The sequence below is a fragment of the Choloepus didactylus genome, chromosome 12 (assembly GCF_015220235.1).
Source record: "Choloepus didactylus isolate mChoDid1 chromosome 12, mChoDid1.pri, whole genome shotgun sequence".
NCBI classification, from domain to species: domain Eukaryota; kingdom Metazoa; phylum Chordata; class Mammalia; order Pilosa; family Megalonychidae; genus Choloepus; species Choloepus didactylus.
Genome location: NC_051318.1, coordinates 42,167,927 through 42,240,015, shown reverse-complemented (window position 1 = coordinate 42,240,015; position 72,089 = coordinate 42,167,927). Strand labels below are relative to the sequence as shown.

General features: G+C 35.8%; 2 protein-coding genes across 9 annotated transcripts; one reads left to right on the top strand and one right to left on the bottom strand.

Annotated features, from left to right (window-relative positions):
* Nucleotides 1-4,211: 4,211 nt before the first annotated feature.
* Nucleotides 4,212-19,807, bottom strand: TGDS (TDP-glucose 4,6-dehydratase). 8 transcript variants are annotated; one of them, XM_037800434.1, is made up of 13 exons: nucleotides 19,656-19,757; nucleotides 17,375-17,441; nucleotides 16,291-16,359; nucleotides 15,023-15,113; nucleotides 12,407-12,549; nucleotides 11,200-11,298; nucleotides 10,128-10,187; nucleotides 8,933-8,976; nucleotides 8,153-8,318; nucleotides 7,467-7,525; nucleotides 6,699-6,796; nucleotides 5,566-5,636; nucleotides 4,212-5,482 (listed from the first exon to the last, which is right to left on the bottom strand). In XM_037800434.1, the coding sequence occupies exons 1-12, from the start codon at nucleotides 19,739-19,741 to the stop codon at nucleotides 5,611-5,613; spliced, it is 1,008 nt and encodes a 335-aa protein (XP_037656362.1). In that variant the 5' UTR covers nucleotides 19,742-19,757; the 3' UTR covers nucleotides 4,212-5,482; nucleotides 5,566-5,610. The 8 variants fall into 8 exon arrangements, with proteins under 8 accessions (XP_037656362.1, XP_037656363.1, XP_037656361.1 ...); XM_037800435.1 differs by having other exon boundaries at nucleotides 4,212-4,951; XM_037800433.1 differs by lacking the exons at nucleotides 5,566-5,636; nucleotides 19,656-19,757 and adding an exon at nucleotides 19,767-19,807.
* Nucleotides 19,808-23,485: 3,678 nt separating this feature from the next.
* Nucleotides 23,486-52,214, top strand: GPR180 (G protein-coupled receptor 180). The gene is made up of 9 exons (XM_037800466.1): nucleotides 23,486-23,718; nucleotides 26,169-26,327; nucleotides 32,200-32,400; nucleotides 37,614-37,794; nucleotides 37,937-37,986; nucleotides 40,595-40,752; nucleotides 43,084-43,275; nucleotides 45,152-45,229; nucleotides 46,216-52,214. Exons 1-9 carry the CDS (start codon nucleotides 23,511-23,513, stop codon nucleotides 46,372-46,374), a joined length of 1,386 nt encoding a protein of 461 aa, XP_037656394.1. The 5' UTR covers nucleotides 23,486-23,510; the 3' UTR covers nucleotides 46,375-52,214.
* The last annotated feature ends 19,875 nt before the right edge of the window (nucleotides 52,215-72,089 follow it).

The window sequence follows — 72,089 nt, the reverse complement described above, 5'->3', positions numbered from 1 at the left end:
ATCATTGCTCCAATGAAAGTCATTTATCGCTTGCCTGGTTCTCACATCTAAGCCAGTTTTCAGGTGTGGAGCCCATTAAATGAAGAGGTGGCCAGGTCCACAGGAAGAACCCTGTATCATCAGTAGGTGCTGTAATGATGCCCCAAGAATTTTCCCCACAGGAATGTGCATGGCCATTTACTCAGGTGACTATACATTGGGGGAAGGGAAACACTCTGATATTTCAAGACCACTGAACAGAGTCCAAGCTGGCATTGACTGATACCTTAAGACTCAAATGTTATCATGGCCTTCCTTGCTACCAAGTAGGCATACAGGGTCCACGTAATAAATGGAGTCCAGCCAAATTCTGGCTTACAGTGGGTTTAGTGGGTCTTTCAACTTACTCAGTAGTCACTCATTTCCCTGGCCCTAGATTGTATAAGTAGGATGGACATACTGGCAGTTGGAATTATCCCACACTGGGTCCTTGGCCTGTGGGGTCAGAACTATCATAGTGGGAAAGGTCAGCTGGAAGCCTCCAAAACCATTCCTCCCCCAGCCAAGGTAGTAGTAAATCAACATATCTCAGAGATGAAGACGAGTGCCACCCTCTAGGTTCTCAAGGATTCAGGGTTGTGGTCCCCATCATATCTCCATCTAATTCATGAGTCTGGACTGTGCTGACACTGGATGGATCCTGGAGAATGACTGCAGACTACTGCAAGTTCAACCAAGTAGCAGCTCTGATTGTAGCCACTGTGCCAATATGGTATCTTCCTTGCTAGAGCAGTCTACGAGGCCTCTGAAGTATGGTATGCAATGATTTGATGAACATGCTCCTTTCAATCTCAATAAAAAAGGATCAGTTTCATCTCAGGGATATGTTATTCATTCTGTTCCCTGTCATGATATAGTTGGAACAGACTTGGTTCATCCGAACATCCTGTTCCATTACATTGATAGTATCATGCTTATTGGATAGGATAGCAAAAGGTGCTAGCATGCTGGTGGATTTGATAATTCACTCACCCAAGAAGGTGAGAGAGAAACCCTATGAAAATTCAGGAACTAGTCATTTCAGGAAAGATTTTAGGATCCTGATGGTGTGTGTTGGGACATCCCCTCCAAAATAAAAATTGCTGCATCTTGTATCTCTCTCCACAAAGAAGCAAACACAATGCCTGGTAGGCCTCTTTGGGTTCTGGAGGTAATGCATTCCATACCTGAGGATACTGTTTCAGCCCAAATGCTGAATGACACAAAAGCTGCCAGCTTTGAGTGGGGTCTGGAGCAGGAAAGGGCTCTGCAGCAAGTCCAAGCTATGATTTACGCAACCCTGATGCTTTGGACATATGATCTGGTAGACTATGATGCTGAAGGTGTTGGTGGTGGAAAAAGATGCAATGTGGATTTCATATCATTTGTCAAAGTAGGATAATTTTCTTCTTTCTCCAAAAACTGTCCTGACTATACAAATGGTGGGCCCCCGTGTGAGAATCACAATGCAGGGCCCAAGAGAAACACCATTCCATCCGCAGTGGAGAATTCTATGCCTTCAGAAAACAGCTTCTGGCATGTTACTGGGCCCTGGTAGAAACAGAACTCTTGACCAAGGAACACCAAGAAAACTGCATCCAGAACTGCTCAACATGTGCTCGGTATCATCAAGTCTTAAAGTCAGGTGGACTTAGCATTAGTCACCTGCAAGATGGAAATAGCACATCTGGGATTGAGACTGGGCAGAATCAGAGAGCACAAATTAGCTGCACGAGCAAGTAGGCCATACCCTCATGTCATCACCTCAATTATACTAGTGCCCCTACCACCACCACCACCCAGTTCACACCTATGGCCATCTAGAGGGTTTCATACAACCAGCTGAATGGGGAGGAAATAACCCAAGTAAGCTTGGCTAATGAATGAGTTGGCTTGTTATGTGGGTATAAGCTGAAAATGGATGGCAGCTGCATTAAAGCCCCTCAGGGGTGGCCTTAAAAGAAAGTGGAAAGGGAAAATCTTTCAAAGAGAAGAGCTTCAAGTAGTGTTACTTGTCATGCATTTTGTATAGAGCAAACAGCCTAAGGAAGAATATATACTAACCCATGGTTGGTGAAGAATAGCCTGGTTAGCTACCAGGGGACTTGGAAGGAAAAAGTATAGAGGAGCAGTGACAAGTAAGTTAAGGTTGGAGACATATGGATGGGTATATGGTAGTGGGCACGGACTGTGAAGATCTTTGTATTACATGATCATGTACCACAGAGAGCACCCATCACGGAACAGGCACCGTATAATCAAGCAGATTACATGACTTGATCAGAACATTAGCTGGCCTTCATCAGCCACCCAAGAAGTGGCATGATGGACATATGGCTGTAAAGATGGAACCTTTCTTTTGGGCCCCACAGCATGGATTCTCACTTACCAAGGGCAATCTAGCTACTGCCACCTCTCAACATCCAACCTGCCTGTGACAGAGACCAATGTTGAGACCCTGATAAAGCAGTATGACTCGAGTTGCTTGGTGGCAAGTTGACTCCACTGGGTCCTTTCCATCCTGAAAGGGTTGGTGGTTCATTCTCACAACAGACACTTTTCCCATGTGGGTTTAACTTTTCTGTCTGTAGAGCCTTGGCCAGTACCACTGTTCTGCTTAATTTTGCTTCCTCCCCTTCTATCTTTCCTAGGCATTACTGTCTCAACTTTTGTCTCCTAGAGGTCCCAACAGACACACTTGCTCTCCCCTACTCCATTTCTCAAAAAAAGAGGTTTATTGTCTGGAGAAATTGAAGAGAAGAAGTATGAACTTGGGGACTGCCAGGCAGGGGGCCAAAAAAAGTGTATTAAGAATTTTTAACAGAGTTAAGTCTCCATACTAAAATATGCATTCTAAATAGAGGGTCACCTAGCTTCCTTTACTCATTCTATTCCCAGAAAAAAAACAAAAAACAAAAAACAAAAAAACTGAGACATATGTTGCCATAGGTAGAAAAGAAATGACCCCAAAGAAAAGACTTACACATACTGACAATTTGGGAGTTTCCTGCCACACCCGACAAATGTCCTACTTTCTACAATGGAACCTTCCATGTCCACTCGCAATGACCTTCCAGTAACTTCTTAGAGCCACACTCTGAACAGACAGCCAAGGTTAACCAGATAATTGAGGAAAGCTTCCAACATGACCTAAAATATGCAAAGCAGCATACCAATGAACCAACAAACATAAAAGGAAACATATTATGCAAGAAATGGGGGTGGGAAGGCAGATCTGGAGTTCTCACATAAACTATTTTTTTTAATCTTCATTTTATTGAGATATATTCACATACCACGCAGTCATACAAAACAAATTGTACATTCGATTGTTCACAGTACCATTACATAGTTGTACATTCATCACCTAAATCAATCCCTGACACCTTCATTAGCACACACACAAAAATAACAAGAATAATAATTAAAGTGGAAAAGAGCAATTGAAGTAAAAAAGAACACTGGGTGCCTTTGTCTGTTTGTTTGTTTGTTTGTTTCCTTCCCCTATTTTTCTACTCATCCATCCATAAACTAGACAAAGTGGAGTGTGGTCCTTATGGCTTTCCCAATCCCACTGTCACCCCTCATAAGCTACATTTTTATACAATTGTCTTCGAGATTCATGGGTTCTGGGTTGTAGTTTGATAGTTTCGGGTATCTACCACCAGCTACCCCAATTCTTTAGAACCTAAAAAGGGTTGTCTAAATTGTGCGTAAGAGTGCCCACCAGAGTGACCTCTCGGCTCCTTTTGGAATCTCTCTGTCACTGAAACTTATTTCATTTCCTTTCACATCCCCCTTTTGGTCAAGAAGATGTTCTCCATCCCACGATGCCGGGTCTACATTCCTCCCCGGGAGTCACAGTCCACACTGCCAGGGAGATTCACTCCCCTGGGTGTCTGATTCCACATAGGGGGGAGGGCACTGATTTCACCTTTCAAGTTGGCTTAGCTAGAGAGAGAGGGCCACATATGAGCAACAAAGAGGCATTCGGGAGGAGGCTCTTAGGCACAATTATAGGGAGGCCTAGCCTCTCCTTTGTAGCAACAGTCTTCCAAAGGGTAAATCCTGTGGTAGAGGGCTCAACCCATCAAACCGCCAGTCCCCTATGTCTGTGGTCATCACATAAACTATTAACATAAAAGAACAGAACATTATTAAAAAAAAAAAAAGAACAGAGAAGACAAAAGAACTCATGGAAATTAAATTTAATAGTTGGTATTTAAAATAAAGAAAATCCCAGAAAAAGTAGAACTGAAATAAAGAAATAGGATTAAAAAATAAAACTCTAAAACGTTCAATACGGGAGACCCAATATCCAACTAACAGGGATTCCAAAAAGAAAGAAAAGAAAAAACAAAAGGGGATACATTTCAAGGAAAAAATATAATTTCCCAGACAAATTGTCTCGAGTAAAGTGACCCATTAAATGCCCAGCAGCACAGTGAATGAGAAAAATCTATACAAAGGTGAAGCATCATTAAATTTAAGAATACTGGCATATGAAGAGGATACCCTAAAGGCTTTCAGAAGGAAGAAACAAGGTCACTGCCACATACAAAGGATCAGGGATTAGGACAACATCAGACTTCCTTAAAATCTTTAGGACAAAGAGGAATAAAAATATATATTATTTTTCTACAGCAAAATAAATGAAAATATACATTACTTAAAAAAAGCCACATTCTATATTAAATACATTAAAATAATGACAATTTTGGAAATAAATTCATTTTAAACAGTAAATTACATGATAAAATTTTTGATACAAGGTTACTTACATGTAGCTCAATAACTGATTTTGAAAATATAAAAACTTTACATTCTTCTTTTAAAAACATTTAACTTAATTTTGCAAAAATATCAAAAGTTAAAAAGTGCTAGATACACTTCCATTTTGCTCCATTTTAAAAGCAATTATAGCACATCAGACCTTTAAAAAAAAAAGATGAATTACAGCCCACGACACATCGTATCTTGCCTAAAAATTAAAACTTCAGAGAATTTCTAGACAGTGGGAAAGGTTTGGAAGCTCATCAAGTTTAACGCCAGCAAAGGCTGCCCTCTCCCCTGTGCCATTATTACCGATCTGCTCTCAGAACCAGGAGACTCTTCCCTTTTAGCCCACTCCTAGGGAGGAGTCTTTCTATGCCTACTGGATCCTAATTTACAGGATAAAGGGTTCCTGAAAGAATTTCAACATTTAAATCCTGTGCCCATACTGAAACTCTTCCGAAGACTGAAGTATTTTGCATTTGAATTTTGTACAAAACATGAACCTAATTCCAAATGAGAAGTGAACACTCCATTTGGTCATGTGATTTCATATCATTTCTCGAGGTAGGATAATTTTCTTCTTTCTCCAAAAACTGTCCTAACTATACAAATGGTGGTTGTACTGGAAAGGGTTCTAGTGCCTTTTCTGCATTCTTCCAATTGTGAAAATTTTCTCTGTACCATTCAACTGATAGGAAAAAACAAAGAAAAACAAAAATAAAAAATGAAAAAATGAACACTAGTTAACCAACTACCTGAGGTAATTCTTACCTGGTAAGGAAGGACAGGCAACTCCTTGCCTGATGGGCTTGCCCATCAGCTAATCAGCAGATAAGTGTTCCCTAATGATGAAAACAATTTGATTCTGAACCAAACGAAGAAGTTAATCAGAAGATATTTCATCACCTAAACAACTTAAAATTAAAAATCAACCATTTTTCCTTTCTAATATCAAAAGTCCTTCAATACTGAACTTGCTAGTATAAATATTTAAGATAATTCTGATTTTAAGGAATTTGTGAAGAGGGGAGAGAGTTGGAATAAGTCATTTGCTTTATAAATGTATTAAAACTGGTTTTAAAGTTATTTTATAGAAAAAAACATAATCCTTTTCATGTGAATATGGTAATACTATATCAGAGGCATAGCCAGACATACTATGCTTCCTTCTATTAATATGTCAAATCATTATTTTATGTTGTTATATGATCAGTAAAGGCTTTTTCAACTACAATATTAACAATTTTTAAAATTATCTTTGAACTGCTTTTTATAATTCAACGTAAGCATTTTGTATTTCAAGATCTGAATCAAGACTCTTTGTTCTACATTTGGGCAGATCTTTTCTCACGACTACATTTCTAAATAGAGCTTTAATGTAAATATACAGAGTTAATACTCACCATTTTAATAGATTTTTATGCACATACTAAATTTGTTTCCTATTTATTTATTTCAATATAAAAAGACCCAAGACACTTGAAGACTATAACTGTCCATATTTCATCAAATCTACGAAACCACTGATCATAAGATGGACCACTACTTTACATACCACCAAGATGGGGAAAAAGGGGCAATAATAATTATAAGACACTAGTGATTGTGAAACATATACCTTTCAGGGATGCGAACAAGTGAAATAATGTGCACCTCAGAATCAATGAAACCGGTATTTGAAAAGAGCTAATAAGATATATGAAGACTGATTAGATGTTAATCTATAAAATTAAAGATGCTTAGGAAATACTACTATTGCCAGAAATCCAGTGAACGTAACAATTTGAAAAGAGAACATGATTCATCACAATATTCTGCTATAATTGTATAGTGTTTTAAAGATAAATTACTTTGCCTTTAAATTTTTCTGAATCCCCCAAAAATACGATCAATTCATAACATACTTGTTTTTTTAATCCCTTCTTTCCAAGGCACTTTAGGTCTCCATCCTAAGCCATGTATTTTTTCTGATGTCATTGGATATCTCATATCATTGGTAGGTCTTGGGGAAAAAACAGATTTAAAATGTTATTATGAATACACATTTACAAATTTAAATACTAAGAGAAATAATGTGATCCATGCATCTTTACCATAATCCCAATTTTTTCTTGAAAAAAAATTCCCAGTGACATGATTATTGTAGAAAAGTTGTAAAATAAAGTATACACACACACACGTGTGTGTGTTTATGTATGTCACCCATAATCCTAGATGCCTAACCCTCTGTGTCTTATCCTTTTCTTATTCCAGCCAAATCTAGGTTTGAGTACAGTGCTTGGCATACAGAAGGAACTCATTAAATATTTCATGAATGAATAAATAAATACATGTAAATTTATTAGGACTCCTATGCGCCAGGACCTGGGTCAGGTACGTAATATACATTATCATTGTCTTAAACTATTTTGTAAGGAAGATATTATTATCCCTATTTCATACTTGAGGAAACCTAATACTTGAAAGGATCAATAACTTTCATTAAATCACACAGCTAGTAAGTACTAGTGCCACACTGAACTTTGTATTACATTTATAATGAGGGAAAAAAATTTTTAACAGAAAACTCAAAAGAGATAAACTAGTTTTACATTTCAGTTCATATATTTTGTAATTTTAAAAGTACCTAAGATTTCACAACCGTTCCCTGATGTTTTATCCCTGTTACTCACCTATCATTAACATAGTCTACCCAGTTTTCCATTTCAGACTCTGAATTGGTCTCTTTGATCTGTCAAAATGGAGAAGGCTTTTCAGTCAAATTATAAAGAGACAGAGAATAACAACAGTAGTTAATAGTTAAAAAGGAGAGTAAAACAACCTCTTCAAAGTGGATGAATAGCTAAAATGACAGCCTCTTATTAACACTTTCAACACTTTATAATCTAAATCCCAACTGAAGCTCAGACAGAATAGACATTTTATATAAACTATGGAAGAAAAAGACATCTTTGACTTCTGGTTATTACTCAGTCTCCCTTTCTACAGAATACTGAGATTTATAATTGACATTCACTAATACATATATATACTCCTCATTATAATTATTTTATATATCATTGTTCCTTAATTCCTACAACACAGAGTTTTTTATATTTCTGAAATTGAGGTATGTCTTAGAATGGGTATGTACATTTAATGTGTTAGGTTTTTTTTTCCTTTCTGAAAAACTGTTAATAAATGAGTGATACAACTTCAAATCATGATACATCTTAGTGCACAAGATACACACAATTTTGAATTTCATTTTCTATTCGTTCACTTTTAAATTGAATAAACTGTTAACTTTGACTAAATTAGTGATTACACTAATTTAGAACAATTACGAAAATACTACCCTTTTACAATATATACATACCAGTTGTATTAGTTCTTTGGCAAGCTGTACAACCGACATTTCAAAATTGGTTCCAATGTTATAAATTTCACCTGGTTTTCCCTTTTTGAGGACAGTGAGAAATGCTTCTACTACATCAGTAGCATAAAGAAAATTTCTTGTTTGAAGCCCTGATCCATGGATGCAGCTAAAAAGATTAAAGGAAATGGAATCATGAAGTATAAAATAATAAGCCCTCTCAAACCAGTAAAGCAACAACTGGGCACAACTCCAAAGATGGCAATTCCCACGGGGATCCTACAAATCTTTTACTGAAAAATACAAATTCTCATGACTTTACTAAATTTTATCCAAAGTTTTTGAATGATTCCCAAACCTCCTGAGGGTTCGCAGGAGAAAGTGGCAAACACATGTGAGCTCTGAAAAATATTTATTCATCAATTTTATGCCATAAATTCATTTTGAAAAAATAAGTACAGCTCTACATGAATTAAGTAAGTCCTTTGAAAATGTAAAGTATATAAAAACACATGTCAACTTTTGATTCTGCAACTCAAAGTTCTATGATAATCACTTAAAACTTGAAATTATCTTAGTAAGTAAATTATAAAGATGAATTAAAGTTATTGTTAAAAAGAACTATTAATTATTAATATTAATTATTATTAAAAAGAATGTGGGAGGGATTCTTATATTTGGTAGAACATCCTACTCTATGACTTTGTGATTTTTAAGAAAGGCTGTCACCAAATACTATCAATATACTTGAAAAACATATGGGTATAAAAGTAAGTAACATACCATTTCCTGTTGTGCTGTAGTAAAGATATAAATTTAGGAATAACCTAAAAGAATACATAAATATTTCAGATTTTGGAAATTCAAATATCAGTAAGAATCTGAACTTGGCATAAGGTTATTATTAGGAAATATACATATGGATAAAATTCTTTTTCAGACAAGAAAAACCTGCTATGATATTTGATAAATTAAAGTTATCTGCTAGATAAATATGAAGATAAAATGACATAAATAGTGAAAAAATTCAGAAAAAGTCTTTGTGAAGTTTACTGTCATCACAAAGCTCACCTGTTGATTTTCTAAGGGCAGGAATCATCTCTTATTTGTCACTTTATATTTAGCACCTACTTGTGGAATTAATAAAAAGTTAATTCCCAGGCAAACAAAATTATGTTAAACAGGGCAAGATATGAAATTACTAAATGTATAATGAAGCTAATTTATAAGACTCTAAAAATTAAGTAGATACTAATACAAGCAGATTGTGATACTGCCCTTTCCTTTAGGTAAACAGATGAATACAACCAGCTGGGAAACAAGAACACCCAGTCTCCAAATTAAGGCAGTGCAGGTGACAACTGCCTAAAACTGGGCTTAATGATAAAGAACCAATTGCATGGGCATTTTTGGTCTTTTAATAACGTATCTTTATTTGCCAGTAGTACAAATACTTTCTGGAAGACATTTATGTCCACAAAAATAAAGATGAATTAGGGCACAGTCAGCCATTTGACTGCAAGACAAATTTAGGTACAAACTTTCCGCATCACTATCTAACTAGCTTTTAGATTTTTATACATACTGTTATGTTGATGTGACTGTGAACCGGGAGTCTTAATTGTAGTATGATGATACCAGTAGTAGTAGTATTCTATAGTGCTTTAGGGTTTACATTTTCAAATATATCATCTCACTGGACCCTCAAAATGCATTTCTAAGTATTATCATTACCCCCCAATTTAAAGATGACAGTCCAAGGGCCTAAGGTCATGCCAGTTGGTAAGTGTCAAGTTAAGACTTAAACCCAAGTCTTCAAATTCCAAATCTACACATCAAAATCCAAGCCTACACATCATACATAATCATACAGATTACAACATAAATTATTTTAGACAAATAGCTAAAGAGAGATTATTTTAAATTATGAGAAGTTACAATCATTAAAAAAAACTATGAATTCAGAAGTACAATTTACCTTTTCTGGATATTGATGCGGTCCATAAACATTACTGCTTCTTGTGATGACAACGGGAAACTTAAAAAAGAGTATTCAACATTAAGGTCATGGAAAGTCCAATAACAACGATTATTTTAAATATAAGCATTTAAAAATATGGGTGACTTTGCCTTAATTAATTCCATACACCTTAAAGAGAGAAGTAAAGGATTTTTTTCTAATGTAAGACTCCTGAGAAGGCAAGAATAGAAGGACAGAATTCAGATAAGGGCAGAGATTCCAAAATTAAAAAGAACATTTTCTCTATAGAGACAAGGGAAGGATGAGTACAGATGGAGATCTGTAAATTTGGTAGCAGAAAACTGAGGATGTTTCCATCTCATTTTTTCAGAAACCACTGCTAGGATTCTAGGTTTGCACAGATGTTAAACTTCAAGTTGGTCCTCTCTGTTTGCCAACCCTTACAAACAAAACAAAAAGACTTGCCATGAGAAGGAAGGAGACCAATGCCACTGGAACCCAAAAGACAAAAGAATCTTAAGTAATTCCTTGGCTTGTCTTTCTGACCCAGTCCCTAATAACCGCAAAATAAGATCAATGGGAAGCCAGTTGTAGGGGACTAGAGTTCGTGATTCATATTGGGAAAGGCTCCCGCATAGATAGGGCCCTCATTCTCACCTGGGGCAAGTCTACGCGCATTTATGGGAACCAAGAGAACTGAATCATGTAGAAAGGAACTCACTACAAGTAAGTGAATCTGTCTTCCCTCTGTTTTCTTCCATGCATAGGATTCCTGGGAACGAGGAAATTCCAACAGGGCTTTTCACTAGAGCTGTAACACTCTACCCATTACTGAACTCATATAAAAATATGTAGTAATTATTTCTTTAAATTGAATTGAACCAGAAGAGGTAGGTTCTACCTATGTCCACATAACATAGGAAATCAGTTGTTTTTAAGTTCCTTCACATTTAACTTTCCTTCATGTATGTCTTTTATTCCAGAAATGAAATGTTGCTAATGCTGACTTGGAATTCAAACACCTAAGTCCAAAGAATATGATTCAAAAGTTTCTGAAATTAGCTCTTACCCTATATCGTTCCCAATAAGACTGTACAAAACATTCAGCAGCTGCTTTAGATGATGCATAAGGATTTGTAGGTTGTTTGGGTGAAGATTCATCAAATTCCTAATTTTAAAAAGATATATTTTAAAAATTAAGTATTATGCATAACTTCTAACTAGAAAAATCAGAAACCATATTAAAACATGAAATATTAATTACTACATTTTAAAACCCATTTATTGAACCAAATACATGCCTGGCATTTTTCTAAGCACTTTACTTGTAGTAACTTCTTTAATGCTCACAACCATTCAAGAAGAGAGAACAGGAGGTACAAAGGTCCTGAGGCAGAAGTTTCCAAAAGAACTGCAAGGAGGCTGGTGTAGTTGGAGCAGAGTGACCAGGAAGAGAAATGGGAAATGAGGTCAAAGAAACAGAGGGAGGCCAGAACATGTTGGACCTCGAGGCCACATTAAAAAATATTAATATTGTTACTGTGTTAGATTTGAGATAGGGCAGCAAAGAGTACAAGAAGAAAGAAGTTTGGTAAGAACTGCAAAGAGATTTGAAAATGATTGCTTCTCAGAAGGAGGACTGGGGATTGAGCAGTGGTTAGGGCCTGCTTTTTCTCGTTATAAGTCTTTCAGAACTATTTTTTTTCCTCAGTATGTATGCATTATTCGGTGAAAATTTTGAAAATTATTAAAAAATAATATAAAAAAACAAAATGAGGATTAACTGAAAATATTGGCAGACTATGAGAAATATAGACTTGAGAATGGAGCCAATTTTGTACATAAAAAATACAATATATAGGAATGATTCTAAGAAAAGAGCAGATTCCAGCTTCTACAACAATTTCACATTCACTCCTTGGCATTCCAACATGCTTTCCTGAGGGGAAGACAAAGGTGAGCAGCTGCAACCAGCACTGAAGCCAACATACCACAGCCTAAACTTACTTATGTTTTGACCCACAGGAAGATGTTCATGATCAAAGTGAGAGCTACTGCTGTCTTGTAAAATACTGTTTATAAAATTATGTATAAACCAGTACCAAGATTAGACTGCTGTTTCCCACTTGAGGTGGCATCATTTGATTTCAACAGAAAAGACAATGTAATAACATTTTTGAGAGTCTCAAAAATCTGTCTATAATTAGAGGATGAAAAAAGCCCAAAGGAGGTTTTAATAAGACAGACTTTTATCACAGACATGGTAAGTAGTTTACCTTATCAAGACTTCCTCCATACACTTCATCAGTGCTGACATAAATAAATTTCTCCACTCCGGCTTCATGAGCAGCACTTACCAAAACATGAGTGCCATAAACATTAACATATGTAAACTCAAAGGCTCGCACAAAGGAAAGATCTAGAACAAGAAAAAAAAGGCTACAACCAACCTACCCAAGGAACCAAACAAACACCAAAGGGTAGACTTAAGTTGAAGGAGAACACTTTTCATTTTTCTTCATTCATTCACCATAACTGCAATTGTTATAAAAACAAAATACAAAAGCATTGCAATTTATTATTTATTTAAACCTAAATTACATAGCACATGTAAATTCTTAGAACCCAGAAAACAATCAGTGCTAAATTTGCAGGAAACACTTTTTTTATTCTAAAAAGAAGAAAACAAGAAATGATACATCTAAATTTTAAATGCCCCTAAATATTAAAATATTTTGGAGCTTCCAGTTTCTGCTAATAGAGGGAAAGGTTTTACAGATCAACCTGTTATGGCTGAAAACAATACTAAATGCTGGAAAAATTATTTAAAAGTAAAGTTGCTTTAAAAGACCTGAAAAGTAAGGTAACTAAAAAAGTAAAGTCACTTTAAAAGACCTGAACCTCTATAACCTGGGAGTGGGAGAAATGTTCTTAACTATCGCTCACCAGAATCAATACAGGAAGAAACTGATAAATTTAACTACACAGAAATTCTTGCATGGTTAAACAAAAGAAAAAAAAACTATCAACAAAGTAAAAAGAGAAATGAAAAACTGCAAAAATATATTTGAACTTATCAGAAACAAATATTTAATATCTTCAATCTATAAGGAACTTGTAAAAAATAAATAGAAAAGAATGACTATAGTAAAATGGACAGGAGACAGAAACAAATAGTTTAGACAAAGAAATACAAATGGGCCTTAAACTTCAGATGCTCAACCTTGCTTATAATAAGAGAAATCCACATTAAAAATTCAGAGATACCACTTCTTATATCTCAGATAAACAAAAATTCAAAAATCTGACCACACATTCTGTTGGTGAGGTTATGAGGTTCCTGTGGAGGAAAGGATACTTCATACATTGGGAGTGAGAATGCAAAATATTTACAACCCCTATGGAAGGAAATTTGACAATATCTAGCCAAATTACATATGTATTACCCTCTAATCCAGAAATCCTACTTCTAGGAATCTCTCTCCAACATCAACTGATAAAAATACAATAAGACACAGACACAAAGCTATCCACTGCAGAACTATTTATAATAGCAAAAAAAGGGGAAACAAACCCAACTACGGTGCATCCACATAATGGAATACTACGAAAATAAAAAAGGAACGAGAACAATCTCTATATTCTACTATAGAATGACCACCTAGAGATACTATTACATTAAAAAAACGAAGTGGAGAAAGATGTGTATAGTAGGTCATTTATTTAAGAAGAACAGTAGGATACATATTTTTAAAAACAGAAGCATATACCATAAAATTAATACAAATATAGTTATCTATAGGGGAAAGTAGAGAACGTGGTAGAAAGGACAGGGATAAAACTAGACTTCTCTAAACAGATCTTGTTTTAGAGATGTGATCCTGGAACTATGTATATACTTTACTGTAACTGAAAAAATTAAATGAAAAAGAAAAAGAAGTCGTTTCTTAAACACACACACATACACACAAAGCAAAGTGAAATAAATGAATCTAACTGTGTATTTACATAGTTATACATGACTGCATAGAGAGGAATTATTTCAAGTTACTAGTGGGAAACAAGGACAAAAAAAAAAAAAATCCCTGCAATTCTTAAAATGATTTTCAGTTATCTTACTGCTAGAGATAATGTTGGTGTTGTTATTTTTATATTGTTGGGTGTGTGTTGGCGGATAAAGCAAATGAGTAATTACAATGGTGCTGTTGAGAACCAAGGCTTTCAGTGAAGGAAAGAAGATATAAATTTAAGATCAATGTGGTTAAATAAAAACTCTGAATTAGAATTGATGTCTCATGACATCCAATGATATATTTAATCATAAATAAATATATTCCCTAGTTCTGTCCATTGATAAAGCCTAGAAACAAAGTCCAATAGTGGCTACAAGGGTATTCTCATGATCATTATTTATTTAACTGTGTAATTCTAAACTCTTCTGAATATACTTATGTTTCACAATACAAAATGTTAGACAAATGACTGGAAAATATCTCAACTGCACAAAATGGTTCAGAATAACAACAATGTGCATCTGTGTACCCACCACGCAGCTTAAGAAAAACAACATAAAAATTGCAGTTAATGTCCTGTCTTTGCATTCCTCCCTTCAGAAAAAATCACTATACTCAGTTTGGTTAAACTTAAGTTTTAAGATAGCATTCAAGGTTACATTCTAACATACACTATTAAAAATGGTCTAAAAAGCACCAAGTATACTGATGGCACCGTGAGCAGGGATTTGTTTTCTGGTAGAACATGGTATATATCCTCTTTCTAAGGTGTATACTAAGTATCTACAAGTTCAACTCCATTGCTGGATTTTGATTTAAGATAGTTAACCACTGGAAAAAAAGTTTGCCAATCAAAACTTAACACAAAACAATGCTTACCTACATGTGTTTGTGCAGCAAAATGTAGCACTATGTCTATTTTCTCTTTTTCAAAAAGCAGTTTCACAAAATGAGAATCACATATATCACCCTACATTAAAAAGCAAACATGAAAAACCTAAGTTTTGAGCATCTCCATTCATTTTAACCGTATTTACAATATGAACAAAAAATTATAAGAAAAAATTCCCACCAATACCCTCCTCCCCAACCCTGTTTTAATAGACAATACCTTGAAAATTCAACCAAATGGTCGAGCAAATATAATAATGCATTTAGCTAGCATCTTAGTATATAGGACATTCAATTGAAAATATTTTTGCAAATAAATGTCAAAAAAATATCTTATTGGGCACCGACTACTACTAAATGGAGTACCAGTTATTTTTATAACATTCTTGCCAACCCAAGGTCACTATATTAATAGGGAAATTTTTTAAACATATTTTTAAAAACTTCAAATTCATTTTTATTGAAATATATTTAAAGTAAGTATAACAACTGGGATGACATTTTGAAAAATGTATTTTACAGCAACTAAGTAAAACTTTGAGTTCTCTCTATATGTGCATTTACTTCTAAAAATCTATATTCTCAACAATTCTTCAGTGAACGAAGGAAATACTCTCATATAGAAGAACAGAATTATGAAATGACTGTTTAGTATATTCTTTAAGCTTTGTGGTTAAAAAGAGTTTATAGAATTACTTTAAAAAAACACATAAATCATAAGATAAATAATTTGGTTTGACAGGTTGGACAGCAATATTTCCCTTTACAAATTAATGAACTGATTATCCCTTGGACTCTTCTAATATTGGTTAGTATGAATCAGCTTTCCAGAGCCAATCAACCTTCTTGGGAGAAGACTATCTTATGAGCTATATGAGCTCGTATCTTATGAGCTTTTTGGCCATTAGCTGGCCTAAGCAATGCCCCTCTTACACCAATCTCCTCAAATCCCAGCAAGGCCTTATTAAAGAGGCTAGTGAGGACCTAGTATCACAAACCATATAAGTTCAATCAATTATTCACACATCTGCCAAGGACCATAAACCCACATGTAGCTTTCCATGTGAAGTCCATATAAAAGTAGTATCCTCTATAGCACATGGTACTTCTGGAAATTAACTACTTGACCTTTTAAAAGGCCTTTTATAAGTGTCCCATCCAATCCCATATTCTCTGAGTTTGCAAAGTAGAAAGATACTATAATCTCTGAATGACTAACGATGTGCAGTACAATAAATATAAGAAAACTTCCATACCTGTATAAATTTGTAGTTTTGTTTGTTAGAAATGGTTTCAAGATTCTTTAAACTTGCACAATAATCCAGCTTAAAATAAAAAAGTATGGGGAAAAAACACACAAAAAGTGACAAATAATAGTTTTTTCTATAAAATCCCAATTTATTCCAAAGACTAGAGAGGTTCTGATTGTCATACAAGAACATATCCTCAAAGTGTATTTGCACTTCTTATTTTTAAAAGTGTCTGACATCTTAAAATTAAAAAAACAAAAAACATTTTTCTCAAAATGTTACCTTTTCAAAATACAATTAAAAAAACCTTACTTTTACAAATGTTCCTGCTCAGATTTGCCTCTAGCCACTGATGGCCAGAAGAATTTACCATTTCTTACAAAAAAGGAGTTAGCGACTGAAAACAATTACATTTGTGTTATGCATAATATAACTCATTATACCTGGTCCTGAATTAACTCTTGGTAAATTGGTACACAGATGGGACAACAAAAATTCCAGTCCATAATAGTGAAGCAGGCAGAAATTCCTAAGACTTAAGGATTATTCTTGGCCGGTATGTTCCTACTATTATATTTATAGTTGTTAAAGTAAATATTTGCAACTTGTGTTTAAACTCAAAAATCACTCCAGTAATTACCAGGCATGGCTTTCAGACTCTCCAAGAAGACTACAATTATTACTGCAAAGTTTTTAAAACTTAATTAATTTAACTGCACTTTAATGTAAAAAAAAAAAAAAAAAAAAGAAAAAGTCATATATTTTTCCAGGAGGTGGCAGTTATAAAATCAAATAATCAGGATGGTGAATCCCAACTCTGAAAAAGACTAGTAATCTTTAACTGAATTTAGAAGGGTGAAGATTTCCTTTTGGTAAAAATACTGTACTTAAAATTTTTTACTTTATCAACTATAATAAATGAAAAGTTGCAAAAGACTTTATGTAAAGTTAAATACAGCATGGACACATGACTATATGGGCTCCTAAGCTGCTAAAGTGACCAAATAAAACATCAGTGTGACACAATTCTAGTACTTTTTAGAAATGTAGTTAAGTTTCATTACATAAACCCCATTTTTATAAAACTTACCTTGTCTAGATTTATGATCATATAGTTGGGGTAATCTTCTACTAAAGAGACAATCACATGTGATGCACTATAAGAAAAAATATATCTTGTTGGCAGAAAATTTTAACCTCCCTAAATTCTTTTATTTTTCTCTAAGCTATCAAGTATCAGAAAAATATTCAAAGATATCTTTAAATTTTTCCAAGATAAGCGAAGCAATATAACTACAGTGACTACACACACACACACACACATACACACAATTCACCCAACTTAACTGTATCTATATACACAAAGTCTTTCAATACCTTTGGTCTGTAGAGAAGAGAGAATTTACTGGATCTAAGAATAAGAAAAAGTTAATTTAACCAAAGGATGCTGTCCATACATGCTTTGAGTGTGAGGATAAACCAGGATAAAAAAATATACAATGGGTGGTCATCAGTGCAACTTTACTGAAACTAAAATGTGTCTTTTCAGGCACCAAAGGCGCAATTATGTAAAAATTAAATCAGTATGAACACAGTTGCTATGTTCACAGAAGCTCTACTGAAATTGCTATCTGCTAGTATGAAAATTTGGTGACATAATTTGGAACCCTCAGGGACGACCCTAGACTGAACCCAGGTTTCCAAGGCTAGTAACAGCTGAAAACCATTCTGAGTTGGCTAGCCATAGTTGCACCTGGGTTTCAAAGGACCCTAAGATGGAAACAGAGGCATATCTCAGTGAGATGATTCACCAGATTTTATCATGCACACCTAAAACACTGGACACCCAGGCATAAGACCAGCCCTTGAACAAATTATGAACTCAGAGTTTGTACTTAGCAGTTCTTTCACAGCATTTTCTAGGGCCCACCCTTCCTGGACCAGCACTCCCACACAAGTACCACCCTTTCAGGCCCAGGATTCTCTTCTCATTATAAGAACCTGGCTGCCTGGAACCCTCCCCCAAGTGATTAGAATAAACGATTTAATGTGCTAATGGACGATAAAAAACAACTCAATGGTCCCTCCTTTTCAGCTGGAATTTTGAGTTCCTTGGTGGTAGGAGTTTACTATTGTTACTCTAACATCCATCCATTCATCAATTACTGACGATCTATATTCTTCCAGGTGGAGAGAACTAGTCTCTGCCCTTATCGAATTTATATTCTAGAGCAGGACCGCAGGAAACATACACAAAACAATTTCCGGTAGTGATAAATGTTACAAAAAAAAACACAAAAAACACAAAGAAACAAAAAGGCTATTTGGAAGACAGGCTATTTTAGATAGGTGGTCAGGTAAAGCCTCTTTGTTGATATGTGAGTAAAAACCCAAACTGGGTGATGCAAACACAGATGAGCAGGCTAAAGCAAAGAGGAAGCAAGTGTAAAGGCCTCAAGACATAAAGAATAAGCCTGATGTGAGGCTCCTGGAACTGAAAGAGGGTAAGTGTGGCAGGTAGACAAAAGCAAGGGGTAGAATGACAGGAGATCAAGTTGGAAAAATAGCAGGCACTAGGGCACTTAGTAGTCTTCTAGGCATGGAAAGGAGTCTGGATTCTATTCTAGGTCTAAAAAGAACCACTGGAGTAAAATCCTACCCGCTAATGAGCATCTGATTTATTTAAAACACACAGAGTTCTGTGAGGAAGAGACTTTAAGGGAACAAGAGTTAAAGTAGTATATCCAATCAGGAAGCTCCTGAAGTAGTCTAGGTAAAAGACAACTGTGCTGATATGGACTAGGGTAGAAAAGGAAGAGTGGTGTGAAGCTGTAATCTTAAGGATACACTTTGAAAGCAGGGAAAGACTTGCTGATTGAATGTAGATGTGAGAGCAAACAGGCTCTCTAGTACGGATCCAGATACCAACAGAGAATTTTAAAAAGTTTGCTGAATAAATTAATGTGCCTACGGTAATCATTTTTGTGCTTCTATACGCACAAGGCCTGTGTATTGTGTGGAGGGGGGAAGGGGGGTCTAGAGAGTGGAAGGCAGGGGGTGGGAAAGTCACTGTGATGTGTGCGCACCTGGAGGAGTGACTGGTGGTAAACATCTCGGGCCAGACAGCAGGGCCGACAGTGCCACATCATTTACGCTTTGGGAGCAAGGCGTTTTAAAGAAGTCGCAGTTTGAACCACGTCTTAGCACGCCGGGGAAGGGGAGACGGTAAGATGATCGTAATCGTTGATCAGGAACCTCCCCATATCAGAACCCCACCAAACTGGTCCCAAATTGCCAAGAGCAAGCAGAGCCACAGTAAAAGGTCGAGGTTTCCGGGAAGCCAAAGTTCGGCGAGCGGCACCATTACCTACATGAAACCAGCGCCCCCAGTCACCAGCAGCCGCTTCGTAAAGCTGCTAGGAGGGCCCAAGGGCTCCGCCCCGTCCACCGCCGACATCTCCCAGCTCGTAATTGCCCCGCACCGTAAAGCGCCGCATCTGAAGACCATAGGAAGTTCCACCGCGACTTTTTGCGACGTGCCTTGCTCCCCTCAGCATGTTTAGAAGGCAGTAAGAGGCAGCTTCCGTTGCTTAGAGTCGCAACAGATTTATCCCCGCCCATTCGGGGGCTGGGAGGAGCCCTGGGGTGAACGGGCTCCCGGAGGCCAGCGCAGCGGCACTGCGCAAGCGCAGATTCTTCTCAGTCACTGGAGGAATAGAAGCGATTAGAGTGGTTCGCAAAGTGGGGTCCGAAGGGTTTTCGGAACAAGTGTCACCAGCGTGGATTACTTAGGCCACAGACGGTCGGAGTTATCAATGAGGACTTGTTTTCATCTTGTACTTACAGCTGTCTCTAGAGATTACGCATCAAATGAGCTCAATTTCTCTTCCTGGAAAGTGAAAATGAGGCGGTTGGAATTGCAAAATGACCTTTTACTATTGTTGTTAATGTTGCTATTACAAACAAATCGGGCTATTTGCAATCATGATAAAGATAGTCCCTAGATCCTACCCTTAGATCTCGTCTTACCATTCTCATTGCTGCTCTGTCCCAGCCACCGACCTCCTTGCTTTTCAGCGAATTTCCCAGGCAAGCTACCTCCGTAAAGCCTGGATGCCCTTTTCGTTGTCTGCATGTTTTTACTCCTACTTCTGCAGGTCTGAGCTTAAAAGTCACCTTATTAGAGTTCTTCCTTGACGACCCCAATTAAAATAGCAAGATCTCCAGCCCAGTACTGCCCAACCACTTAGCCTTTCCATGGCATTCATCAACATTTATTTGTGTAATTGCTCTTTGTCATTGCTCCATGAGAGCAAGGGCTTTGTTTTGTTTTCTGCTCTAATCCCAGAGCCCTAGGACCAGGCCTGGCACAGATTAAGTCGTCAATAAATACTGTCAAATGGATGAATATAGGTTTTTTACCACCTAATGTATTGGCAAAGCTTAAAAAGAATGGCAATACCCAGTATAATGTGGAAGTGTTGTTACGACCTTTTTTGGAAGAAACATGGAAATATATATGGAAAATTCAAATGCATATGCCCTATGACTCCCAAATTCATGATGTATAATAAGATAATAGCAGAAAATTGCTTATGGTTTATAATAACTGTACACAATCTAAATGTCTATTAAGATAATACTTATTAAATACAGCAGACTTATTAAAAAGAATGTACCAACATGGGTTGAGGACCAAAATACAGTGTAGTGGCTGCTTGTGGTTTTATCTAACCAGACTCCCCCACTCTTTGTGATTTCCCCAAGTTGACCCATTCTAGGCAGACCAAAGAGATGGGTATCTGATTCACCCTAGAACAACTGAAGCCTTTTCCTGGGATTTGGAATTGGACTAAGAATCTAGAATAGTCTGGTGATTCTTCTTGAACTCTCAAATTTGGGACTTGTGGGTATATTCTTTCAAATGAACTGAGGAATCAAAAGCCCATCTTCAGTGAGAGAGAAAAACAAAGTTGATCACAAAGAGATGAAAGATGAGACAGAAGGAAAGGCCTCAGAGCATTCAAGGTCCCTGTTCAAGTTTTTCTTCAGGACTAATTTTATTCCTGTCTGTGGTTTACAAATACAGTATATATATTTATTTATAAAGGCATGCCTGAAAGGACCCATCCTAAACTATTAACAGAGATTTCCTTTGGGCATTTGGGTATAATCAGCAAAAGGAGGAATGAGGAGTTTCATTTTTACTTCATGTATTTTTGACTGTGAATTTTTTTATGCTGCATGAATTACTTTTGTAATTAAAAAAAAACCAATGCAATTTAAAAAAATCCTAAAAATATTAATACTTCCAGTTTATTCATGGTCAGCCAGAGATACTGAAAATGCTGGCTATGTGATAGGAGGTATTCTCCCCAAGGTTTTTTTCCTAAACAGTGAGGTTTGTTGTGAGAACTTATCATATGTTATAGCTTGTTGAATGAAACTTACGATATACATTTACTCATGAAATAGTGTTGAGCGTCCACCCTTGTAAAGACAGTCCTAGTCTCTAACCAGCTGGAGTTTACAGTATAGTAAGAGATTCAGTGTCTTAGTTTCCCAACTGCTAAAACAAATACATTACAATGGGTTGGCTTAAACAATGAGAATTTATTGGCTACAGTTTTGAGGCTAGGAGAAGTCTAAAATTGAGGTGTCACTAAGGCGATATTTTCTTTTCGAAGACTGGCATTCTGGGGCTGGCTATCAGAATCCTTGGTCCTTGGTTTTTCTATCACATGGCAATGCACATGGCAATGTCATCTCCTTTCTTCTCCATGATCCTTTGACTTCCCACTTCTTGTTCTTCCATGGTTCTCTCTCTGTGATCTTCTCCAGTAATAAATAAAATTAAGATCCATCCTGATCAATTGGGCCACACCTTAAGTGCAGCAACCTCATCAAAAGGTCCTATTTACAATGGGTTAACCCACAGGAATACATGGTTTTCTGGGGTACATAATTCATTCTGCCACATTCGTAAAAATCAATAGACAATTACAATACTGTATAATAAGTGTCCGGATAGAAGAATAAGGGATACCGGTTTGAAGGGCATCTAACACTGACTTGGGGGGTTGGCAAAGACTTTCTTTAAGTACTTTGGAAAAGGGGGGTAAAGTAGGAAAAGTATAGTGATATGGAGGGTGAGTAGTAGAATAAGGGAAGTATTCCAGCCAGAGGACTCTTCAAATGCTAAAGGCTAAAAGCCCTGGAGTGTTGTGGTGGGAACTAGCAGTGGCTCAGTAAGGATGGAGATTAGAAGTCGAGAGACAACTTGAGAGCCAGGACACTTGAGAGCCATATTCTAAAGAGTTTGGTAATTGAGAGCTTTTGAAGGAGAGTGACCTGTTATCTTGCACTTCCCAAAGCTTTCTATGGCTCTAGGGTAAAGGATGATTGTAGCAAACTTGAGCAGATCAAGAAAGGAGGCAGGTCTGTTGCCTAGACCAAGTAAGTGATGATCCCATGGTGTCCCAATAGGATGGTGGCTGCTGCTTCCTACCGCCAAGGTACAAAGAGAAGCTAATAAACATTTGCTTAATTAAATTGATTGAATGTGGGGATGCGAGGGAAGGGTGCCGCCATAATTCCCAATTACCTGGCCTGGTAGGGTAATGATGTAATTCAGGAAGACAAGGAAGGAACCTAGGAGGGAAAAATCCGTTGAAGTGCAAAAAGAAGTCATGGATACGTATAGTTAAGTATCTTTGAAGATATTAACGTGGAAATGTCCAACAGGTTATATAAGCATCAAGGAAGGAAAAAGAGAGTAAGAACATGATTCCGGCTTTCAGAGGGGGTTTTCCTCTCCCCACCAGAAATGGTCTGTCATGAGAGTTTCTTAGTTCTTTCCAAATCCCATACACCCTTCAAAGGCCCTACTGGCCTGTGCCAGCGCCTCTGCGCATGTGCAGTGGCACGACGCCCAGGGACTGCAAACAAGGCAATTTTTCCGTAACCCGAAGCAACATCCTCCTGAGTCTCCATTTAAAAAGGCGGGAACTAGCAACCAGGCAGGGGAGTGACGGGACGCGTGAGTCTGCAAGTCCCGCCCACTTCAGCCTCTGATTGGTGGATAGCCTAGGATCGTGGTGGTGGGATCCACCCTATTGGCTGTCAGTCTTCCCTGGCGCGGATCGGCGGTGCTGGTCCCGCCCCATCCCCCTTGAACCGGCCCCCCCCCCCCCCCCACACACACACACACACACACGCTGCCGCCGATGTGGGGCTTGGAGGCTGGAGGCGGTTGGTGCAGGGGTGTCTGTGCGGAGAGGGAGGCCGGGATGGGGGGGTTGGGACTGCTGGTGGTGGCCCTTACGTGCTGCTGGTGGCCGCAGGTCTGCCAGGGTAAAACCCTGCGGGGCAGCTTTAGCAGCGCAGCTGCCCGAGAAGCTCAGGGCCAGAGCATCGGCCACTTCCAGTTCCACGGTAGGTCCGGGGGCGGGGAGAGTGATGTAGGCGCGTGGGCCCATCCCGCCCGCAAGGCCCGCGGTCGGCGCCTCCCCTCCTCGCCTGGCAAGGCCTGGACCCGGCGCGCCCAGTCCCCTCCCCGCCACGAATGGCGAGGCTGCCTAGCCTCACCTGGGCTCCCGGCGCCGCCGGCTGTCCTCTCCCCATCGTAGCTCCCCGGAATTGTGGAGATGCGTGGTTGTCAACCCCACAGTTGCTGCTTTCCAGACCTCGTCAAAACAACCTCTCCCTCTTAGGAATTGCTTTCTGCACCTAAAAGTTCATTTCCCCAAGCCTCCCCATACAAACGAATGTAGAAATGACTGGTCTGTTGCAGTTTTCGAGATTCTTCCCTCAAAGAAGCATCATGTATTTATTCCTGTCTCAGCCTAGTGATACACGAGTTTCTTTGTTTTTTGTTTTTTGTTTTTCTTTTTTTCTTTTTCAGGCCAATTTAATAAAACTTGCTTGCAGCAGAGCGGTTTTGGAAACCAAGTGTAACATCTGTTAATCTGGTTGTCTCTATTGCTACAACAGTTGGTAATTCAGCTAGTAATGGAGTAGATTTACTATGGTCCCTGAGGTCTAGCATTAAGTTGACAGAAATGTGAGTAAGGGGTGTCCTGGAAGTTTCATAGTTTTATCCTCCATGGCCCTGCTGAAATCAGAGCTGCATTTGATCTTTACCTTCTGGTCTTCATCAGAAATCAATAATTATTTCTTCAATGAGTGAGCTTAAAATTTATTCCAATTTTTGCTTTATTTACATCCCCCAAATCTAAGTGGTTTTCTTGGTGCATCCTCTTGGCACCTCTTCTTAATTTAACTAGAACCTTATTTCAAACAATTATTTATCTTAATGAGGTTAGGATCCTTGGTTCATTCAGTCTTTAGAATTAAAAGATGCAACCATGAAGATTAGAATACTGGCCTAGAAAAGATTCTTAGAAGAAGGTAATAGAAACTAGAAGCTATTTTGGTGAGGGAAAGGAATTTAAAATATTAGGAAATTATGGAATGATGGTGGTGTTAAGGAAAGGAAACCTGATTTTTTTTTTTCAATCTGAAGTTGTTAAGATAGTGAAGAAAAGTAGATGCAACCCAGTTTTCCAGAGTCCAATGTGGAATATACCTTGGGTGAAGGAAGATTAAACACTGGAAACAGAGTTTTTTAAATTATTTTTTTAGTCACATTTTCAGTTTCTTAATCAACTGGCTGTAACTGAACTTTGAAAATAATGTCACTAAAGCAACACAATCTGGATAGTGCTGGAAAATCTGGGATGTGTAGAAGCAGTGATAGTGGTTTTTACTCATGACCAGCAGAGTGACTTGCACAATCTCAATATTTCATGATGGTTACCTGGTAAACATAAAGGAGAAAACACTTATACTGAATCCAGATTTCTCAAGAAAGATTGGGGAATAGGGTATTCTAAGTATATTCTCTCTCTCCCTACCTTCCCCCCCCCCATATATAATTATTACCAATTTCTAGTGAATTTGGTTTCAGTAAAATAATAATACTAAAACTATACTGGATAAATCTACCTCAGAATATACTGTAAGATGGTAATATGGCATTAGAGTCATCATATATAATACCACTTTTAAGACTTGATCATTTATAATTAATTCAGTTAATTGATGTAAGAGACCTAGACATTCTTTGATGGTCTCTACATTTACATGTATCTAAAATATTTAATCACATTGATAATTACAGTAACAAAAGTAAAATATATATATATATAGGAGAACAGAGGATCTTAAAATGAAAAATGAGAACAGTCTCCTGCCTCACCTCTCCTAACCCAGAGTCCCTTTCCCCAGAAGCAATGACTTTTTGCCTTTTCTTCTGGGCCTTATATGTAGTTGGTGTGTGCATCCAGGCTCATTCTGCATTGCACAACATATATTTTTCAAAAAGTTAGCAAAAATTTATCACGTATAAAATGTTTACCCCAAAGCTCATTTGTTTAAACTTTCTCACTATTAGCTATACTGATATTTTATCTTAAAAAATATAACTGACTATTAACAACCATGTTGTATTAAAAAAACAAAAACTTTAGCAGGGAATTTCTATAGATAATTTATGAACAAATCTTAGAGACACGGAGTAAATGTAAAATTGAGCAAAAATTCTTTTACAGTGTTGTCTAGATGCTGCAGAGGTTGCTAGTCAGTGAAATGCTATTTATTAAATGAATTATAAATACCCTACACTTATATGAATAATTAATTTGAATAATCACTTAACTTGCATCTGAATGTGATTTTCATTCTAATATGATTTATCTAGTTAAGAGAGCTTTGCTTTTTAAACTCCCATTTTGATAAATAGAGGTGTATCCCCTACCCATCTCAGTTCCATAGGAGACAAATCCAAATCTGGTTGGTAATTTTTGTTTTGTTTTAATGTCAAGGTGACCATGCTCTTCTGTGTGTCAGAATCAACAACATAGCAGCAGCAGTTGGAAAAGAAGCTAAACTCTACCTGTTCCAAGCCCAGGAATGGCTACAGCTGCAGGAAGGCAGTCCTGGCTATAGTTGTAGTGAAAAATTATCCAAAGCTCAGTTGGCAAGTGAGTATATCCTTTTTTTTCTTCCTCAGTGTTGAAGTATAGGATTTACATACCTAGGTGTTTCATGTGTTGTCATGACACAGCACACATCACACCGCAGTGTCACTTTGTTTAGTGTTTTAAGAGGTTTAAGGAAAGTAACTTTTTCCTTGTTCGAAAGACAGAATGCCCCACACACACACACACAGCCTTCAAAATTCTTGAGAAAATATTCAAATAATTTATAAAGGAGTACTTTCCTTAATTCAAACTCTTTATAGGTCACATAAGTCTTGTCCATATTGGCAGATATATTTTGACCAATGACACCATGGAGTGAATGATAACATTTGTTGAATATTTATTATATGCCAGCACTGAGCTAAGCACTTAAATAGGTATTATCTCAGTTATTGTGTAATTTAGCCCAAGTGATGCTATTTTGCAACATGCCATTGAAACACACAACCTAGTCATTTAGTGATAAAATATGTCATTTTGAGATGTACCACCACCACATCATTTGTAAAACTCTGGGTTTGCTTCTAGAGAGGCTTTACTTTTGTTAAACTAATATAGTTGCCGGAACCTTGAGTTCTTCCATCTCATCAACACTACTAGCATTAGTATAAATAATAATGCTATACCCTTGGTAGTTAATTGGTTATAGGAGACAGTGGGAGTTTGAAGCATCTGTGAGAAAAAATAGGAATTATCCTTCTCCACCTTTTTTCCATACACTTCTCCTACCATGTTCTGTGCATGGATGAGTCTCTGAATCTTAATTTACTGTGGTCAAGTGAAACACTCATTTCTAAACATCCAGTCTAAACATCTCTGTTCTTAGCAGCTGTCTGGTTCCTCATTAGGCAGTTAACCAGAGCAGGGATAAAAGTAGAGGTCCCTGATCCTTGCCACCCGTTGTGGGAATCTTTTATCCATATTTGTGAGGTGACATTGATAGTATGCTAAAGAAGTCTGAATGATTAGATTCAGGTATCAAAGAGACAGTTACATGTTACTTATCTCAACCCTAAACTTGAGAACTTACCTGGGAAATTCATACAAATGCTCATTACTAGTTAATCTTTTCCTTTCTACACTAATCTGCTCATCTAATCATTCTGCATATCTATGAAAAGTTTTTGACCTTCAATTCCCAATGCTTGTAATGTCCCAAATTGAACTCACCATCTTTCTCATCCAACGTAGTCCTCTTTCAGTGTTAACTGTTACAGGTACTGACACCACCATCCATTCAGTAAAAGAGTAGAAACCAAGGAGTCCTTTACATGACAAATATTTGACCTCTCTACCTCCTTCACATCTATCAGTAAGTCCTGAAGCTTTTGAATTCACTTACTTCTCTTTATCCCTTCCACCACCTTATTCCAAGCTACCATAATCTCTTGAACTATTGCAGTAACCTCCTACTAGGTCACTCTCCATCCTCGCTGGTCCCCCTCTGTAATCAGAGTGATCTTTCTAAACAGCAGATTTGATCATGTTACATGCACTTCCTCACCACACCCTTAAAATATGTTAGTGGTTTCCCACTGCTTTTTGGACAAAGACAGGCCTAATTTACCTCATCAGCAAAGCCAACGTAGTGTGGCCTCTAGTCTCATCTCAGCATTGCCCACCTCCCAACTCACTCTACTTGGAATGCTCAATTTATTTCAATTTTTCTGGGGTTTTGCCCAGTTTTTCTCCTCTGCCTGTTCTTCCTTCCCTTCTTCTGCTCCTCCCTGACCTCCACCAAGTTAAAACCTGTGTTTTTATAGCCTCTTATTTTCCTGCATAGCACTTATGATAGTTGCCACTTTACTTTTTATTTAGATTTAAATTGTTATAAAATGGATTAGTGAGAACAGTAGGGTTTTTTGGTCTGTTCATTCACACATTCATTCACTGAGCACTTCTACCATTTCCTGTACCATGCCAGGCACTGGTGATATACCAGCGACCAAAATACTGACACTTTCTCAGCCCTTAGGAAACTTACAGGCTAGTGATAGGAATGAATCAGATCAATGTAAATAAACGTGAAATTGCAGTTGTGGTAGGTACTATGAATGTTAGTTCCATGGTACTATGAGAATGAGGCTATATGATACTCCAGTGCCTAGTGGAGTGTTCATTAAGTGTTTGTGGAATGAATTTTCATAGAGCTTGGTGCTTGAGGGTTTTCTTTTTTTGTTTTTTTGTTGTTTTTTTTTGGTTGGTAGGTTGTTTGCTTTGTACTTGGCATCTCAAACACTTTCTCCATTAAAAACTATGTTTTCTTATATTACATTGTCAATACTATATTATATACAGTTGAAAAAAGTAATTTTTGTATCTGTTATATACCTGCATTGCCAGAACTTATGTATATAGGGAGACAGTGTGATGCAATGGAAAGACCACTAAACTAAGAATCACTGCTGGTAACTTGTCACATCTTAGCTTTTAACATCTCTGAGCCTCATTTACATATCTGTACAAGTTAGTTGGACTAGGTTTCCCTAAGGTTCCTAACAGTATTAAAATGCTATGATTCTAATTATAACTCTTTAGGGTAGAGTTACTTATGTATAGCACTATAGCTTATGAAATCTCTTGTTGTTTCTGCTTCTATTTTCCCTTCTTTCCTACTTTGTAGAGTGCTGGGGTGTTCTGTGCAATTATGGAACAGAAGATCTCAGGAAATGGGAATTTTAGAGGAAAAAGCATTATTTTGTTAAGTTTTGGGGCCAGAAACAATTAAGTACTGTGCTATATATATATCACTTTCTATATATTTGACCGATTATTTTGCCAATAACAAAACCCAAGTCTTAAGAAAATCTACTCTAACTTGTATATAATAGTTATCGTATATATGGTATGTTGTTATTTAGAAAGTTAGGTGCATTGAAACAAAAAGCATGTCCTTAAATTCATGGCAGTGTAATAGTACCATGTATTTTAAAGTAATTCCTGTCTGTGCCATTTCTTGGCCATTAATGAGACTTGAAAATCAACAGCCCTTCACTTACTTGGTAATGAGCTCATTAACTGTTGCATAACTTCTATTTAAAACTTTACTGCTCCTATCAACTATGTAAAGACTAGCAGATTTGAGAAATCCTATAGTGTTGAATGTTGCTTGATTCATTCTCCCAAATTAATGTAAAGTTATTTTTAATCTTCCTTTTATTTTCTTTCACTGATGTCATAACACAGATTTCTTTTTTTAATTCTAAAATACACGTCTAGGTTTTTAAAACAAGCAAACAAGACATTTAAAAGCACTGGAAATCATGCATTTATAACTTTCTATCTAAAAAGTCTTAAAGAAATTCAGAGTAATTTGCTGTTAAAATATAAGAGCTAAATATAATTTTGTATATAAAACATTTTTAATATTGTCTTTACATCTGGTGCATGTGTTTCCTTTTGTAAATTTGGTATATTTCACAAATCATTTAAGGATGTTAGTATTTTATTATTTTGTGTAGTTGGGTTAACAGTTTTCATTTCCTTTTATAATTTGATTGGGCACTTAGCCATTTAACACTATTCTCTGCAATTCAAGTATTGTTAATATATTTGAGATACTAATTACACCAGTATGGAATATGCATGCTGTGCTGTAGTCTTTTGTTTAAAAAACAATGAACACAGTTTTATCAAGAGGTCTGTTTCCCAACCTTGCTGAAAAAAGGCAGCAAGACAAAAACTAAAGGCCCGTATCACTTTTATAAAGCACACTTTTGTTTCTGTTTGATGTAAATCCATATAACTTAAAGTGAAACATCAAAAAGTGTCTTGGTGAAAATATGTTTTATCTGAAGGAAAATAGTACAAGTGATGGAACATCAACACAGTAGAGCCTTTAAATAATGAGGTCCAGATTACCTAATTGCAACTGCATTTTTAAAAGCCACTTGAATTGTTATTAAAGTTCTTCAAATATTTAACAGAACTAGAATCTTGCTACAATTTTTCTAGAAGCTCCCCAGTAAGAAAACAATAAAGTGTAAGCTAATTTAAGATAGCCAAAAAGAGCAATGTGGTGATAATGTTAAAATCCTCATGTCTAAGTTAACTGCTAATGAATGAAATTCTCAACTCTAAAGTCCACATTCTCGAAATTTGAATCCTAACAAGATGCATCTGTATCTCGTTCATAAAGATAACTTATAAATATAACATTTTCCCAGCTTTTTATTATGAAACTTTTCAGTCAAACAGAAAAGTTGAAGATATAACTTAAAATCTGAATATCCTCTGCTTGGATTCAATAATTGTTAATGTTTTATTACATTTGCTTTGTATTTGTATGTGTGTGATTTTTTTTTTTTTAACTGAACCATTTGAAAATAATTTGTGGACATCATGAATATTTTGCCCATCCATACTTCAGCAGGCATTTCCTAAGAATAAGTACATCACTGTACATAACCACAATACCATTATTATACTTAAGGAAATGAATAATTTCATAATGTCCTCTAAAACCCATTCCATATATAAATTTCTCCATTTACTTCAAGGATGTCTTTTTTTCTTCTATTGAGAAAAAATCAGGACTAATTTGAGCTTACGTGTCAGCATAGGGTTGGGGCGATAGGATTTGGGAATAGGCCCATCATAATCTTGTTTTAAGAATACTTTATTTTGTATGGAGTCATCCTTTTTACATAGGACTTTGATGTGCTGTCTCATTTGCTACTCACAAGAACTCTGAGCTAGATAGAGAGAGGTTAAGTGATTTATTTGCCAAGTCACCAGGTTAATAAGTATAAGGCTAAGACTTGCTCTTCTAGCTCTACTACTCTTTTTATTATATGTAGTGTTTGGACACTATTCTTTTTAAACTTTATAATAGTAAAAGTGAGTGCCTTTTAAGTTGAAATCATATTTTTATGGTCAGAAAGTGTTTTAGACGTTATTTAGTGTTTCTCACAGGGGTTACTGTTGGTATTTCGGGTGAAGAGTTCTTTGTTGTGTGAGATTTTACCTTGCATTGCATAAAGTTTAGCACAGCCCCCCTTCCAAGTATCTTCCCAGCTATTGTGACAACAAAACTATCCCCACATGTTTCCAAGTACCTTGGAGAGATTTATAACCACTTACTATTATAACCACCTTATTTTAAAGAGAAATAAAAGGAGAATTAACATGTATTCAGCAACTACTCTGGATACCGAGATAGGTGCCTCGTATACCTTAGTCCTTATATCAGCTTTTGCTGTAGGTATCATCTTCATTTTATAAATGAAGAAATTGAGTGTCAATGCTTATATAACTTGCCAAGGTCACATGGAAGGTAAGTATTGAAGCCAGGATTCAAACACTGATCTCTCTGATGCCAACATCCATGAGGTTTTTTTCCCACTGTATCATACTACCTTTTATGACTTGATTCAGTAAAATCTTGTATTTCTGTAATTTCTATTTTTTTTTCTTTTTAATACCTTTTTTTTTTTTTTTTAAGAATAGCCAGTCAAAAAAAGATTTTGGAAAATATTGAAGGTATTTGCCAGCCATAGATTTTAGAATATAATGATTTCCTAAGTTGACTGCATCATTTTAAATTTAATTCTAATAAGTAATTTTCAAAAATGTCACTGAAACTGCTTGGAAACTTTGAAAATATTTAAAGTTAAACTCAAAGTTTCAGTGAAGCCATACTACTCATTACTGGCACTTCGTAGTACTTTTATAGTAATTCTTTTGGTTAAAAATTCCATTTTTGTCTGCTTTATGATTTATGCACCTTATTTGAATACTGTACTGTGGCTTGGATTTCCAAGACAATAAGAATTAAACAAAACAATTCTAACCTAAAATCAATTATATGACTAAAACAGTGTATACATTTGAGAATTTTGCTTTGAAAATACTCTTTTCTTTCTCTTTAAAGTGACCATAAATCAGACTGAACATAATCTAACAGTGTCCCAGATTCCATATCCACAAACGTGGCACATGTTTTATGCAGACAAATATACATGCAGAGATGACTATGAGAATTCTCAGGTGGAAGATATTTCATTTGAAATGATGTTACTAAATCCAGATGCTGAAGGGAATCCACTTGATCATTTTAGTGCTGGAGAATCTGGTAAGAATATATTTAAATATATGTTCCTATACAGAAAAAGATTTAATGTATAAATAACTTCATGTTGTTTTTAGAATATTAAAAATTAAAAACAGCCTATATGTCCAACAATCGGGGAATAATTAAATGATTAATTTATTAATTTATAATAATAAATAGTTATAATATTAAGTAAAAAAACACTAAGTTTTTTATTGCTTGATTCAAGTATGTTCAAAGATGCAGAGGAGAGGCAGAAAAGAAGTATAGCAAAAATACTAACAGGTGGTTTCCATATTGTGGGTGGTAGATTATGGATAATTTTTGGCTTTTATAATATTTGAAATCCTTTTTTGTTTGTTTTCATGATAACCTACCATTCTTTTTATAAACAGAAAAATGTTAATAAGTTGATCAATCTAAATTGGAAACTCATTGATTAAGTCAGATTAGAAACTGAACTATTTTGTGTGGCTTTCCTTTCATTGGGTTATTTCAGCAGATTTCAAGGTTGCCTTCATTGGAGCTTGTGAGGAGTCAGTTGACCCCCATAAAATATTTCATCAAAATTGTAGGTTGACTATATTCTGCCCTATTGAATTGATTCACTTCTTGTGATTCATGATAAATAGTAATTTACAAGATTGTAAATTAGCGTGTCAGAATGAAAACTAATATCTGTAGGTCTTGTTGGAAGGGTCAGTTTTGCTCAGAGAAAAATTCAATTCCATTGCAGCTCATTGGCCATAAAGGGGGGTGGGTAGAGATGGGGCAGAAGTGAGCACACGTTAGACCTAAATAAGATTGTTTAGTTCAAAGTGTAAATTGCCACAGCTAGAAAAGCAACTCAAGGAGTATGTGTTATAGACAACAGGTCACAAATAACTTAATATTTAAAGGGATAAACATTTTTTTTAAAGCCTTTGGTCTGAAAAATAAGTATACATGGTGATAGAGTGGGGTGCTAAACATGAAAAATAGTTGATTTTAAAAGTTCTTTCTGGGAAAGAAATGACATAAGTTTAAGCTTCTTAAGTTGTTTTGTTGCAAATGAGCTTAAAGTCTAAATTTCACTTGATACTTCGGATCATTGCAGATCATTATAGGAAGTTCACAGTCCTACCATTTATTTTTATAAAAGATATTGACATACTTATTTTCTGTATTTTGGAAAGGCGTTGATGAAATCTAGTTCTACTGATACCATTGGATGGATGGTTGGACTAAATTGCTTTTAAGATCCCTTTTAAAAAGCATATGATTTCATTATTTCATATGGTACTTATTTTTGGAACTGGTAAGAGCTCCACAGGGAGTAATGCTTTCCTGCAGTCACTGGTACATGCAAACCCTGTTGTCTCTAGTGGAGTTCAAATCTAATAGCCCTTTCCTCTTGTGCCTCCCAGGCAGTAGGCCTTTATCTCAAAAGTGAAGAGAGTCTGAGGAACCTGTGGGATACCTTCAAGCATACCAATAGCTACACTGTATATTCATGTTTTTTGTTAAATTTGGGAAGTTTTCAGCCATTGTTTTTTTTGAATGTTCTCTCCTTTCTCCTTCCTCTGGAACTTCCACAGTGTAGCTTCTGGCCAAACCATAGGAGCCTTCCTGATCCTTTCTGGGAATGCCTCATCTTGGGGCTTTAAGAATTCCTGTTTACACAGACATGAGTGTCCCCTCTTGCCTATGAAACAATTTCCTCAGGGTCCCAGGCACTGCATACCCTGCAACCAGCAATCCCTTGCCCCAGGCAGCATGACTTGACTGCTCTCCCACACTAGGTGGGCCACCTTCTACATTAGCGGGGTGGTTCTGGGACAGCAACTACATAAAGCCACCATCAGACAGATTGGGCCAGAAATACATTCTCTCATTATGTACACAAGAGTTACTTTGCTCCCTCCAGATCTGCAGCCAAGGATTCGCACTGAGCATGTTTAGGGTTGTGAAAGGGTCAGGGCACTGCAGAAGTTTCTACCACTTCTAAGTAACGTTTTTCTTGAATTGGTGCTTGCCCTGTTGTGATCCTTTAACTGTTTTCTGGAGCCTTTAGAAAGATGTTTCTGCCTGTTCTTGTTGGTAGTTCAAAGCTTCTGTAAGAGGATAGAGCTCTGAAGCATCTCACTCCACCATCTTGATTGGGGTGGTCTAAGAAGAGATCCCTTGTATCTCTCTCTCTCTCTCTTTTTTTTTTTTTTTAATTTTATTTTGAAATAAATTCAAACTTACAGGAACAGTTGCAAAAATAATAAAACCCCATACACAACTCCAGCATACCCCGAACCCCCTCCCCCATACCCCGATCCACCAACTTGAGCATCCTGTCACACCACCCCCTTGTATCTCTTTTTATAAGTGAGGAAACCTTTCCCCAAAGGTCCTCCATCGTATTTCATTGGCTAGGACTGAGTCACATGCCCTTGCTATGCAGCATCATAAGAGAATTGTGAATGTGTCATAAAGAAGCCTAAGACCTTTAATTGGTAAACCAATCTGTCAATATAAAAGGTTAGATTTAACTTGTACTAGCAAGGGATTGGGATTCCTCTGATTAGTTTACCATCAGGATATGTCTTCAGACACTTGCGGACACTGGGGCAAGGATAGTAGATAGGAATCCAAGAGTGTCTGTTACAGATGCTGCCCCATGACATAACCCAAGACCTTTCTTCCCTTTTCTTAGCCTCCTCCTCCTCTCCTGTTGCTCATCATTTAGCTGGGGCCAAATGTACTTCAGCTGTCCTCTAGGTTCTTACCTACTTAATTTTGCAAATGCTTCTTCCCATGAAGATTGCCTTAAAAGCTACATGTTTCCTTTTAACATAAGTGCTTACCACCTGTTGCATTCCCATTTAAGAGTGTTTTTCTTCTTTAGTATTTATGTAAGATTTAACACTTAGTATCCATCTGTTTTAAATTTATTTTAATTTCATAGTGAAAAAACCCAGATTGCTTTCTTCTTACGAGGGATGGTGGCAGAACAAAAATAGAATTGGTAGCTGAAGAGAAAAAAACAGGAACTTGTTTTTTCCTAGTGGAGATTTATTTAAAAGAACACTGCATAACTAGCATTTTGTTTTTAAAATATCTTGTGGACAGGGTCAAGACAAAAATAATTTATACAAAATTCATTCAACAATGATAGCACAGACATCCTAGTGCAATTCATTTTATATGTTGATAGCTCAATGAAATAATTTGTTGTTGTTGGTTATCAATGGAAGATACATTTTGAAAAATCCTAAACAGCTTTTGCTGGTGATATATGTCTTGTTTTGAAAAGTCCCTCCTCTGTTAATCTGATTACTCAGTAAATAATCTGAGGATTTTCATTTCATGAGGGATATGTATCCCAATGGAATCTAAAACTTTATTTTGTAATGAATATTCTGTAAAGGATTATAAATGAACAAAACTTTTAATGGTGGAATACTGTATTTAATTCTTTAATATTAAGAAGAAACATAAAAAATGAAGATTAAAATACAGAACAGCATGAAGAATTTTACTGACCCAAGTTATAAGTTCAGCATTTCTGATTTCTGTCTTGTTCCATTACTATAAGAATCCTGGACTTGTGGGCCCATTATTTCCAAGTAGGAATACTTTTCTATATAAGGAGTTTTTAAAAAAAGTATGTCCCTATTCTATTAGTCTCCCTGAAGTCAAAACATGTTTCACCTGGAGGATTGTTGAAACTTATATATGTGGTGCACGAGAGACACCCAGTGGCTGAAATACTTCTTGCCTCTTTTTTTTTCCTCCTAACAGTACCAGAAACATGACTGAGATTGAATTTTATTGACTATTTATCCTACTATTCATTTGTATCTTCTCCATTACTCTTCCAATGGAAAGTGTAAATATTCCCTTCTCTGCCTAGTAATTAGAGTTTACCCCAAATGGGAAACTGGAACAGGTTCAGTGTTCATAATTGGAATAGAAGTGATTGCAATTTACACTGTTCATACACAAATTCAATAGAGACAGCTCTATTCATAGCCACTGCTACCACTCTCCAGTATTATTTAGATAGGATGTAGAATTCTTATAACCAAGTAAATGTAAGCCATTAACCTCAAAGCTAGCCATCTGGCTCTTCATAAAAAAATCTCTGAAATTTCTGGAAAATGAAGACTCAGTGAAAAGACTCAGATAACTCAGAAAAAATGGGTGTTTATCATGATAATACTTAAAGACTGTGCTGAAAGCTGCAAGTAGGAATTAGAGGTAGTATAATAACTGGCATCCATGTCTTCCTCCATAGTATTTTTAATATAAAATTTGCACAATTCCTTTCTTCCTCGTGTACCAGCCAGCTCCCTTTGCTCATTCATAATTTCTGCTCACTCAGAACTTGAGCTTCAACATGACATAGTTTGACTCCTCTCCCCTTTCAGCTTCAATTCCTATCTTACTTTCTTTCCATGTTTTGTAGTTTGAATTCCAAAGAAAGAATATTAGTCTAACTTAATGAAATACAAGTAAGTTGTTGACCAGTGGCCAGTCTTTAGAGTGATTGCTCTTTGGTCAGATGCTATAGTTTCAGTCAACTATAAAGTGGAGTCACATTGTCTTCCTCTTTGGCAAGAGCTGTAGGCAGTTTACCTCAGAAGGGACCTCTGGACAGGACAGCTGTTTTGAAGCTTGGTCAAAATGGAAATTTAAGATGATGGGACATTGCAGAGCTGTGGTTCTCACATTAGTTGCATCAGAATCACCCTGAAGGGCTTGTTAAAACTCAGATTGCCAGGCCGCACTCCAGAATTTCTGATTCAGTAGGTCTGGGGTGGGGCCCAAGAATTTGCATTTCTCACTTTGCACACTTTGAGAACCATTGTCAGGGGATATCAAACTTGTTGACTGACTAAATCTGTTTATAGCCTTCTTAAAAAAGAAATCTGTTTTGCAGGTGAAAAGTTTATCTGAATGCCAAAATCATTGTTTTTATTTACTGTTTTTTTTTTTTAAACTGATTTTATGGTGAGTTATAGCCTTACAGATTGAATTTAATTCCTTTGGTTTAATCTCCTTTCTTATAGTTGAAACTGTCTCAAAGTAGAGAATTGTTTTAATTTTAATAATTTCCTTTTTTTTTTTCTTTTACAAACATGACTGCTAACTCCAACTAAAAAAAGATTTCTAGAAATATATTGACAGGAAGATTTGAAAACAACCCAACACTATAACTGGCTTTGTTTTACTGAAGCAAACTCCCTTTCTTCTCTTCACAGGGTTACATGAGTTCTTTTTCCTTCTAGTCCTAGTGTACTTTGTGATTGCTTGCATTTATGCTCAATCATTGTGGCAGGCTATTAAGAAAAGAGGACCCATGCACATGATTTTAAAGGTTCTGACAACTGCATTGCTGTTACAAGCTGGTTCAGCTTTAGCTAATTACATTCATTTCTCCAGGTAACTCAAAACCGCTAAAACTGTGTTCATCATTACGTCTAATTAATCCTAATTAGTCCTCCCAAATTATGCTTGCTTTGATTATGCACAATTTTTTTCGCCTTTGTAATTTACACTAATATTTTCTTCTGCAATTCGTCAGTTACTCCAAGGATGGAATAGGAGTACCTTTTATGGGAAGTTTAGCAGAATGTGAGTATCTTTCTAAATATTTTTTAAAACATAAACTTGCTCTCTGCTGCCTGTTTTCCTTTTTTTTTTAAGTTGTTTTTTTGTTGTAATAAAATTTATCTGTCAAAGCCTACAGTTGCTTAGAATTCAACCTGAATAAATTTAGTTCCCGTATATCCTATATTCTTAATATAGGTAATGTGTATACCTCTTCATTGTTTTTAGAGCATTTTTATATAATTCTCTCATTTAATCCTGAATAAAAACTCTGTGAAGTAGGATTGCTTATCCTTATTTTGCATATTAAAAAGTTGGGCTCAATGACATAAAGCAAATTTCCAAATGTCAGTTAGCTATTAAATGGTAGAGATGGATCAAAACCAAATTTTCTGACCCCAAAGCTGAAGTTTTTTCCTTATATTATCCCTTTTTCTATTACATTGACACTTTTTTTCTATTTCTAACCCAAAGCCATAGAGTTCACACCTATAATTGAACTGACCTTACAACTTTGTTCTTTAATTTACAAAAAGAACTCATATGAAGTAATGTTTCAATTAAACGGGATAGGAAGAAAATATAAGTTCCCCAAATCATGACTCTAAGGAGAACTTCAGAGGGCCATCAGGCATATACCATTCTTAATCCTGGAAAATTTAGGATTTGTTCTAAAAAAGCAAATTCTGATTATGAAACCTTTCTAGAGTTTGTATTTCCTTATTTCTCCTCTAGTGTCATTACTCTTAATAGAGTATCTTATGGTAATCTCTGTTAATCATGTCAGGAACCACTTAGACCTTGCTGCCTATTTTAAGATTCTAAAACTTCAAGAAGTTTTCATTTTCCTTGTGAAGAGGACATGCAGTTCCTGCATGAACAAGAGGGACGTCCTTTTTGAGCATTCTCTAGAGTCCTGGTTTCTCCTTCTCGTTTTCTTTGATGACTTTTGAGTGTTTAATAGAATCATAGAATTTTAGAACTGGGCAGAACCTTAAGATAATTTAGCTTATGCATATTAGATGAGGCAGTTGAGTTCTACAGAGGCGAAGCACATGGAAGCCAATTAATGACAAAGCTACTACTGAAATCAAGGACTGTTGAATTTTTGTGTGTCTGCTATATACAAAACTGTTTTAGGCTGCCTAGCATCCTCACTAAAGTTTGAAAAGCAAAAGTTGGGAAAAAAATCTGTAATAAAATTGGTGTTGTTAATTTTCAGTAGTTCTAACATAAGGTTTGATTTGTACATGATTAAAGTTTCAAGACAAAATGGGATTTTAGTGTGGCTTGTGTATTTTACATATAGTATTTTTTAACAATGGATATTCAGTGTTCTACCTATAGAATTATATCCATATGTGTGTTACTTTAGTATATTAATGAGCCGGAAATTTAGGTTTTTCCCCAGGTATTTGTTTTTGCTAGTTAGCAACTTAGTAGGAATATTCCTTTGGCTAACTTCTTTATTTAAGTAGTTTAAGTATTAGTGAAATACTTAATAAAATTAATTGGCATCACAGTCATTTAAAATCTGTGCTGGCAGTGTGCTTGATTGAAATGCTGTGACATTTTATATCATTCAAAGTGTAGTGACAGTTAATTATTAGAATTCGCTATTACAAATATATAAGCAGAAATGTACAGTGTCCACTTTTAATTTGGACTGCAGACCAGGAAATATCTGTAAAAATATATCTGAAAAGATGTATCATTGACAGGTATTTAGCTTGCAGATGTTAAATACAAATATTATGCTATAACTAGTTTTATGTTTCTGCAAGAATATTCTCATAAAAAGAAGCAAAAGTTGTAAGCACTGAAGTGGTGAATGGCAATTTGAAGAAAGATTTATTTTGTTCAGTAATGATCACAAGTTTATTCCAAAATCCAAATCAAAAATACCCGATGATGAGAAAGCGATAACCTTTTATTTTCTTCAAAAATACTAGCTTATAAAACTGATATGTAAGAAACTTGAAGTATTTATAGATTTTTTTTTGTTTGTTCTCTTTTCGTGCTCAACTGAATTCAGGCAATTTTGTTACATCCTTAAAAGTATTAGGTTTCCCTGCAGTGTAAGTGATGGCCACCTGGTGGCACATCACGCTAATGCAATGGAGCATTTCATTTGTGATCAGGATGTTATAGTGTCTATGCATTTTATTGTCATGTTATTTCTTATTGATAGTTTTAGAAAATACTCGTTCTTCACCTCCTAGTTCAGCAATCAAAATTTAACAGTACAAAACACAAAGGGACTTGACTTCGCAGAAATTATATTTAAAGTTTGTTTCTTTTAATAAGCAGTGGGCTTTAGAGGAAATAATGATATAGTTAAAAAAGCTAAGAAGAATGGGAAATATAAAGAGAATTATATATAGGCATATATATGTTTTTAAAAATAGGACTATTTACCTTTATTTTAACTATTTGTATAAATGTTTACAAATTTTATGGTATAATTGTAATGCTTAAGAATCATTATATGTATCTCTTCTTGTTGAATTTCCCTTTCTTTTCTCTGAAAATACCTATATTTTATTGTTTAAAAAAATGATCTAAATGCAAAAAGGGCCAAATTCTTTGTATTGTGGTAACTTGGTTCACTTTGGTTTTCATTTCTCATCAGTTTTTGACATCGCTTCCCAAATTCAGATGCTTTACCTACTTCTGAGTCTATGCATGGGTTGGACAATAGTCAGAATGAAGAAGTCTCAAAGCAGACCTCTCCAGTGGGATTCTACTCCTGCATCCACTGGCATCGCTGTATTCATTGTCATAACACAGGTGAATGTTGATGCTAAATGTTTTTACTTTGCAATATTCACAACTGCAAATTTGAACATATCTCATTTCAAAATTGAAATCTGGAACTCATGAGGAATTTGTGTTATTTTGAAGTATGAGTTTAAAAAAAAGTAGATCAAATAATCTGTTAATCTACTGGGTGCTAGTATATGTAGACTGTAGAATTTAATTATAACTTACCTGAATATAAGCTTCCTATTAGCTTATATAGAGCAGTACATTTAATATTTACATTTGATTCTCATTTCCTACTTAATAGCTTTCTTTGATCTTTTCTAGCACATAATAAGTACTCAATCTTGCATAAGTGAGTCAATGAATTTGAGAGTCATCCATTGGCAAGGATCTTTAGATCCACTTCTGCTACTATATACACATAAGAATCTAAGTGACTGTGAGATTAATTAAAAAGAAAAATCAAGAATAAAAGAGTGGGATCTTATTTTTGAAAGCAAATATGAAAACAAATCTTTCCTTTACCCTATAGCAGTAGGATTGATAGTCTAGGATATCCATATGCCTATGTAAAATGAATTTATAAAAATTAAGAAAAAAGAAAGGTATAAACAAAAATTTATGCTGTTTGTGACCAGCATTAGCTATAGATGAAAATATATACTTTGGCTCTGTAAAAGACATTATAATCTAAAGTGTTAATACATTAAATAAATTTTAAAGCTCACTAATTAAGGGTAGGCCCCATGCTGCATTCATCTTTATACCCCTAGTATTTATTTAGCACAGTAGATGCTGAGTAAAGTAAATGTGTTGAATTTACATGATTGCTCTGAAAAAGAGACTATATCATAGGTGGTAATGTTTAGGAAGGAGATAATGCCAGGAAGAGAGGGCTAATGAGAGAGAACTGAATTAGAAGTGATTAAAATAAGGACAAATTCTACCAATGTAATGTTTTTGATCCAGGAAATTAGAATGACCTTGTGGAGAGTACCATTAACTTCAGGTTAGATTCTTGTTTCTTGTTTAATGACTTTTTTAAAATTGAATTTTCATTATCATTTCATTGTGCTTTTCATTCATTCTCATAGACAAATGTGAATTGAGAATGCAGATTATGATACTACCCTAGAGTTTATGTGAGCATTTATGAAGGCTAGATTAGACATAGCTCTGGTCTTCAACAAAATCCAGAGAAGACAGACAAGGCAGACAACCAAAGACCATATAAATACATAGAAATATTATACAGATAACATATTAACATATGTTTGTCAAAATATGGGAGTTGGGGTATGTAAAAATGTAAATTATGGGAAATGGTAGTTCTATAATAGCATGTCTCTGTTGAAATGTTAAGTTTAGAAACTTTTTAGGTTAAGGACTTAGATGGATTTTTGGTGGAGTGGAAGAATAACATTTTCAGTAATAGAGAACAAACTTTGAGCCCAAGAAGGAAATTTCATGTGTGTGGAATGACAAAGGAGTTAACCTGTCAAGAAGGTAGAAAGGTGTGAGAATTAGGAAGGGAAGCATTTGCTGGTAAACTCCGTAAAACCTAAGAATAGTACTTAATATTGAGTTTTGATCTCAATTCTTGGGAAACCACTAAGCACTAAATTTTGAGGGCTGCAGACATGTGTGATAGAAAAAATAATAATAATTTAGTGATTGATGTTTGGTAAAGATGGAGGAGAAGTGGACAGTAATTTCTACTGAATAGCAAACAGCATGATAAGGAACTTACTGAGTTTTTTACTACCATAGTAACAGTATAGGGGAAAAAAGATCAACAAGGAAATGAGGGTGAATAACAGTGCCCTGGTGTTTGTAGTGAATACTAAAAATATGCTCTCTTAAACCCAGAACCCTGTCATATAAGAAGAGTGAAGTCTGCGATCAACAATTTTGACTTGTTAATTTCTGGATTAGAAAAGATGTTTAAATATTTGAAAGTTATCCTGAGATAGGGGGTTTGAATGCAGAGCAGTTTGATTCCTAATGATGGTGTTGAAGTAAAAAGGGGATGGAATTAGAAGAAAGTTTATATTTATTCTCTTAACATTTTCAATTTATTTTTATTCTTAGAGATATCTTGTTTAAATTATGATAATAGCATGTTTTGGTCTTAATTGTATGTGTTCTCATTTGAAAATCCCTTTTCTCTAGTTTAGAGTATCAGTGAGAAAGACTGTGCCTGTACTTCAGTAATTAACAACCTTTATAGTATAATTACAATCTCTTCAGACATGTTTATATTTAAGGGATCCTTACAAAGAGTTGAAAAGAATACTTTATCATAAGTAGTATGACAGGATCTTTTATCTTAATGTAATTTTTTTTTTTTTGCAGAGTATTTTGCTACTTTGGGAACAGTTTGAAGATACTAGTCATCACAGCTACTATTCACACCACAACTTAGCAGGGGTCCTTCTAATTGTTTTAAGAATTTGCCTAGCATTATCCTTAGGCTGTGGACTCTACCAGATCATCACAGTGGAAAGAAGTACACTGAAAAGGGAGTTCTACATCACATTTGCCAAAGTATGGATTTCAGTAGAAAATAACAACTTCTGATTGTCACCTTCCTTTGGGTTTCTTTGGGAGGCCAACAACCAACCACATACCAACCTTCATTAAACTTTTGTTATGTGCTAAGCACTATTGTAAGCCTTTTATATGCTTTAACTCATTTAATCTTTGTAGTCTATGAAGTGTAGGTATTATTATCCCCATTTTACAGAACCCATGAAACAGTATTTTCCATGTACTTTTTTGACAAGTCAGTTTTGCCTGGAACATAATTTCTTTATAAATCTGGATTTTACAATTTTTTATGTAGTAACAGATTTTTTTTTTTTTTAATTTAAGTAAATTAGGATAGTCAGCATTTCTCAAAAAACAGTTATTAATTGACTATGAACTGTTACTCTCAGTTAAAAGGAGCTGTTCATCAGCATAAGCTGATGGAGCCAGGAGACTAAGTAAATGTATGTTTAGGCATTCCACTCCATCCATATGAGATCATGTTCACTTTACTCTTCCTTTCTATGTGCTTCTTAAACTAATGAAAATTAAAAGCAAATTTGGTTTTTTTATACCTAGTCAGGAAGGTTCTATACCCATTTAATAAAGGAAAAAAGATCAGAAAAAGATCAGGAGAAGGGTTGGGGCAATAATGTTACAGAAGCCTCCCTCCCTAGAAGGTTGCGTTCTTCTGTCAGATTGACAGGATCTGTATCCATTTGAGAGGATCCATAATCCTTCTAATCTTGGCAATTCAAAACAGCCTTCTGATAAGCTGTTAGTGCAGCCAACCCCAGTCCATAGAGTCTGTCCTGACCATTTTGAGGCAGCTGTAGTAGGAGGGCCAAATCCCTTCTTTATTTCAAGTCTTTGAGTATTTCAGAACTGCTGCTACTTTCTGAGTATCAAACAGTTAAGAAAATGCCGTTTTGCTTTTAAATTTTTCATAGGGGTGCTTTATTGTTTTTAAGTTAGTATATATTTGGGGTATTTAGATACAAAATTTTCTGTTTTGTTTTATATTTAAAATAGTGCCAAACTTTTTTCTTAAACTTAGCAAAAAGTTATTTTTGTGTTTTAATTTAACTTTTTGAAGATTCAAACATCAGAAAGAATTCAGAGAGTTGCAAAAAATGTTTCTCACCTTTCTCTTGTCTACTCAGTTACCATCACCTCTTCATAAAATTGCTGCTATTAGTTCCTAATTTATTCTTTCAGAGAATTTTCAGTATATATACCTACACCGCCTCCCTTTTTAATACAGATCATAGTATACTAAACACATTTTTCTGCATCTTACTTTTTTTCTTTCCTATATCTTCACCTTACCAAACATCTCAGAAACTATTATTTATTAATGATTTTGCTTCAGATTTCATTTGAGAAAAGAAAATATATTCCATGTTAAAAAAAGAAAGAAAGAAAGATATTTGAAAAGTATAATGTAAAAAGTTCCCCATTCTTATCTGCTCATTTTCGTCTACCTTCCTTTGTCCTATCCCTCAAACAGGTAGTCATTATTACTAGTTTTTTGTGTATTCTTACAGAATTTCTTTGTGTATCTATATGCAAATATGAATGAACATTTTTATTTTTCCCTTTTTTACAGAAATATGACATTTTTATCTTTTCTCATTTAGATGAATATATTTACAGTATATCAAAATATGTATATGCAGCAGATTTACAAATGTAAGACTGTAAATACTCCAGAAGTTACCTGTTTATTTAAAAACAAAATATTAATGTCACAGCAAGAATTTGTTTTATCTACATGTTATTGCAACTTCTGCTCTAAAGGCCAATCAGATCCTCCTAAATAGTGATGTTTTTCATCTGGTGCATTCTGAAATTAAAAGCACAGCTGTATTTATTTGACTTATTTTTGTTTCAGGGCTGTATCTTGTGGTTTTTATGCCATCCGGGTCTTGCATGCCTTTCTCTCATTTTTAGTGATTACCAAAGAGATAAGGTAAGTAATATGCATGATCAAAATTGTTATTTTAATGAAATTATAATCTTTGTTGGGAAATATTAAAGTAAGGGCCTGTTTTACCATTCAGGAGTTTCTTGAGTTCTTTAAAATAAAACTGAAACAAAATATTGAACCAAAAATTATATAAATTAGAAGTTTAAGATAGAAAAGAAAGTTTTTTTAATTAACATGTAAGCAGAATGGTGGAAAATAGCTTTTATTATTCTTATTTTCACCTATTCCAGAATGCTGTTTTATAAATTCGAAAATAGCACATCTTAAGAAAAAATTTAAAAAAATTTTTTAAGTAATGCTAAAAATCAAGACAGATTTATAAAAATCAGTCTAGTTGCCTTAACAGACTACAGACTGGAGTATCATGCTTGAGTATACCATATTTTGATTGTATTGATACCTGGCTTCTTAGGTGAATAACACCCATCATTTCAAAATGGAGTTCTGCCAGGAGCCCTTTACAAGCAATGCAATTTGTGCTTGAATGCACAGACGTTTTTTGAACCTGAGGTATTTTACAAAGAGTAAATAGGTAGGAAGGCAGTCTATAAAAATAGAGGTGATGTTAGCATTTTTGAAAGGGCTTTTAGAGTACTCTTCAAAGTTTGAGCAGGAGCATGCTTTGTTCCTTTTACTATATTAGCCAGGAAGCTGATTTTTCTTATTACTCACTGAAACTCCTTTCTGTTGTATGTGCATTCTTAGGAGAGAATAGTCTAGCAAATTATTCTTCTGTGTCTTGCTGCTTATAAACTAACTGTTAAAGGAATTTTACCCTTGAATAATTACAGTTTTCAACATTAGCCATATTTTCCTTTTGAAAATGTATTTGATAATATAAACCCCTGGTAAAGATAAAGGGTAGAGTAGTATATTTATATAAAAAGTATGTATAGGTCTGTGATAAATTGAATATGATTTCTATATTTCTGCATGCAGTAAAAGCATTCCATTTCTTTTCTTTTCAGGTTATTACAATAGGTGTTATCCTTTGTCAGTCTGTTTCCATGGTTATTCTCTACAGACTCTTTGTATCCCACAGTCTATACTGGGAAGTTTCTTCACTTTCCTCAGTAACTCTACCACTGACCATATCATCTGGACATAAAAATCGGCCTCATTTCTGATACTTGAGTTTGTTTAAAGGAAAAGAGAATTAATATGACAGAGTGCAATAAGATCCAAATATAGACTTTTTTTCATGCATTTGTATGAAAAATTGAACAGAGAAAGAAGAGCATGTTTTTTATATAACTGCATTTAAGCAGTACCAAAACTGAAGAAAGGTAATAAATGAAATGTTTTGAAATATACTTAAACAATAAACTTTAAAGAAAGATTGTGGTTATAAGGTGATTTAAGCACTTTCCATATGGAAATAAAGGTAAAAAATAATTATTTGATATTTTGGGTGAGATACCCTTGTAACGCCTCATCTTATATCAATATAGCTAACTCAGGTTTAATAGTCTGATAAAAAGTAATCAGTTAAATGATTACTTGCTTATACTTATCTAAACTAGTTTATGAAACAGTGTAATATACTGATTAAAAACTGCTTTTTTATGCTTTAAGGAAAATGCATTTCATATTGGAGTTTAAAGGAATTAAAAATGAAGTTACTTCAGGAAACGAATATAAAATGTTCACACTTAAATGAGTGAGCGTTTGTCTATTTGTGGATGAGGTTGTTCTCCAATTTTTTCCTATTGCTTTTTACTCTAGATGAGATTTTAGCTTGAGCAAAGGGTTTTTGACAGTTTATGAAAAAAATAAAACATAGACACATTACAGTGGTTGTAAGGATGAAAAGTTTTGAAAGGTGAGCACTGAGATGAAGGTACAAGCAGGTTTGCATGTTTAAAAAGGAAGAAAGCAAAAGTTCTATGTGATGTGGTACTAAAATTTTAATCTTAATATAGTTCATTTCTATTACCTTGAGTCCCCAAACATAATTAAGCCATATACACAGATTAAATTAACAGAAGCATTTCACATAAATGTTGGTGTCAGTCATCAACTACCCATGAACTCCTGTCCAAGGATACTTAATCAGGATTAAATTTTCTATGAATAACTGAAAAACAAAATACTCACTGGATTTGTTATAATCCGTGTTGGCATTGGATTCTAAGTAGTTGCCATCTTGAATCCTTAGTAATAAAGCCATATTTTTTTTGTGAGATGTTCCACTATTGAGTATGCTAGCTAAAAAAAAATACTCTAAAGTGCCTGTTTGAAGAATTGCTGAATGATTGTTGATACCTGCTGTATAAAATGAGTATTCCCACTAATAGCCATGATTGGAAATTATTCTGTTTCTGTTCGTCGAGTTATTCAGGTCTTTTAATTTTTACTTGTGACTTAACTTAAAAATATTTTTGATCTACCTCCAAAGGTATTACATTTTTAAGCAAGAAATGTTGCAGTCATCTGGTAATTAAACTTTTAAACTAGCTAAAATAATGTAGTGCACTTAAAAAAATACCCATGGCTTTCTTTGTTTTTCCTCTTATATCTAGTCTCATTTGAAATAAATAGTGTTCTGCCTCATTTTAAAAGTGTGTCTTTATCTAGCAAAGTGACAAAGTTCAGCCTGCTCATTAAATCATCTTTCTAACAATTCTTTGTAAATTATTTAATAAATGAGAGCTACAGGTTGAGACTAGAAAATCTGAGGTATATTTTAAGTTTACAAGATCTGCTGAATGATCATAAACTTTTTCTTATACCACATCTCACTAATAACCCCAGTTATTGTCTGTTGTGTTCAACTGAGATGCAGTTAATTAAGCTTAAAAAAAAAATGAAGCCTATTCATAAATTTTGGGAACTTATAACATAGCCAAATGGAATGATCTTTGTGTCATCTGACACAAAGAACATAGTAATTCTGTAATCAATATAACTGAAATATATTACTATGCTAGCATTTATGAAACTTTAACAGCTTTTTTTTTTTTACTTTAATCATTTTTAAATTTATGGTCGAATTTGCTGGTAATTTATTTGTTAATCAAGAGCCGTTAAATGAAGAAAAACAGTTGTTAATAAATGCATAAAACTATTGTTGGTTGGTGACCAGAGGTCAAATTTTATAGTTCATAAGCTGTGATGCAGTGTCTCTTCTCTTTCTCTTTCTGAATGTTTACATGAATATCCATCACTGCAGATTACAGAAAGGTAAGTGTATACTGCAAACTTTAAAGATCAGAAACTTTTCTACTTTTCTTCTCTTTCAGAAAATTCTTCTCCTATCTATTTTTAGCTATTTTTTTAAAGAAGATAAGTGGTCTGTCCAGGACTCCTTTTTTTTTTTTCCAGAAGCATTTCTTTTCCTCACTTAAGGAAGCATGAAGATGTTTGTTTTTTATTGACATGTATAATAATATTAGCTCCTGTTTAATTGAGCGCCATCAGACACTTTACACTCATCACTAAGCCCTACAACAGTAATTTCAAGCCCCCATTTAACTGAGTCATGAGAGAATAAATGATTCCTCTAAGTCATCCAACTACTCTTTACTTTTTCTACTTTACCCCCATGATTTTAATGAGCACCTATTGTGTGGGTATGGTTTTTTTTTTTGTTTGTTTGAGAATGAATGGCTGTCCATAGTTAATTTTAGCTCTTGATTTTAACATTAAACTTGATACTGCGCTGACATCATAAATGAGCTTGAATTTATATGGTCAGCACAGGTCAGTATTTTAACTTTGGATTTCAGCCAGATAGTATTCTAAACAGAAGAGCTTGTCTTAGGGAAATTTTTCATGATCTCAAGTAAAATAAGCCAAATCTGATGGAAATAGAAGACAGACAAGTCTAAGGTCAACTGTAAAGTAATGAGACTAGAACCTACACAACATGAACACTGGCCCTTTCACCGTGTTTGCCTAGGGAGATGGTGGATATTCTCTGTTGATGCTGTCAATACTAAAAACTTTTGGCAATCTGGAATTATTGTTGAAGCATTCTCTTGAATAGCTTGTGTTGTGGAATCTTTGTTTTTTTTTCTGAGAATGGATGATCATTAGAAATAGACCAAATGATTTGAAACCAAATCTGATGAGGTAATACCGTTTTTTGTTCCAAAATGAATTTGTGAATTAAAACTAAAATAATGAGATTTGGTTTTCCTACAAGTTCTGAAAACTGTTTGGAAACACTGTAGCCTGCACTCTTGCACTAGCTCTCTACATAATGTCACTGCTTCACAGTCGCACAGCCTTCTGCACAACTCCAAGAGCATCATGTACATTGTGCTCTTAGGAGTACCATTGGCATGCTGCCGGGACCTGTGGAAAGAAATAACTGCCCGCTAGAGCCCACTCCACAAAGCAGCCAAAACCATCCCTTAAAAAGGTGAATCATCTGGATGATGGGCATACAGGAATTCTTTGTACTATTTTCCATAAGTTTGAAATTGTTTCAAAATAACAAGTTTAGAAAGTGAGTTAAATGGTTTTCCATTGTACTTTGGTAATACAAGCTCATTCACATGTCCTACAAAGCCTATGTGGTCTGGTGCCTGCTTCTATCTGATCGCATTTTATACCACTCTTCCTCTTACCATACCCAACTTCAGTGTCCTTTGTCAAAAAATACCAAGTTTCTTTTACTGCCTCAGAGCCTTTGCATTAGCTGTTTCCTCTCCCTGGAATATTCCCTCCCAAAATTGGCATGGTTGCATGGAAGAAACCTTCTCATCCTTCAGGTTCTCAGCTCAAAATGTGTCAGAATTCTTTGACCACCTGAGGTGGATTTGTATTATGCCTGTTTAGCTAAGCTGTGTTCCCCAGAATTTCCCCTCCCTCCGTAGTTGCAAGATAGTATAGGCCACAAGAGATGTTTGGTGTGAGATTTAGAAGGAAGAAGTAAAGTCGCAGCCAGATTCTTTTTATAAATGGAAGATCCAAGCAGGGTACAAGGCTCTGCTGCAGCTCACATTGTTACTTATCTGCTGGTTCATCTTGACCTGGGCCATAGCCAGGCCCACAGGGAACTCCAGTTTCTGATTGATCACCTCCTTCATCTCTGACTTCTGGGCCAGGTGTATGTTTTACTCTGTGACACAGGGTGCCAGCTTCTGCAGGGTAACCCTGTCATCAAAGTTGGAGGCTTGGAGTCAGTGAGAGACTGATGTGAGTTCTGGTCCATCATGAGTTCCACTCAGTCCACAAGGGTTCTCCCCATCCTGGTACGTTCCAGTTTGTCCTTGCTTCCCTCACTTCTTGTTCATCTTCCCTTACCCACTGCCAGACACAAAAAAATAGCCTCCTATAATCTCTATAATAAATCCCTTATTTTATACATTAAAAAAGATTGCATGTATTATCCTATTGGTTCTCTTTCATCAAACCCCAAGTGATATACCACCCTATCTAATGCTGATCCCCCACCCTAATCACTCTCACATTACCCCCTTTTTTCTTTATAGTATTTTATTGTTGTGTCTCCCCATTTAGAAGGTAAATTCTAAAGAAGTGAGGCCATTGGATTATTCATTGCTGTATCCCTAGCACCTAGAACATTCCTTGGTGCATACTAGATGTGCAAAAATATTTTTGAATGGATGAATGAAAGCAATTCTGAAAAAGAATTTTAGATGTACTTAGTAATAGAGTATTAAATAATAGAACCTCCCATGATGACTTGTATATGCCTTGCCTGTTCTTTGTTCAATTATATGGAATTGGGAATTGTGCAAAAATCTTAAGTAGTCAAATAGTTATAAAGTTTAATTTTTAAAACTCATAGGATGATTCCTCAAGTTGTCACACACAGGCATTTCCCTTTATTTTACATGGTACTGTTAGTAGGTCCATGTATCTGGTTCCTAGTCCACCATAACTAAAAGCACCAAGTCAAGCAAAATCTGAGTCAGTCAGAGGAAGGAATGCTGACTGAGTTGCAACTTGCTTTAGACTAGTAACTAACTCCTTTATTCCTTCCATTTTCTCCCCTTTGGAGTGGGAATGCATGTCCTATACCTGTCACACTTTAATATTTCGGAAACAGCTAACCTGTTTTCTAGTGTCACGGGTCTATGGATGTGTAGGAATTTTGCCCCTAAGATGGACCATATCTAGAATCTCACCCATTCCTGATTTAGATGATGAGGTTTGGGACATTTTTAGTTGATATTTAGATGAGATTTGGACTTAAGAGTTGTTGCCGGAACAGGCCAAGACTTTTGGAGATGTTGAGTTGGGGTGAATGTATTTTGCACATGGGACAGACATGAATTTTGGGGATATCAGTGGGCAGACGGTATTGGATTTAATAGTGCCCTGCCTCCAAATTCATGTCCACCCAGAAACTCAGAATATGACCTTATTTGGAAATAGGGTCTTTGCAGAAGTATTTAGTTAAATTAAGATGAAGTTATGCTAGATAAAACCCTAATCAAATAACTGGTTTCCTTATAAGAAAACAGACACAGAGAGGAGAACCGGGCATGAAGACATAGGTTTGAGTGAAGAGTCTACAGGTCAATGAATGCCAACGATTGCCACCAACCACCACCAGACTTTATAACTATTTGACAACTTAAGCTAGGGGAGAGGCATGGAACAGATTCTCCTTCAAAGCCCTGAGAAAGGTACCAACCCTGCAATCACCTTGCTTTTGAACTTCTAGCTTCCAGAACTGTGAAAGAATAAACTTCTTGTGTTTTAAGCTGTCCAGTTCATGTTGCTTTGTTACAGCAGCCCTAGGAATTTAATAAAGGATCCAACTTAAACTTTTTTTTTTCCCAGATGGTTATCCACTGATTGTAACATTGTTTACTATCCAGTCCATCTTTTCTTCACTGACTTGTTGCTGATCTATTTCTGAAGTTTTAAGGGAGTTTCACTGAACTGATTCATGGTGTAGTACCATACTGTTTTAATTATTGGAATTCTAGAATATACTGTCTGAAGGGACTGATTTCATGTTAGAATTTCAGAACTTTAGGAATTTTTCTGACCTCTTCTTGCTTTTCTTTTTTCTTTTTTTTTTTTTTTTATTTTTTTAATTTTACATGAACTTTAGAATCCATTTGTGATTCCGCAGGAAAAACAAATCCTGTTCGGTATTTAGTGGAATGAATTTAAATTTCTATAATAATTTAGAGAGATTTGACTTCTTTACCATCTTGAGCATTAAATCCACAGATGGTAGCTTCACCCCATTGTCTTTCCAGCCAAGTATATCATCAACTGTCTGACCTGTGGTGGTTCCCATTCTGACCCAAGAAAGTGGAATGAAATACCTTTCTATTTCTTTAATGTGCAAGTGCATCCTTCAATAACATTTTAAAGTCTTCTTTGTAAGTATTTTGAACATATGATACCTCTGGATATTTTAATATTTTCTTCCATTACATCTTGCTATGTCTGGCTGTTTTGCATATAAAGATGTTGATTTCTTTATTTTAATTTTGCTCCCAGTTCACCTAAGTGAATTCTCCTAACAGTTGTAGTAATTTTCTAGTCGCTTCTCTTATATTTTCTAGTTAAATAAAAGTATCATCTGCAAATAATCATTTTTGTTTTCTTTCTACTTTATACCTTGTCTAGTTTGCTAATGCTGCCAGAATGCGAAACACCAGAAATGGACTGGCTTTTGTAAAGGGGGTTTATTTGGTTACACAGTTACAGTCTTAAGGCCATAAAATGTCCAAGGTAACATGTCAACAACCGGGTATCTTCACTGGAGGATGGTCAGTGACGTCCAGAAAACCTGTTAGCTGGGAAGGCACGTGGCTGGCTTCTTCAAGTTCTGGTTTCAAAATAGCTTTCTCCCAGGACATTCCTCTCTAGGCCATAGCTCCTCTTCAAAATGTCACTCTCAGTTGCTCTTGGGGCGTTTGTCCTCTCTTAGCTTCTCTGGAGCAAGAGTCTGCTTTCAACAACCGTCTTCAAACTGTCTCTCATCTACAGCTCCTCTCTCAGCTCCTGTTCATTCCTCAGAGTGTACCTCTTGGCTGTCACAAGCTTGCTCCTGCTGTCTGAGCTTATATAGTGCTCTAGTAAACTAATCAAGGCCCATGCTGAATGGGCGGGGCCACACCTCCATGGAAATCATCCAATCAGAGTTATCACCTACAGTTGGGTGGGTCGCATCTCCATAGAAACACTCAATCAAGGAATTACAATCTAATCAACACTAATGTCTGCCCACACAAGACTGCATCAAAGTGGCAGAGAGATTCCAAAAGGAACTGAGAGGTCACTCTGGTAGGCACTCTTATGCACAATATAGACAACCCTTTTTAGATTCCAATGAATTGGAATAGCTAGCAGTAAATACGTGAAACTATCAAAGTACAACCCAGAACCCATGAATCTTGAAGATAATTGTATAAAAATGTAACTTTGATGGGTTGAGCCCTCTACCACAGGATTTGCCCTTGGGAAGACTGTTGCTGCAAAGGAGAGCCTTGGCCTCCCTATAATTGTGCCTAAGATCCTCCTCCCGAATGCCTCTTTGTTGCTCAGATGTGGCCCTCTCTCTCTAGCTAAGCCAACTTGAAAGGTGAAATCACTGCCCTCCCCCCTATGTGGGATCAGACACCCAGGGGAGTGAATCTCCCTGGCAACATGGACTATGACTCCTGGGGAGGAATGTAGACCTGGCATCGTGGAATGGAGAACATCTTGACCAAAAGGGGGAAATGAAAGGAAATGAAATAAGCTTCAGTGGCAGAGAGATTCCAAAAGGAGCCGAGAGGTCACTCTGGTGGGCACTCTTACACACAATGTAGACAAAGCTTTTTAGGTTCTAATGAATTGGGGTAGCTGGTGGTACCTGAAACTATCAAACTACAACCCAGAACCCATGAATCTTGAAGACAATTGTATAAAAATGTAGCTTATGAGGGATGACAATGGGATTGGGAAAGCCATAAAGACCACACTCCCCTTTGTCTAGTTTATGGATGGATGAGTAGAAAAATGGGGGAAGGAAACAAACAAACAGACAAAGGCACCCAGTGTTCTTTTTTACTTTAATCGCTCTTTTTCACTTTAATTATTATTCTTGTTATATTTGTGTGTGTGGTAATGAAGGTGTCAGGGATTGACTTTGGTGATGAATGTACAACTGTGTAATGGTACTGTGAAAAATGGAATGTGTGATTTGTTTTTTATGAGTGCGTGGTATGTGAATATATCTCAATAAAATGAATATTTAAAAAATGTAGCTTATGAGGGGTGACAATGTGATTGGGAAAACCATATAGACCATCCTCCCCTTTGTCCAGTGTATGGATGGATGAGTAGAAAAATGGGGACCAAAAAAAAAAACAAAAAACTAGTGTTATTTTTTACTTTAATTGTTCTTTTTCACTTTAATTTTCATTCATATTATTTGTGTGTGTGTGTGTGTGGTAATGAAAATGTTCAAAAATGAATTTTGGTGATGAACATGCAACTGTATAATGGTACTGTGAACAACTGAATGTACGCTTTGTATGACTGCATGGTATGTGAATATATCTCAGTAAAAATGAATTAAAAATAAAGATTGCACCAAAGATAATGGCATTTTGGGGAACATAATGCATTCAAACTGGCACATACCTCTTAAATTTATCCCTTATTTTTGATACTTCTAAACTGAGGGAACAAACAGAAAGCGAATAATAAAATGGTAGACCTAAATCCAAACATCAATAACTAAGTGTGAATGTTCTAAACATAACAAAAGATTATCAGAATGAATGACGTTTCAGTGGCTGAGAGATTTCAAATGGAGTCAAGAGGTCACTCTGGTGGACATTCTTACGCACTATATAGATAACACTTTTTTAAGTTTTAATATATTGGAATAGCTAGAAGTAAATACCTGAAACTACCAAACTTCAACCCAGTAACCTTGACTCTTGAGGAGGATTGTATAACAATGCAGCTTCAAGGGGTGATAGTGTGATTGTGAAAACCCTGTGAATTGCACTCCCTTCATCCAGTGTATGAATGGATGAGTAGAAAAATGGGGACAAAACCTAAATGAAAAACAGGGTGGGATGGGGGGGATGGTTTGGGTGTTCTTTTTTTATTTTTACTTTTTATTCTTATTCTGATTCTTTCTGGTGTAAGGAAAATGTTCAAAAATAGATTGGGGTGATGAATGCACAACTATAAGATGGTACTGTGAATAGTTGATTGCACAACATGGATGATTGTATGGTATGTGAATATATTTCAATAAAACTGAATTTTTTTTAAAAAAAGGATTATCAGAATGGATCTTTTTTAATGACCCAACTACATACTATCTACAAGAAACTCACTTCGTGTATAATGATACAGGTAAATTAAAAGTAAAATGATGGGAAAGATATGCTAGGCAAACAATAATCAGACACAAGTTGTAGTGGCAATATTAATATCAAAATTGCTGCAGGGCAAAGAAAATAACAAGGATAAAGAAGAACATTACATGATATTAAGAGGGTCAATTCACCGAGAAGACAAAACCAATCCTAAGTGGTATATAGACCCAACAACAGGGCTTCAAAATATATGAAGCAAAACAAGGAGAAATAGGCAAATCCATAAACATAGGGATTTCAACCCTCCTTTCTCAGCAATCAATACAGCTAGTAGAAAATCTGCAAGAATATAGAGCTGAACATCACTATCAATCAGTTGGCTCTAATTGGCATTTACAGATCACCCAACATCAGTAGAATATACATTATTCACTGGTGCACATGAACCATTAGCGAAGGTAGACTATCCTTGGTCATAAAAGAAACCTAAACAGAATTGGAATAATAATAACTATGGTCTCTGACCATAATCAGTAACAGAAAGATAACTGGAAAATCTACAAACACGTACAAACTAAACCAAACTCTTATAAATCATCCATGGTGTGCCAGTTTGAATGTATTGTGTCCCCCAAAATGCCATTACCTTTGATGCAATCTTGTGTGGGCAGACATATTAGTGTTGATTAGATTGTAATTCTTTTGAGTGTCTCCATGGAGATGTGACCCACCCAACTATAGGCGATAACCCTGACTGGATAATTTCCATGGAGGCATAGCCCTGCCCATTCAGCATGGGCCTTGATTAGTTCACTGGAGCACTATATAAGCTCACACAGAAGGACGAGCTTGCTACAGCCAAGAGAGACACTGAAGAATGCACAGAAGCTGAGAGAGTAGCTGCAGATGAGAGACAGTTTGAAGACGGTTGTTGACAGCAGACTCTTGCTCTGGAGAAGCTAAGAGAGGACAAACACCCCAAGAGCAACTAAGAGTGACATTTTTGAGGAACTGCAGCCTAGAGAGGAACGTCCTGGGAGAAAGCTATTTTGAAACCAGAACTTTGGAGCAGATGCCAGCCACATGCCTTCCCAGCTAACAGAGGTTTTCCGGACACCATTGGCCATCCTCCAGTGAAGGTATCCAATTGCTGATCTGTTACCTTGGACACTTTATGGCCTTAAGACTGTAACTGTGTAAGCAAATAAACCCCCCTTTTATAAATGTCAATCCATCTCTGGTATTTTGCATTCCTGGCAGCTTTAGCAAACTAGAACAGATTTTGGTAAGAGAGAAGTGGGGTGCTGGTGCTGCTGAGTTTGCAAATACAGAACATGTTGGAACGGCTTTTTAAATGGATAACAGGAAGATTCTGGAAGAATTGTGAGAAGCTTGATAGAAAAGGCCTAAACTGCTTTGAAGAGACTGTTTGTGGAAATATGGACTCTAAAGATACTTCTGATGAGGTCTTGAGCAGAGATGAAGAATGTGTTGTTGCAAACTGGAAGGAAGGCGATCCTTGTTTTAAAGTGGCAGAAAATTTGGCAAAATTGAGTCCTGGTGTTGGATGGAGGGCAGAATTTGAAAGCGACAACTTGTAATATTTAGCTGATGGGATCTCCAAGCAAAATATAGAAGAAGTAGCCTGGCTTTTACTTGCAGCTTATAGTAAAATGAGAGAGGACAGAGCTAAGCTGAGAAATGAACTCTTGGTTTCAAAGAAACCAGAAACTTATGGCCTGAAAAACTCTGGGCTTCCAAGGGGTGAAACCCCAGAAGCTACTGCCCAACATGAGGATGTAACCAAACATGGAACCCAGCCACCATTTCAGTACAAGCCAAGATTGGAGTAGGAGTTAAGCAGAAAGGATTTGTGGAAAGTCCTATTGTCTGACAGCTTTAACCCCTGTGTGCTTCATGTGAAGCCATCAGAATTTTTGCGAGCTCTTTACAGACAGAGCCGCTGCCAGTCGGGCCTGGAGGAGACAGACAAGGAACAAATTAAAGGAAAAATCTCTTCAAAGACAGAGCCATGGAGGTTGAGGTCTGGAGTCAAGAGGTCTCAGGCTGGGACAGGGGAGTGGCCCACATGCATGGAAAGGGTGAGTTTGCCCCCGAGGTTGAGAGTGGGCCTTCCACCTCAATGTTCAGGAAAGGTGTTGCCACCTCAGGCCTCAAACAGGGTGGAGCACATTCCCAGGGGACTGGGGAGAGCCTGGCCTCCACCCCACTGTTCTGAAGGGGTTAAGCATGTGCCCTGGAGATGGAAGAGGAGGGTGGGGCCGAGAAGGTGGTCTCCCCAGTGTGTGGATATGTTGGAGCACTCACCCCAGCGTTTGGAGAGGAAAGGGCTGCTGCAAAGGCCCCTAGGAAGAATTAGACTCCTACTCTCTCAAGCCCCAAGGATAAATGACTCTCAGACTTTGAAATCTAATGGAATTTGCCCTGCAGTTTTTAGGAATTGTTTTGGTCCCTTAAACCCTGTTTTCCTTTCAGTTTTTCCTTATGGCAATGATACTGTTTACCCTATGACGGTCCCTCCTTTGTATATTGGAAACAGATAACTTGTTCTAAGTTTCACAGGTACAGAGCCAGAGGGTAATTTTGCTTTTGGACAGACCATGCTTGTAACTGATTTTGATGGGATCTTGTACTTAACTATTGTTACTGAAGTGATTTAAGTTTCTGTAATATAGTCATGGGCTGAATGTATTTTGTATATGGAAAGATCATGTCATTTTGGGGTCCAGGAGGTGGAATGTGCCAGTTGAATGTATTGTGTCCCCCAAAATACCATGACCTTTGATTCAATCTTGTGTGGGCAGACATATTAGTGTTGATTAGATTGTAATTCTTTGAGTGTTTCCATGGAGATGCAACCCACCCAACTGTAGGTGATAACTCTGATTGGATAATTTCCATGGAGGCATGGCCCCACCCATTCAGCATGGGCCTTGATTAGTTCACTGGAGCACTATATAAGCTCACACAGAAGGAGCGAGCTTGCTATAGCCAAGAGGGACACTTTAAAGAATGCACAGAAGCCGAGAGAGTAGCTGCAGATGAGAGACAGTTTGAAGATAGTTGAAAGCAGACTCTTGCTCTGGAGAAGCTAAGAGAGGACAAACAACCCAAGAGCAACTAAGAGTGACATTTTTGAGGAATTGCAGCCTAGAGAGGAACGTCCTTGGAGAAAGCCATTTTGAAACCAGAACTTTGGGGCAACTCCAGCCATGAGCCTTCCCAGCTAACAGAGGTTTTCCAGACACCATTGGCCATCCTCCAGTGAAGGTATCTGATTGCTGATCTGTTACCTTGGACACTTTATGGCCCTAAGACTGTAACTGTGTAACAAAATAAACCCCCTTTTATAAAAGCTAGTCCATCTCTGGTGTTCTGCATTCTGGTAGCATTAGCAAACTAGAACACATGGATTAACAAATACATTTTAAACTGAACAAAAATGAAAATACAATGTATCTAAATTTGTTAAGGCTAGCTGAAGTATTGGTTAGGGGAAAGTTTATAGCATCCAATGCTCATATAGAAAAGAAGAAAGCTCTCAAATCAGTAATCTAAGCTCCCAATTTAAGAAAATAAGGAAGTGAAAAATAATCCCAAAGCAAGAAGGAAGGAAATAATAAGAGTACAAATCAATGAACCTGATCACAGAAAAGTTATAGCAAAAACTGATGAAATCAAAAGCTGGTTTTTTGAAAGGGATCAATAAAATTGTTAAACCTCTAGCAGATTGACAAAGAAATAAAGAGAGAAGACACAATTTACCAATATCAGGAATAAAAGAGGCTATCACTACATACTCCCAGATATTAATAGACCAATAAGGGAATACTACTCAAAAAATCCTAATAAATACGACAATTTAGTTGAAATCACTAATTCCTTGTAAACCACACATCAAGAACTGTGAAGGGCCTAAGATTTTACCCTACTTACAAGCTAACTAGTTAATCCATTACTGCTTCTTGGATGCTGGCAGAAGACACAAGTTTCCTGGGTCAGAGACAAAAGATTTCATTACTCATAGCACATTAAGCATCTTGAGCTTCAAGTTGGTTTGCATGGGTATCACATGCATCCCAAGTCCATGTTACACATGCAATGGATTCATGTTGCACCCAAGGAATACTGAAGTTGGGAGATTTATCTCTTGTATAGCTGGTTGTTTGTCCTAGGGGGACATGTTACTTCATCTTGCTCAGTGCAAACACAACCCTGAAAAATGGCCCAGATAAAGAGAGAGCCTTGTATCTTTGGCATCCCCAGAAAGGACATGAAGGAACATATAAGGTCTGTGGTGAGTTGCCTCTCCAAACACCACAAATAACCAAAATTCACCTAAGATGAAGTAAATATCCAAAACAATCCTATAACAATTAAAGACATTGAATTCATGTTTAAAAAAAAAACTTCTGAAAAAGAAATCTCTAGCACCAAGAGCTTTCACTGGTGATCTTACCAAACACTTAAAGAAGAAATAATGCCAATTCTACACAATCTCTTCCAGAAAATAGAAGAGGAGTAGGAGAAAGGTGCAAAGGCAATTTAATGGAGGAAAAAAAAGGCTTTTCAACAAATGGCATTGGAAAACTTGAGCATCCATAAGCAAATTAATGAAACTCAACCTAAACCTCTCATACTTGTACAAAAATTACCTCAAAATGAATCATAGATCTAAATATAAAATGTAAAATTATAAAATTTTAGAATACATAGGACAAAATCTTTATGACTTGAGGTTAGGAAAAGAGTTCTTAGATGCAGAAAGCACAGTCCACAAAAGAAAAAATTGATAAATTAGACGCCACCAAAATTGAAAATACTTTCTTTGCAAAAGACACCATTAAGAGAATAAATTGACAAGCTACAGATTGGGAGAAAATATTTGCAAATCACATATCCAACAAAGGACTATATATAAAGAATGTATAAAGAATTCTCAAAAGCCCATAGTGAGAACACAATTCAATTCAAAAACAGTCAAAAGTACAGGCACTCCAGAGAACCTCTTTTGTTGCTCAGATGTGCCCTCTCTGTCTCTAAGCCAACTCGGCAGGTAAACTCACTGCCCTTCTAGGGGTGTGAATTATAACTCCCAGGGTTGTAAATATCCCTGGCTATGTGGGATATGACTCCTGGGGATGAGCCTAGACAGCATCATGGGATTGAGAAAGTCATCTTGACTAAAGAGGGGAAGAGAAATGAAACAAAGTAAAGTTTTGGTGGCTCAGAGATTTCAAATAGAAATGAGGGGTCATTCTGGAGGTTATTCTTATGCATTATATACATATCCATTTTTAGTTTTTAGTGTATTGGAATAGCTAGAAGGAAATACCTGAAACTGTTTAACTGCAACCCAGTAGCCTTGATTCTTGAAGATGTTTGCATAACTATGTAGCTTACATGGCATGACTGTGCGATTGTGAAAACCTTGTTGCTCTCACTCCCTTTATCCAGTGTATGGACAGATGAGTAGAAAAATGGGAACAAAAAGTAAATGAATAATAGGGGGGTGGGAGGTATGGGATATTTTTGGTGTTTTTCTTGTATTTTCATGCTTGTTTTTATTTTTATTTTATTTTATTTTTTTGGAGTAATGAAAATGTTCAAAAACTGATTTTGGTGACAAATGCACAACTACATGATGGTACTGTCAACAATTGATTGTACACTGTGGATGACTGTTGTTTATGTGAATATATCTCAAAAAAACTGAATTTAAAAAAAGAGAACAGGCTCTTCACCAAATGGAATATATGGATGGCAAATCAGTACATGAAAAAATGTCCAACATAATTAGTCATAAGGGAAATGCAAATTGAAACCACAATGAGATACCACTACACACCTATTAGAATGGCTAAAATAAAAATACTCAAAATACCAATTCCTGGCAAGGATATGGAGCAACTAGAACTCTCATACATTGCTGGTGAGAATGTAAAGTGGTACCACTGCTCTGGAATACAGTTTTTCAGTTTCTTACAAAGTAAAAAAATTGCAATATGACAGCAATCCCACTTCTATATATAAATCTTAGAGAAATGAAATCTTATGTTCACACAAAAAATCCATACACAAATGTTTATAGTAGCTCTATCCATGGTTGCCAAAAATTGGACCCAAAATGTCTTGAATGGATAAACAGAGTATTGTATAGCCGTACAATGTAAAACTATCAGCAACTAAAAGAAACAAACTAGTGATACACATAACAACTTGGGTGAATCTCAAAGGAATTATGCCAAATGAAATGTCAGTCTTAAAAAAGGTAATATACTGTATGATTGCATTTGTACAGCATTCTTCAATAGTCAACACTAGTGATTGAGAGAAGGTTGGTGGCTGGCAGGAGTTACAGATGGTGTTGTGGGTGTGGTATGACTACAAAGGGGTAACACCAAGGAGTTTCTTTGAGGGTGATGCAACTGTTCTGTATCTTGGGTATGGTAGTGGTTACATGAATCTTTACATGTGTTAAAATTAAAAGAACTATGCCCACCCCCAAAAAAAGTCAAATCGAATGTACGATTTGTTTTGTAAAAAATAAAAAAATAAAAAAATAAAAAAATAAAAAAAAATTTGCTGAAATAATACTTTTAAAAATAATTTTTTAAAAATATGGGTGTAGGATGCCTTTCAGCATCTAAGACGATGATACAGTATTTCTCTCTTGTTCTAGTAATACAGTGAGTGATATTAATAGACTTCCTGATGTTGAAACAACATTCAATTCATTTTTGAAAAGTTTTACTGTCCCAAACTGATGAGGTTAAAAATATGTCTAGGGTGCTTGATAGGATATACACTTTAGGAGTTTGGAGAATGAGAACATTCAGAAACACCCATTCCTTGAGAATGTCAAAAGACAAGACTGTGTGTGTTCACTCTGAAACGTGCATGTAAAAATCAGTTGCATTATTTTGGATTTTTGTTTTATCCAGTCACCATTACACTTCAGGTTTATTGCCACTAGATGCTTTAAAATATGGCCCGTTTAGGTGTAAAATGTGCTGTAAGCTTTTGTTATTACAAAGGATTATAATAAACTGGAAAGAGCATGGACTTTGTGGCAAGGCAGACCTGATTTCAGATCCTAGCTCTACCATTTCTCAACTATTTTCTCTTCTGTAATATGAGCTAATATTACTAATTCGTGGGATTGTTGTGAAGATTATATATAGTCCTTACACATATTAGTAAGTGCCCATTATTTATAGACCTGAAGGTTTTTTGTAAAACTTTTGGTGAGCCTGAGGTTCTTCCTAATCTATCCATTCATGAAAATAATATTTAAATGTCCATGACATGAAAATGTCTGTTTTTAAATCATACATAACGTGGTTAGAACAGAAAGTAGGTGTTACTGGAATATGTTCAAGATTCTGTCTAACTCACACATGACTACATTCCAACTCACTCCCACAGAAAATAAACTTTTAAATCTCTTGCCTAGCTTGTGAGCCTTAAACATCTTTCAAGTTCAAGTGTAAGTTTTTTCGGTGTTTTTTTTTTTTTTTGGAGGATGGGGTGGATTTTTAGTTCACTGGAAAATTTGTTTTTCTCAGATGAACCACTAATTGCCATGACTTGAGTTCCTCATGAAATTAATAAACTGTCATATTGTTTTTACTTTTTGTAAAGACATCAGGTTTTATAGAAATAAATTTTATTCAGTAGTTGTTAAAAAGTAATATTTCCAAACAATCCTTCTAAACCCCAGTAAATTCTATCTTTGAGTGTTCTCAAAGAGTACAGAATAGTTTGTAAAGTTAAGCTGAGAATTCAAGATAGAAAACATTCCTAACATAGTAAGTTCAGGTTTTAAACATAATTGCACAAATCAGAAAGTACGACTCTATTTCATATATTTCAAGACCATAGGTCTCTCACCATTACCATTTTGAATTAAATTTCCTTTCCGAGAGCAACATTTCACTGCCTGCTCTTCAGGCAACTCCTCACTCTATCCAGCAAGACCCGTCTCTGTGCTAAAAGAATCACTGTTTGCTCTGAACCAGATGTTTCCCCCCAGGGCTTTGCTGTGAGTCGGTAAGGCAAAATTTCCTGTCCTTTGTCTTCATATTATTTTTAATACTTCCACTCTTTATCATAATGTTGTTTAGTGTTCCTGGTTCTTGGTGATACGCCACTGTCAGCTCGAGCTCATGCTGTGAGTTTCAACAGCTGTGACATGTCCAAACTGTATTATCTTGAAAGTGTTGGCACTAGCAAAAAATAGCAGCCAAATTAATAAAACAAAACATTTCAAAGAGTTCCTATGGATACATCCCGAAACCAGGAAGCACACACTGGGTTGAGTTGACTCATTAAGCCTGTAATAGCTGCTTCTCTATTCCTGCATCATTTGTGTACACACAGCATAATGTATGCTTGAGGAGAATTGGAGCATTTGATGATTGCAATCACTTCACTAAGGTGTGCCTTTTGCCTATAAAATCCGTTCTTAAACGGGTTATTGTGTTTGAAGTGATTTATTACAATCTTTAGGGATAAAATATGTATACTGTACAAGGGGTGTGGAAGCCAAGGTACAAAATGGTATATTTTATGTAGAGGAGTAATCAGAAAATAATGAGTATGCATTCTAATAAGGGTAAAGTCACTCCAGCAGATGAAAAAGACTTCCTTTTATTGCAAGTTGAACCTGTGCAGAGCTGAACTCAGGCAGTAATAGTGGTGCTTCATTCCTTTGCATCTGATTTTATGAGACCTTTATGTGTCATTGTGACTTTCCTCTTTATATATTCATGTTTTAGTTTTAATATACTTGCTTTGAGTTTGATTTTTTTTTTAATGAGGTAGAGCTTCAGGGCATAAAGGTAAATGCTGCTGTATGGCCCCTGATTTATGAGTGGCAGGGGCGGAGGTAGGGGAGGAGTCGGGAAAGGAGGAATGTATTCTGTAGTGAACATCAGCTTATTTTTCATTTAAAAAGGAAATGCTTTTTATCTCCAAGTGTATAGTTACCTTTTTTGTGTGTGCATGTGACTTTCTTGTACCTGATCTTTTCTACTTGGCTCTTAATCTTTTCCTTTTTACTTTCTAAGAGTTTTGGCTAATGCATAAGGAAATATATTTCCCAGTTCCTCATTTGCTTTTCACTTTTGTTTGTGAATTTTTTTTTTTTTTTTTACATTCAGAAGTTTAAGGTTTTCATGTAGTCATATTTCTGTACATTTTCCTTTGGAGTTTCTGCCTTTGGTGTTCTTCAGTTTTCCAAGATTTCATATATATTTATATTATTATTCACTAATTCCATGGTTTCATTTTTAACAATTCTTTCATCTATTTGGAACTTATTTTGATGTAAAGCAATAGTTCTCAATCCTGGCTATACATCAGAATAATGTGAGAAAAAAATTCATGCCTAGATTCCTACCCCAGACCTATTGAATCAGAATCTCTGAGGGTGGGATATGGGTATCATATTTTTTAAAAAACTCAGCAGGTGATTTCTGAAATACAGCCAGAGTCAAGAACCACTGTGTAAAGAGCCAAGAGGATCTAATGTTTTATTTTTCCAATTAGTTAGCTGTTTCCCCAATCTACCACCCTCAAAGATGTTTTTGAAGAATATTTACTATATGAAAATGAAAATCATTATGATAAAATGAAGATTTAAGTGAAAAAAGTTGATATAAACTTTATATGTATGTGTATATGCCAATATTCTGACTTCAGTTTTACAGCAATATATAGAGAGTACCGTATAAAACACTGGAAAAAATACATCTAAATCATAATGATAATTGTCTCAGGTGGTGGGATTAAAGTTTTCTTATTTATATTTTTCTACATTTTCCCAATTCTCTATAAGGACCATGTACTCTTTATAATTAGAAAACATTACTTGCAAGAGAAATTTCAGTAACAACAGCAACAAAATAACAATGATTAATTTCTGGTCATTATTTTTAAAAAGGTGCATAGAAGAGTGCTGAAAATGTTTAAACTGTGATGATATCTTTAGATTAAGGCTGTACTTTGCAAAGATGGCTTATTAGAAGAGAACAGTATGTATTTGCATACATAAGTTTTGGTGTGTGTGCCGGTTTGAATGTATTGTGTCCCCCAAATGCCATTGTCTTTGTAGTTTTGTGGGGCAGACGTTTTTGGTGCTGGTTGGATTTGCTTGGAATGTGCCCCACCCAGCTGTGGGAGATGATTCTGATGAGATGTTCCCATGGAGGCATGGCCCCGCCCATTCAGGGTGGGCCTTGATCAGTGGAGCTATATAAATGAGCTGACTCAAAGAGAGGAAATGGAGTGCAGCTGGGAGTGATGTTTTGAAGAGGAGCAAGCTTGCTAGAGAGGAACGTCCCTGGAGAAAGCCGTTTTGAGGCCAGAGCTTTGGAGCAGACGCCAGCTGCCTTCCTAGCTAGCAGAGGTTTTCCGGACGCCATTGGCCATCCTCCGGCGAAGGTACCCGATTGCTGATGTGTTACCTTGGACGTTTTGTGGCCTTAAGACTGTAACTATGTAGTGAAATAAACCCCCATTTTATAAAAGCCTATCCATCTCTGGTGTTTTGCATTCTGCAGCATTAGCAAACTAGAACAGTGTGTTTATTGCTTATATTTTTAGCCACAAATTTACTATATATGAATATATAGTTTTAAGTTATAACTGATTTTAATTATATTATATTTTTGGTTTTTAAATATTAACTTATCTCTTGAGAATACCATACAGTTTTGGGGAGGTTGATAAAAGAATCTATGTATTTCAGCACTTGATTACTTTGGCTAATGAGAAAATCATAGTAGCTAGTATGGTTTTAGCTTGCATTAGCACATTTCCTCATTTATATAGGGAATCAATTTAATAAGATCTTGTATTTATATGGTCTGTATAAAGACACAGAGACCAGGAACTTTAGAAAATATTTAGTCTATTCTCCTCTGCTCACAATTGACAAGACTTTTTGAAGTCCATGTCTCTTTGGAGCCTTACAAAGCCCTTTATTAGGTGAATAGAATATTACTGTATTTAATGAAATCTAAGATTCCATCGATATTAAGACTCACCATTACTTTTACTAAGAAAGAAAAATGCTGCTAATAAAATTATGGCACAAAGTTTTCTAAACACATTAATTGTTAAATGTATCCAATTTCGAGATATTAAAATGTGAAAAACATATGCATCTTAGAATCAATGAAATACAGGTATTATTTTCTTCAACTGAAAATACAGAGAGACGAGACATTCTTGTCCAACACATCCAGGGCTTGAATCTTAATTACAGTTTTTTCTACCCATACTTAAGTTACAGACATTAAAAGCAAAATTAGTAAAGAAAGGTTTCATATGATAATTTGTTAAAAGACTTATTTAGTCCAAGTGTCGAAGGTAATATGGTGGGAGACCAACCTGAGACTTATCAACGGCTATGTCTTCCTACCCAATCCAAGTGACACTTGTATTACCTGTACGAAGATGTTTGTTTCTGCCATGTCAAATGTAACTTCTTGTAGCTAGTAAGAGTTCTTCTGCAAAACGTTTCTGCTTGGTTAAATGGTTCAGGTTACTACTTTACCATAGCTTTAGCACCTTCCCTAAGGGCTAGAGTGGAGCTGGGGGATGTTAAACATTTTGTCCAAGACATTTGACTAGTTAGACCTGAGCAGAGTTGCAATTATATTACTTAGTCAAATCTTAAAATCTTAGATTTAAAAAGTAGTCATGGAGACCCTTTTAAAACAATTGCCTCATTTTACTAATAAGGAATCTAAAGTTTACAGAGGTAAATAATTTACTCAAGATCACATGGTCACATACAGGCAGAATCAAAATTAGAATCCAGGCTCCTGGGTCCCAGTCTAATATGCCCTTTCCACTGTCTCACACTCCAGGCATTCAGGGATATAATGAAGATCATGGTCATTAAGTAATTATAAGTGCACTAAATTTGAAACTATATACTTATTTTGGAATATTTGTTTTTCAAGTGCAAACTTCTCCTAACATTGGGAAAAATCTGAAAAATAAAATAGCAGTGACAACTTACTTATCACTTACATAGTACAAGGCTATGGACAAATACAAATCATTTAATTTAATCCTCTCAACAACCTCGAGAAGAAATAAGTTCGATTAGATTAAGCAACTTAATGTCACACAGTTAAACTACAGAATTAGGAGAGCATCAGATCCTAAAGCTTATTAGTGGCTATAGTCTACTCCCTTCTTTTGATTAAAACAAACGTCAAGTGAAGTTTTTTGTACTGCATAGAACAGATATCCTGGGTCCCTCATATTTGCAAAAAAATATTTTGACAGTGATCTCGCAGATAGCACCACTTGCTAGTAACATTTGCACACTCACTGGGAGGACTCGTTCACTGATGCTGTTTGTGCTGTACTTTTGGAGAGAGGAAAGGAAGGGGAATCACATTTCCTAGGTTACAATAATGGCTGATTTTTGTTGGACTCCATAGTCTCTTTCTCATCCACAAGATTAACATTCATTTTTATTAAATTTATACTTTCTTTAAGGTATGTTCAAGAAAATAAGAATGTTGCCTTAAATCTTTATGGTTTTATGTTGTATATTTATGTATCACTTTACTAACAAATATAATTTTTCAGCATCTTTTATAAACACATAACCCTGCATTTCATAGACGAGTATTGATTGTGACCTGGAAAATAAGTGTGTCATTAGTAAGAGCTGCAAAATATTCCCTTCAGGAATGGTATCTATTATTAGCATGCAGCTTTCTCATCACAGTTGCTTTCTTAAAAAAAAGTCTCATGAAGTTCTAAAATTTTAGTCAAAGGTTGCTCTGTTCACACACACCCCTGAATGTTTGTATAAATGTTCACAGAGGATATAAGACTGTTCATCTTTTAAAAAGATTGACAAGACAAAGAATGGTTGGGGCGGTTTTGTTTTGTTGGCTAAACACACAATCTGAAATTGTTTGTTTAATAAAATTGACTTTTTCCAAAGCTTATACTTATTCATATTAAATAGTAATTAATTTTAAAGATGTAGCCAAAAAATCTTGAAAAAGACAAATAAAATTGGAGAACTCATACATTTTAATTTTAAGACTTTCCGTAAAGCTACAGTGATCAAGATGATATGGTTTTAATGTAAAGATAGACAAACAAATCAATGGAAAAAATATAGAGCCCAGAAATTGACCCCCGCTTATAGTTGATTGCTTTACAATGAAAGTACATCAAGACTATTAAGTAGGGGAAGGAAAAGTATTTACAATAAATGATCCTGGAATGGATAAATGTATGGAAACATAATGAACCTTAACCTATACTTTGTACCACACTCCAAAATTAATTTGAGAGGAATAAAAGCCTAAAACATGAAAGTTAAAACTGCAGAATGTTTGGAAGGAAACTTTGTGAACTTTGTATAGGCAAAAAGTTTCTTAAGACACACACGCAAAAATGCACTAAGCATCAGAGAAAAAGTTCATAAATTGGACTTCATCAAAATGAGAACTTTCACTCATTTAAGAAAATGAGTGGCAAGCCAGAGACTGATAGAAAATATTCACAGTACATATATCCAAAATAGGACTTGTATCAAGATTATATAAAGAAGTTCTACAAATAAATAAGAAAAAATACAACCCAATTTAGAAAAATGGACACAAAATTTGAACTGACCTTCACAAAGGAAAATATATGAACAGCCACATGGAAAGGTGCTCAACATCAGTAGTCATTAGAGAAGTTCAAACCAAAGCTGCAATGATACATCATTTCATAGCCCTTAGCATGGCTAAACTTAAAAGGGCTGATATTAGTAAATGGTGAGAAAGTGCAGCAACATGAACTTTACATACATTGCTTTTGAGAGTGTAAAATGGTATAATCACTTTTCAAAACTCCTTGGCAGTTTCTTGTACTGTTAAACATACATTGTCCTTATAATTCACCAATTCTACTCCTAGGTCTTTACCTAAGCAAAGAAAGCATATGTCTGCATATGTCTGATGAGAATGTACATTTCAGCTTTACGCACAATATTCAAACTCTAGGAACAACTCAAATAGCCATAAGTTGCAAAATGAATAAACAAAATTGTGGTATTTCCGTATAATTGAATATTGCTCAGCAATAAGAAGGAATGAATTAATGAAACAGAATAACCAAACCCATAGAGTCAGAATCTTGAATATAGGTTACCAGGGGATGGGGTGGGAATAGCAAATGGGAAGTTAAGGCTTAAAATGTACAGTGTTACTATTTGGAATGATGGAAATGTTTTGGTAATGGTGGTGATGGTAGCACAACGTTGTGAAGACAATTAACAGCACTGACATATATATCTGGATATTTTGATTAAAAGAGGAAATGTTAGGTTGTAGATATGTTAATAGAATACAATTTAAAAAAAAAAATCCATGAAACTACACCACACAGTGAGCTCTAAGTTAAACCAGGGACTTTAATAGTACAAATATTAAAATGTGCTATCATCAGTTGTAATGAATATTCCATATCAATGCAAGGTGGTGGTGGTGTGGTGGTGTATGGAAAACCAGTATTTTATGCATGATTGTTCTGTAAACCCACAACTTCTCTAATAAGGAATTTTTTTTAAAAAGCACATTGAAACAAGTGAAAACAAACAAAAAAACTATGTACACCAGCCAGATAAATTTATATATAAATTTGTATATATTCATCCATATTTTGTTCCTAGAATTAAATATAATATAAATATTATATACATATTAAAGGAATAATACTATAATATTGTTCTGTTGCCTTCATTTTATGCTAATGTCTAGAAACGGTTGAACTACCTGAATATTATCCAGTTATGTGTATATACCATAGCTTATTTAACCAATTCCTAAACATTTGGGTTAGTGTTCTGGTTTGCTAATGCTGCCTTTTGGCAACACACCAGAAATGGATTGGCTTTTATAAAGGGGGTTTATTTGGTTACACAGTTACAGTCTTAAGGCCATAAAGTGTCCAAGGTAAGTCATGAACAATCAGGTACCTTCACTGGAGGATGGCCCATGGCATCCAGATAACCTCTGTTAGCTGGAAAGGCACGTGGCTGGCAACTGCTCTAGAGTTCTGGTTTCAAAATGGCTTTCTCCCAGGATTTTCCTCTCTAGGCTGCAGCTTCTCAAAAAAGTCACTCTTAGTTGCTCTTTGGGCATTTGTCCTCTCTTAGCTTCTCCAGAGCAAAAGTCTGCTTTCAAAGGCTGTCTCTAAAATGTTGATCTGTAAGCTGCAGCTCCTCTCTCAGCTCCTGTGCATTCTTCAAAGTGTCCCTCTTGGCTGTAGCAAGCTCACTCCTTCTGTCTGAGCTTGTATAGTGCTCTGTAAACTAATCAAGGCCCATGCTGAATGGGCAGGGCCACACCTTCATGGAAATTATCTAATCAGAGTTATTACCTACAGTTAGGTGGATCACATCTCCATGAAAACACTCAATCAAACAATTACAATCTAATCAACACTAATATGTCTTCCCACACAAGATTGCATCAAAGATAATGGCATTTTGGGGGACATAATACATTCAAACTGGCACAGTTAGACATTTGAATTTCCCTAATTCTTAATTGTTATGTTTATGTTTAATTATTCCTTAAAAGATTTGTAAAGACAAACAGGCTTTTGCATCAAAAGGGGTGGTAGAATAACTGAAATGCATTTTCATAAAAGTTCTGCTAGACTGGATTGGACTCATTTTATTGACATTGTTTTGCATGTGGTGGGGTGGGCCCTCAGTGGTTGTTACGAGACAGCAAAAAAGAGAGAAAGGATAGTATTTTAGCTGCTAACAAATACCATGCAATGGGTTGGCTTATGGTTTTGAGGTTAGGAGAAGTCCAAAATCAAGGCTTCAGCAGGACCATGCTTTCCTCTTGAAGACTGTGATGTTCCAGGGCTGCTTGTCAGCAATCCTCGGTACTTGACTTTTCTGTCACATGGCAATGCACGTGGCAATGCCTTCTTCCTCTTCCAGTTTCCATTGACTTGCAATTTCTGGCTGCTCCCCTCAGCTTTTTTCTGTGTCGCCTTCTCTATAAGACTTCTAGTAATGGGATTAAGACCCATCCTGGTTCAGTTGGACCACACCTAAAGTAAAGTAACCTCACCAAAAAGTCCTACTTACGATGGGTTCATATCCACAGGAGTGGATTAAGATTAAGGACGTGCTTTTCTGGGATACATAGAAAAGCATGTGCCCTTTAAATTTTACATAGCACACTGCACAATGCTGAGCTTATGTGGAAGTTTCATAAATAATATTTATGTTAGTAAGGTCTCCTTTCATTCATGAAGTTTTACCTGCCTACTATGTGCCAAGCAGTGTATTAGAGGAGGAGATATAATAGTATAAGAAATGAGACAGAGGCTTTGTCCTCAAGAAGCTTTTATAGATAAAGGACAGACAAAAATCAAATAATGTTGGCATGTTGAGGTAAGTGCTAAAGGAGTTCTGTACAAAGTTTAATGGAAAGTTTGATGGAAAAGCTGCAGGAGAAAACAGCTACCAGTTTAGGGACTGGCAGGCAGGACCTTACTGAAGA

Excerpts from the sequence above, each read along its gene's own strand:
- GPR180 (XM_037800466.1), top strand. The coding sequence starts at position 23,511 with ATGTGGGGCTTGGAGGCTGGAGGCGGTTGGTGCAGGGGTGTCTGTGCG. Across the intron at positions 32,401-37,613 it reads TTTTAGTGCTGGAGAATCTG|GGTTACATGAGTTCTTTTTC; the intron begins GTAAGAATATAT and ends TTCTCTTCACAG. Across the intron at positions 45,230-46,215 it reads GTGATTACCAAAGAGATAAG|GTTATTACAATAGGTGTTAT; the intron begins GTAAGTAATATG and ends TTTTCTTTTCAG.
- TGDS (XM_037800431.1), bottom strand. The coding sequence starts at position 19,741 with ATGTCGGCGGTGGACGGGGCGGAGCCCTTGGGCCCTCCTAGCAGCTTT. Across the intron at positions 17,442-19,655 it reads ACTGGGGGCGCTGGTTTCAT|TGCATCACATGTGATTGTCT; the intron begins GTAGGTAATGGT and ends TTTTTCTTATAG. Across the intron at positions 16,360-17,374 it reads TGATCATAAATCTAGACAAG|CTGGATTATTGTGCAAGTTT; the intron begins GTAAGTTTTATA and ends TTTTATTTTAAG.